General features: G+C 39.0%; 2 protein-coding genes across 3 annotated transcripts; one reads left to right on the top strand and one right to left on the bottom strand.

The window, feature by feature from the left end:
- The first annotated feature begins 6,850 nt into the window (after positions 1-6,850).
- Positions 6,851-26,071, top strand: st6gal2b (ST6 beta-galactosamide alpha-2,6-sialyltranferase 2b). 2 transcript variants are annotated; one of them, XM_058779832.1, is made up of 6 exons: positions 6,851-7,227; positions 14,011-14,763; positions 17,505-17,602; positions 17,714-17,815; positions 17,965-18,139; positions 23,134-24,790. In XM_058779832.1, the coding sequence occupies exons 2-6, from the start codon at positions 14,034-14,036 to the stop codon at positions 23,214-23,216; spliced, it is 1,188 nt and encodes a 395-aa protein (XP_058635815.1). In that variant the 5' UTR covers positions 6,851-7,227; positions 14,011-14,033; the 3' UTR covers positions 23,217-24,790. The 2 variants fall into 2 exon arrangements, with proteins under 2 accessions (XP_058635815.1, XP_058635814.1); XM_058779831.1 differs by lacking the exon at positions 23,134-24,790 and adding an exon at positions 24,809-26,071 and having other exon boundaries at positions 6,854-7,227.
- Positions 18,175-45,317, bottom strand: tmtops2a (teleost multiple tissue opsin 2a). Its single transcript, XM_058779833.1, has 4 exons — positions 44,459-45,317; positions 27,030-27,355; positions 26,074-26,307; positions 18,175-21,288 (listed from the first exon to the last, which is right to left on the bottom strand). The coding sequence occupies exons 1-4, from the start codon at positions 44,802-44,804 to the stop codon at positions 21,103-21,105; spliced, it is 1,092 nt and encodes a 363-aa protein (XP_058635816.1). The 5' UTR covers positions 44,805-45,317; the 3' UTR covers positions 18,175-21,102.
- Positions 45,318-60,948: the final 15,631 nt, after the last annotated feature.

Genomic DNA, 60,948 nt, shown 5'->3' with positions numbered 1-60,948 from the left:
GCACACCATGGCGGTTCTGCAGGCGTACCAGGCTGACCTGCTCAAAGACTTGAGCACAGGCGTCACCATCGATGAGGAGGTGTTTTCAGAGCTTCGCCAAGCCACAGATCTGTCTCTCCGTGCGACCAAGCAGACGGCCCGTGCCATCGGCCGTTCTATGGCTGCCATGGTTTCCACGGAGAGACATCTGTGGCTTAACCTCACGGGCATCAAGGAGAGGGATCGATCTTTCCTTCTTGATGCCCCCGTCTCGCCTTCCGGCCTATTTGGCGAGGCTGTCAACACGGTCGCCACTAGGTTTCGGGAGGAGAAGCGCTACGAAGAAGCGTTTGTGAGGTTCCTCCCCCGCCGTGCTCAAGCGTCGGGACTGTCGGCCACCCAGTCCCGACCAGGTCCGGTTCTTCTGAGGCGAGAAGCCCAGAAGGAGAGTGTGGCGGTCGTCGCCCCTCAGAGAGACTGGGAGCGGCTCACGCACTTCTCAATCTGCCTCAAGAGACCGCAGAGCATCATCTCCGCCAAAAAGAAGTCCTGAGGCTGGTGCGCCCAGGACCGTGGGGGTGTGTGCCCCCAGGGAGGGGCGCGTACAATTCCAACAGAGAATAGAGGCTCCTTCCTGGCACCCTCAGGGGGCCGCTGTACAATCTCCGCCGCCACTGGCGTTTCGGGGACCAGCGGTCTCCAGCGAAATGTTAGGTGTTCGGTTTCCTCCTGCCATGTTTCAGGATGCCAGACATCTAACATCCCCCATCAAAGCGAAGTGTCAAAACTAGTGCCCCTTTCAGAGAAGCTGGCAGCGGAAGCTACTGCCAAATATCTCCGTGGGTAGAAAGGACTGTAGAGAGAGGCTACAGGGTTCAGTTTACATATCGTCCTCCGCTTTCAACGGCGTGGTCTCCACTTCCGTGAAACCGAACGAGCGCATTTGTTGACACAGGAGTTGCAAACTCTGCTGGACAAAGGGCCATAGAACGTGTTCCCCTGCCAGACAGACAGTCAGGCTATTACAGCCGGTATTTTCTTGTTCCCAAGAAAGATGGGGGTTGCGTCCGATTTTAGATCTTCGCGGGTTGAACCGCTACCTCAGAACATACAAGTTCAAAATGCTGACAATCAAGATGATTGTTTCTCACATCCAATCAGAGGATTGGTTTGTGACTATCGATCTAAAGGACGCTTATTTTCATATAGAAATATTGCCACAACACAGGAAGTTCCTGAGGTTCGCTTTGGTGAAGCCTACCAGTATCGGGTTCTTCCGCTCGGCCTAGCCTTGTCACCAAGACTTACACCAAATGCATGGATGCAGCTCTGGCTCCTCACGACTCCAGGGCATCCGCATTTTAAACTACATAGACGACTGGCTGATTCTGGCTCAGTCTCAGGAGCTAGCGCCGACATCGGGATGTCGCCCTAGCTCATCTCGAATCTCTGGGGTTGAGACTCAACGCCAAGAAAAGCGTTCTCTCTCCTGCTCAGAGGACAACGTATTTGGGGGTCGTATGGGATTCGATCACGATGCGGGCACAGCTGTCTCCTGCATGCGTCGAATCCATTCTAAACGCCCTAAAGAACATCAAGCTAGGCCAAAAGATTACTGTTCATTACCTTCAGAGGGTTCTAGGTCTCATGGCAGCTGCATCCACGGTGATACCCTTGGGTCTCCTGCACATGAGATCGTTTCAGTTGTGGCTCAGAGCCAGGGGATTTCATCCAAGGGCCAATCCCCAGAGGCAAATAAGGGTTACGCGCCAGGGCTTCATACCCTTTCTATGTGGTTCAGACCCGGTTTCTGACTTTGGGTCCCACTCTAGGTCCGTGCTGTCGCCGCAAGATGCTAACGACAGACGCATCCCTCACGGGCTGGGGAGCGGTCTTAGATGGCCGTCCAGCCCAAGGGATCTGGAGAGGTCATCTTCTCGAATGGCACATCAATTGCCTCGAAATGAAGGCTGTATTTCTGGCCCTGAAATACTTCCTCCAGCAGTTAAGAGGCTACCATGTCCTAGTGCGGGTGGACAACACGGCGGTAGTCTCTTACATAAATCGTCAGGGTGGACTGCGGTCGCGCCGCTTGAACGAGCTAGCGCACCAGGTTCTGCTTTGGGCACAGGACAAGTTCCTGTCCCTCAGGGCGATTTACATCCCGGACATATGAATGTGGGAGCAGACTTGCTGTCCAGACAAGCTGTGATACATGGGGAATGGAAACTCCACCCCGAAGTAGTCAGTCAAATCTGGGAAAGATTTTACGAAGCAGAGGTGGACCTCTTTGCTTCACAGGAGACAGCACAATGTCCCCTCTACTTCTCTCTGACTCATCCAGCTCCCCTGGGTCTGGACGCGATGGCCCACGTGTGGCCCAGACTGCGTCTTTACGCATTTCCCAGTCGCTCTGCTCCCAGGAGTCCTGGCCAAGGTCCGCCAAGAGGGGTCTCGCCTCTTACTGATAGCGCCCGTTGGCCGACCAGGATATGGTTCTCAGATCTAATATCTCTCTCGACAGCTCGCCGCTGGCGATTCCGGTGAGGAGGGACCTTCTCTCAGGCACAGGGGACAATATTTCATCCCGGCCCGAGCTCTGGAACCTTCATGTCTGGCCCCTGAGGGGACCAACTGAGACATGCTGGCCTTCCAGCCGATGTAATAGAGACTATTCTGAGCGCTAGGGCTCCCTCCACTAGAAGAACTTATGCCAGTAAATGGCGCGTTGAAAGTTGGTGTACGACACACCATGCAGACCCAGCTCACTGCCAGATTGTTTCAGTACTGGAGTTTCTGCAAGAGAAACTGTCCTCAGGAACATGTCCTAATACTCTCAGAACTTACGTGGCCGCCATCTCGGCTTGCCATGCTCTGATTGATGGGGTTTTGTTGGGAAACACCCTCTAGTTGCCCGCTTCATTCGAGGAGCTAAGCGATTGAGGCCGCCCGCTAGAGCGACAGTTCCTTCATGGGACCTAGCTATAGTGCTTGAGGGCTTAGTGGACACCCTTCGAACCACTAGAGTCAGCGCCTGTCAGGCTTCTGACCCTAAAGATGGTTTTTCTAACAGCTATTACTTCTCTGAAGAGAATTGGGATTTGCAGGCTCTGTCAGTCTCGTCATCCTGCCTAGATTTTGCCCCTGGGCTGGTCAAAGCTATTTTGCATCCTCACCCTAGTTATCTTCCGAAGGTTCCATTCTCGACCATAAATCCGGTCGTTCTCGAAGCCTTCTGCCCTCCGCCGTTCACGACACCGGAGCAGGAGAAACTTCACTTACTGTGTCCAGTACGTGCTCTCCAGATTTACATCCACCGCACTAGCCAGTGGCGTAAGTCGGAGCAGCCAGATGTTTTGGAGGCCGCAACCGGGGCGGCTGCCACTCGACAGACTATTTCACATTGGGTGAGGGATGCTATTGCCCCAGCCTATGAGGCGTGGTCAAGCTTCGCCTCTAGGTGTAAGGGCCCATTCAACCAGGGCGATTGCATCTTCAATGGCTTTGGCAAGAGGTGTCCCCTTGCAGCAAGTTTGTGATGTGGCAGGTTGGTCCTCTCCGCACACATTTGTTAGATTCTATAGTTTGGATGTTCATGTTACTCCGGCTCGCATGTCCTTGAGTCGACATCCCAGAGTCGTGTCTGAGACCTCTTTCATGTTTGTGCGCACACACACACAACGTTGGGGGTCCAGACACTTCCAGTGTGGCGGCGTGGGTATTCTCGTTCCCATAGCGCTTTCAGCGCAGCATCGAGAGTAGCTTTTGATAGGGGAACGTCCCGGGTTACTTGACTGTAACCCTGTTCCCCGAAAAAGCGGAACGAGATGCTGCGCCTCAATGCCACACTGTAGTCGTGCCTGGACGTCCTTTCAGACAAAGGTATAACCTGAGGATGTTTCCGTGTCACGTCTATTTATAACCTCGCAGGTGCATGTGATCATGACGTCACCAACCGAGGTTATTTAGGCCAATTCTTGGCGTGTTTGACACACGTGCTTCACAACCGGTCGAACAAAGAATGTTTTCCCATAGCGCTTTCAGCGCAGCATCTCGTTCCCGCTTTTTCGGGGAACAGGGTTACAGTCAAGTAACCCGGGACGATTGTGTTTATAGTTGTGAGAAAATGGTGACTTGTTTCATGAATTGTGTGTTAGCAATCGAGAAAAACTGTAAAAGCAAAAAATAAAATAAAATAAATAAATACACTGGGAATCAATTTAAGGACACAAATATTATGAATATGCCTATAAGTAAGAGCTCACAGAAGACTGATTTATGTAGTCTATGTATGTAAGGCTTTTCCCCTTGATTTTTGTCAAAAGTTTCTGTCAGTAGAAATTTTTAACTATTGTGAATTTATATAAAATAATTTCCTCACTTTATTCATCAAGAGCCACATAACCTTAAAATGGGCTTTTGAAGTCACATAGTCAAAGGGAGATCAATGTAGTTTTTACCAATGCAAATATGTTAGAAACGATCAGAGGCGGACAAAGTACACAACTTTTTTACTTGAGTGAAAGTACAGATACCACTGGTCAAATACTACTCCACTACAAGTGAAAGTTGTAAAGACAGATTTTTACTTAAGTAAAAGTACGGAAGTACATGTTTTTAAAAGTACTTAAATATCAAAAGTAAAAAGTAAATGCATTGTTTTATTGTCGCATTGTTGTATACTTACAATACCTTATGCCACTAATGCAACCTACTGAATAAACTTATTAGCTTGTATTATCTTTGGAATTAAGAGCTTTTAAAACCTATAGAAATGGAACAACTGAATGAAGATAATCATCTTTATTTTTTTATTTAACACTCCTACAACTACACTAAACTCATTTTAATACTTGTTTAAAAGTTACAAAGTTCTTTTTCAAAGAGATATTGAAGTCTATTATATGGTTCATTTTAGGCAAACAAAGCAAACCAACGTTTTCATTTAGCCTACTTTTTGATCATTTGTTTGCAAATATATATATATATATATATATATATATAGAATGTATATTCATGTATAAACATTCAATGTTTTGACAATAAAATAATGTTCAGATTTATATACTTCCCTGACCAGTTTTTGGCAGCAATTTACCAGTAGGCCTAAGTTTATATATATATAGAGAGAGAGAGAGAGAGAGAGAGTTTTTCTTTTATGCCAAAAATCATTAGGATATTAAGTAAAGATCATGTTCCATGAAGATATTTTGTAAATTTCTTACCGTAAATATATCAAAACTTCATTTTTGATAAGTAATACGCAATGCTAAGAACTTAATTTGCACAATTTTAAAGGCAATTTTCTCAATATTTTGATATTTTTGCACCCTCAGATTCCAGATTTTCAAATAGTTGTATCTCGGCCAAATATTGTCCGATCCTAACAAACCATGCATCAATGGAAAGCTTATTTATTCAGCTTTCATATGATGTATACATATCCATTTCCAAAAATCGACTCTTAAGAATGGTTTTGTGGTCCAGGGTCACTCACACACACACACACACACACACACACACACACACACACACACACATATACTGTATATAGTAAAGTGAGGGCAGTGATTTTTGACAGATATATTAGCCTACCATTTGTATTGCCATAGTTTAACTACAAAAATCAAACTATAGTTAATATAATGAAACTATGGTAAATTTGTTTTACTACAAATAGCATACTATAGTGAGATAATAGTAAATTTGTGGATACTGTGATTTTACTGCAAATGCGATAGTTATGGTTACTATAGTAAAAACATGGTTAGTTTTCCAAAGGGCTTTAATGAGTTAACACATGCCTTTTTAGGCTGGGCTGGGCTGTTTTTAGAACGCTTTTAGCTGTGCAGTAGCGCGGAATATCCCGAGGTTGCCAGATTTGCGTAATAAAATCAGCGGAAAACTGCAGGCTTAGAAATACTGTAACACTTGGCAACACAGGAAGGTCCTGGCAGATCGCAGGCCGGATTTTCGCAATGATAATACAAGCTGAAAACAAGGGTTCAGTGAATCTAACAATGCACACACTGTAAAAACTGCTACATATAACAACTTTCTACTTGGGAACCTTGATATAAATGTAGTTGAGTAAAAAGTATGATATTTGTCTTTCAAATGTAGTGTTAAAGTTAAAGTTTCCAGAAAAAATAATACTCAAGTAAAGTACAGATAATCAAAAAGTGTAAGCCTACTTAAGTAGCTACAATACTCAAGTAAATTTACTTCGTTACTGTCCACCTCTGGAAACGATGCATCGCGATATAAATGCCAACTTGTAGCCGGTGCACACTTTTTAAACCGATGCATCGCATCGTTAACTTCTTATGCAGATCCACCGAGCGAATCGGGGAATCTTCACATCCCTAATACAAACTGATTGTGCTTGAACAGTTCTGCAATTTACTTTAGCTGTCTACTTTAGGGGAAAAAGTAGAAAAAACTTTAAAAAGTGTGTGTGTGTGTGTGTGTGTGTGTGTGTGAGAGAGAGAGAGAGAGAGAGAGAGAGAGAGAGTACTGGTATTCACTACATTACGGGGACCAACTTAAAAAAGGTCAAAATTTGACCTTTGGGGACATTTTTGGAGACTACTTGAGGAAACATGCTTTAGATTATAAACAAAGATTATTTTATATTAGATTATTTTTAGATTATAAACAATTTGCAGTGTGCACACTGCAAAGAAAAGAAAAGAAAAGAAAACATATTAATTCTTAAACATTAAGTCTGTGTCGTTCCCTCAGCGGATGTGAATGCATAAAGAAACAAACGTCCACGATTAGTCTAATGCATTGAACAATACCAGTGAGCATCCGACCGGACACTGCATGTCCTCGGTGAAAAACATCGCGCACTGTAGCAGTGGAGAGTCTACATACCGTTAAAAAGAAACGGCGTGGGAAAACCCACCGAGGGCGGGGGAATCTGGCTAGTCGTCTCTCTTTCGTTGTCTGCACTCATTAGATCTCTTCCCAGAGTTCTGAGAGCTGAAGTAGAGCGTGACTTGAGACAATAACACCCTGCGAAGGCAATAGCGAAACTGACAAAGATTAAAGTAATGACAGAGAGAAAAAAACTCGGGTCCAGTCCTCTGGCGAGGAAACGTCAATGGATTCATGTTTTAATGTAGTGAATGTTCACGCGTGGACGTTTATTACTGTTTCTTTTGTTTATTACACGCGCATGCTGAACGGAGCGGGCGCGAGAGGCTGAATGCAGCCTCGCAACGCGAACTGTCTACCGCTGCAGTAAGTACACACTACTCGTAAACAGATTTTTAGCTGTAGATTTTTTTGTATGCCACAGTACTGTATTCAGAAATGTGTTTGCACTTTGTACGATGATTCTATGTCATATAGGCTTTTTAAATGAGAGACTATTTAGTAGTTTTCGTTCGAATGTGTATTTGTGCATTTGAGTTCCATATTATCCAAATATTTGGGTAATCGACTTATGTAGCGTTTCAGTTATGTTGAGGACCTGCAGTCTGTTTGAATAACTTTCTTCTATATAGATTAAATCAGTTGAGAATGAAAATAAAAATAAGTAGGCAATCCTACCACCATGGACATGTTCAAAGGAACTGTCACCCACTTCTCAAAAATGTAGATTTAAATCATTAGACACATCAAAGAGAACATATTCAGCGGTATGCAGCCTTTGATTGTTTAATTCTACATATAGTAGGGCATCTGTCTCTACACCTGTCCTAGACAGCACACTACCACCATTAGCCATTACATACTGACATTGATCAACCAGCTTATGTTTGCATCCTATTTGTGCTCTGCATTTTATGGAAAAATTGCATTCTGCAAACCTGGCTGCTGAAAAGTACACTGACTGTAGTGGATCTGTGAATATAGATTAAATAAACCATCTATCTGTAAATAAGACTGAAGAAATATCGTAACTGGGAAATGTATTGCTTTGTTTATGAATCTTATGCAGGTTATATTTTATGCAGTCTTTTGGCAGAGATTTGAGTACAACCTGCATTTGGTGTCTCACACAAGAGTTGAGGATGACTGGCCAGATGCTGGCAGATTGTACTTGGCAAGAGTGCATGTATAGGTTTAGTATTCTACTCTGGTTTTAGACAGACCATTGGATCAGTTGACTGGGTGCAGAAAAAGAAAGTAACATTTGGAAAAAGAACAACAATACGTCAGACCATGCATCCATTATGACAATATAAAAACATTTGTCTTCCCTTTTTTACACCTCTTTATTAGCTGTTTATTTGTTCCTCATGTGACAGCACTTGTTTTGTTTCTCTGCATACTACCCGTCAAAATGTGCCCTTATTCTGTCTCCATTTGTTAATTTTTCTTTTGACAAAGATTTGTCACACACAAACCTTCCGTTTTGGATTGAAAAAGCTTTTCTTCTTCTTTTTTTTTTTTCTTGGCAGGTTTACTTAAGTGTGTTTAAAAGCTTTGCTGATTTAAAATTCTCCTCCACAGTGGATTGCCTTTGCTGGCGTAGGCGTTTGTTTCTCTCAGTGGTATTGGGCACAGGCCAAGTATGAAGGACTAAGAGAGAGCAGGTGAAATTATTTATATCCTATAATTTGTGATGGTGGTACCGTAGACTAATGGTTAAGGATCTCGTCTTCAAAACAGAAAGCTTGCAGATTTAATCCCATGGTGTGACAGGAGAGGTACATGGGATTAATTCTTCTCCTTTATCTTGTGCCCTTGAGCAAGGCACTCAGCACCAGATACTTTTTCTAAAATAATTTGTATACTTAATGCAAAAGAGTTTAAATTAAACAATAAATAATTAGCATATTTGTGGTGATGCCGTTGCACTGGTTCTCCTCCTTGTGGTTTTTGCCAGCGCAAAGCTGGAACTGTGCACCTGACTCCCACACTTTAAGCCTTACTAAGCATGAAAGTGTTTGTATCTGTTTGTAGCATGTGTGTGTAGGCAGCTTATTAAATGCTCTTGGGTGTCTAAATCTATGATTAGGGAGAGCTTTTTGCATGAAAGGAAGAATATTTTAAGTGGAAGGTGACATATGAATGGAGATATTGTCTTGAAGTTCCCCTATACTGTAGCATATATAACTATATCCTAACCCAACCCCTAACCACATTGATTCCTTGATCTTATAGTTCAAAAAGCTGAAACAAGTACATGTGACGACACATGTTTTGCATAAATGATATCTGAGCTAGATATCTGCTCAGAGGCACAATGGTCATCTATAGGGTTTAAACATGCAGTGTGGTTACTAGTTCAGATCTCTCACACTAGGTTACACCACACCCATGCTGCTTGGAAGCTTAACTTTATTGCCACTTTCTCCTAGCTAGAAAGTTTGACTGAATTCATTTTCTACATGGCTAACTGTATAACTAGAATTTCAAACAATTTAGAAGAATTATAAACTTGGATGTTGCCTTAGCATGTACAGCTACTATATCTTGTCCAGAAGCTGAACCGTGGACTAAACCTGCAACCCACATCCATATGTATCACTTTCTTTATTGTGTAGAAGAAAAATGCGCTGGCTGCTATTTTGCGTGGAATTACAATGAACAGGGATTGAAGCTTTAAAGCTTAAAAGGACATAAAAGCAGTTTTGTTGTGTAAAACAACAGAAAATTATGTTTTTTTTTTTGTGTTTTTGTTTTTTCACTTGAAGCCTAATATAGTATGTCCTTTGTGCAAACCGATCTCCTAAGACAACATACTGTATCTATTTTTACCATGTGGTGATTTCATATGATTTGATTATTATAGGAATAATAATAAAAACTAAGCATAAAGACCCATCCCTTACCTCACCCCTCAACATAAACTTCACTGGGGCGTGAGCAGTCCGTACAAAACAAAAATAAAACAAAACATACTAATGAGACTGTAGGATTTAATATGAATTTGCCAAAGCATAAAAACGAGTTACGAATTGCCATGATATTGTGTTGGTTAATGCTTCTTTTGGTTAAGCTGGTGTACTCTGCTTATTTCTATTTTAAAAATGCCCCTAGTGCCCTTGCATTAAATACACTGTATCACATTGACAGATAATTCTAACCTAACCAAACTTCCCTCAATACCATAATGGCAATCCATCATCTAAAGTATTTTTGCCTCAAGCCCTGGTTAATTTCTGACCTTTGTGACAATAAAGATAAAACACTATACATATATGCTAGCGTATGACAGTTAGAATAATAGCATCAGTAAAACCCCTGATTTCCTCTGTATCATTTAAAACCACTGTTATTACTCCTTTCAATAGTAAAAAAGAGACTTTGACCCCAGGCAAGTATACCTGGCATATGAGTAACCTTTTGCTTATTTAACACTGTTAGATGAAACTTGTCTTTCTGGTCTGGGCGATTAGAGCTGTGTCTTTCTGTATCATAGAAAGTAAGCCACTGTTTAGCAATCATTATATGACAAAATAATCATTTTGAAAAATGAGCCCGTCAAGATGGGAGTACCATAAAGTTTATTCATGCCACTTCATGATACATTGATGTTTAAGCTGTTATTTTCTGAAAATATTGACATCCAGGATGTTTAGAAATCATCATTTGTGTTCCACATTAGAGTCTTACAGGTTTGAAACAGCATGAGGGAGTTATTTTCCCTGATTGAGCTATTATTTTACATAATAAATGGTTCCGTTTAACCATCAGATTTCCTTCAGAGATGCAATGTAGTCTTCCTAGTGGAGCTAAAACTTTTTTTTCAGCTTTGAAGCTCTTTGAAATTTCTGGCTAAATATGTTTCAGAACTCATTGAAATTTTAGTAAAATATTCTTTCATTTATTTTTTCCCCTATGGAAAACTACATTTAACTTACCTTCCCCAAATTGAGTATCTAAATTAAGCCTCTGAAAATAAAATGATAACATTCTTCAACATATTATCATTGATAGTTGTCTGCAGCCTTAACTCTTCTCTGTGGTTTGTTGTTTTGTGTATAATGATGGTCAGGTCCCCTGCAGTGGGAAAGCAGATAGCAGTGTCTGGCAGTCAATTCTAAGAAATAGCAGCAATTAAAAACTAGAACTGACCCAGAACTGCAGGCATACAGTTCCTACTGCGAACCAGCGCCTTTATGGCACACTATGTGTACATAAATGTGGAAGTTGGAGATTGCAACTGCTCTGACTAGTCTGTAATTTGACCTCTGTTATTTATGCTATTGTGAATTAGTGAGCGCTATTGTGATTTTATCTTGGTGATATTACTGGTATGAACAGGACAGGTTATTTATGCAAAATTTCTTGATGCATCAAGGTCAGCCAAAACTGATTTTTATACACGCTACAGAGGCTCTCAAAAACTCTCACCGATGAAGTGCTTAGAACATAAACATTCTTGAAAAAAATAAATAAATTGACACTGGTATTTTGAAGATTCTTGGATGTCTCACTGTTATAAAGATGGCCCGTTTACTCTGCTCTGTGTATTGCAGGGTTCTTCTTTAACTCTGCTTTGAATAAACTGTGAAAAATAGCAATTTGCCCACATACTGTAAGAGCAATTTTCAGCACATCAAATTGATTCCTTCATTGTGTGAAGCAGATTTCTCTGAGAATGAAAGCGGCGTGATTTGACAGAAAATCCATGTGAAGTATAGAGAGAAAAAAATCAGTCAACTCTGGACGAAATCCCTTAAGATTTAAATCTGCAGACGTTAAGACGCACAAGGAGCAAAAGGAAGTAGGTATATATATATTTTTAAATGATCCTTTATTTAAAATGGGCTCTGCAGAGAAGGAGAGAGAGTCTCTTTGAAGCAGAATCAAGCAGCAAGAAGCAAAATAAAGCAGAAGGTTTAAATAGGATGAAACTGCTGAACTGAATGTTAACAGTGAGAGGAGAGAATGAGTAGATATATGAGAATCACTGATGAATTTATTTCATAATTCAAAATGCATGCCCATAGTTTTTATTGTGGGAACTAAATATAATTAGGTAAAGTTAAATGAAAAGGCTGGGTCCTTATGAATTCAGTAATAGTTGTTTTATATGAAGTTATCAGTAACAAAATGGGTCAATGGCACTGTTCCTTCTAAGCCCAATGCACACACACACACAAAGTATTATAATTACAGAAATAACATTAGGCTCAAGAAAAATCCTAAATATTTTTCATTTAACATGGTTATCAAAAGTTTTTATTCATTTTTATTTTGTTCTACTGCATCTATCTTTGTGAGCATAAAATTAAGCATTTGCTGTATTGATCTCTTAAAGACATAATTAACTCCTGGAAAGATGAGGTTTTAATAAAGGTTGGCTGTCTATGCAGTAGAAATGTGATTTATTTAAAAAAAAAAAAAAATTGTACTACACGACTAGAGACAACAGAACAAAAGGGAAGTGGCAAAAAAAAGAAAGAAAAAAGAAAAGAAGAGGTAGGAAAACTTCAACACCCATAGTGCACCGGGCTCGATCAGACAGCAGGGATACAGAAATGTTAAAGTATGACTGTGGTTTTCACAAAAGCCCTGCGGCTGTAAAAATCTGTCAGAAGATGATGCATTTTGCTGGCAAATAAATGGGGATATCTTGGTGCAAGTAACACAGAAAAATAATTTAAAAATTATTTATTTACACCCACATTGTAACAATACAAAGTTGAAAATCAGTGTACTTTAAATGTACAGTTCTTGATTGCTTAACTCAGCTCTGTCAAGAGATACTAGTGTCAGAGTGGCTTTTCAAACTTGTTCCACACCCTGTTGAAAAAAACAACAACAATAAAAAACAGACAAACAAACAAAAAAACCTGCATGTGCTGGTTAGGTATGTTTTGAAGCATGGCAGCTGGTTTAAGCCGGTCCTTAGTTGGTCATGAGCTGGTTTAAGCTGGTCATGTGCTGGTCCTAAGCATAAATTCTAATGAATGTTTTCAACTGTTAGTCATTTTCAAACATTTACATCATGTATTCAACACTGATTACTGTCAAACTTTCAAAATCCTTCATTCATCACTTGAATTGGGATGATAATACTTGAACCACCTTTTATTTTGAGATTGATCTGAAGTTCAATGCAGATTTAAAATAATGTGAATTAGTTTACTGTTACTGTTTGTGAAACCAAATCTTTGCATGACTACAGGAAACACTGGCATCTAACAATGCTTTGGAAAAACCCAATCATGGTTATCAAATAATCATGTATCCTTTTCTGTGTACTAAACTCCTGAAACATTGGTGTCTTTTTGAATCATTGGTGTCTGTTTGTATATGATATAACGATAGTTTTTCTCAAAAGAAACAGTAAAATGCTCATGAAGTGACTCAGAGAATTTCTAGAGATTATGTTTATGTGTTCATATACTCATATATTGAGGCGGCAGAGGCTGAAAACACCACGAGCGATACACACGCTTCAGTAGTTGTGGTAAATGAAACCGCGAGTCTGTGCCATTCATTTACACAGTACGTGTAGGATTCATATATTGTCTTTTTGCGGCTTAATATTCACAGACACTAGTCCATATCGCGTTTTGATTCAAGTGTACTGACCTACTTTTGATTTATTCATCCAAAATGTGGCATATTCCTTGACATTCCGCGTTATTGAAATTCCGTTTTCATGACTGGATTCTACGAACCAGTCCGTGTTTTCAATCATAGGGTCATAGGCCTATGTCTCATATTTTAGAGTAGTCAGTGCAATTTGGGAAAGAAATAAATTAAATCTGTATGTGGATGTGTGTAGATATATAAATGTAACCCCCTTTGTAATCGTTAACATTTTCATAAGTAACTGTAACTTAATTACACATTTTTTCTTAGTAACTGTAACTGATTACAGTTACATTTACTTTGTAATTAAAAACTACGTAATTTCCGTTACGTGTAACTAGTTACTCCCCAACACTGCACCTGATCACATATATCTCTGGAGCTGAACATTAAAATTACTCCAAAATAAAAAGTAATAACTGAAATGAACAGATATATACATTTGCTGTACTAGGGTCTCTTGTAGGTTGCCAATTTTTACAGTGTACATATTAAGCGTCACCCATTTCTGTCTCCTTCTAGGGTGAGTGTTGTGGAACAGGGTGATGGGAGTCCAGGACTCCCTATTGCCGGACTTACGGCATGTCACAAAGCAGTTTTCTAAACTTCTGCTGCTGGTCCTACTGCTCTGGATGCTGTTTTTCCTCGTTATCTTTACCTACTTCACTGACTCCCAGGTTAACCAGCTCCATAGGATTACCCCGTTCAACTCTGAATCTCAACACTCATCCTATGTTCAGCATAGTTCCCGGGCCATCATGGCGTCCCATAATTCCCGCTGGCATCTGTATGCAGACAGGAATGGTCCTTTCCAGCGCAGGCAAGTGTTTCAACCTCCTCGTGCTGGAGAAAAGAATTATTTCAGGAATTTTGGCGAACGTCGTCCAAGGGCTAGGAAGTACTTAAGGAAGCCTCTTAAAAGCGACTACAGTCATTTTTCCAGTGACTGGTCGGTGGTTCGTGGTCTGTGGAAGGGTCAGGTGTCTTCCAAAATGCTAAGCCATCGACTACAGCGAGCCTTGAGGGACCATGTTCACTCTAATAAGCACAATGTTCTCTACAAAGGCCAACGAAAGGCAAACAAGAGTACAGAGGAGATGCTGTGTCAGATGAAACGGCAAGCCCAACTCAGGACTCTGGATGGCTCTGAACAGCCCTTTGCTCACCTAGGTTTTAAACCGCTGGCTTCTTCTAAATTGCAGCAGATGTACACAACATGTGCTGTGGTGACTTCAGCTGGGGCAATACTGAACTCATCACTGGGACATGAAATTGGTGAGTTGGACAGGGATAATATGCCTAATGTGGTCAAAAATTTGGAATATGATTTTTTTTTTTTTTTAAATAAGTCTTATGCTCACCAAGGCTGCTTTTATTTGATAAAAACAGTAATACTGTGAAATATTATTACAATACAAGCTAAATGTTTTCTATTGTAATGTAACTTAGTGACTGTGATGACAAAGTTTTTAAGCAGCTATTTCTCCAGTCTTCAGTCTCACATGTTCCTTCAGAAATCATTCTAATAATGCTGATTTGGTGCTAAAGAAACATTTCTTACTGTTATCATAGTTGAAAACAATGAAAAGGTTTTTCATGTATAATTTGTTTGTGGAAACTGTGATACACTACCATTCAAAGGTTTGGGTTAAGTAAGAAAAACTAAATTAGGTAACACTTTATTTCTATAGTCCACTTTAGACGTTCTACTAACTTTGCAACTACATGTCAACTAGCAGTCATTAGAGTATTAGTAGACTGTCTGCTTAATATCTTCTGACACTTTATTTTGATGGGTCCACAACATACAACATACTGACTATGAGAAACTTTGCAAGTATATGTCAACTTATTCTACTAACCCTAAACCTACCTCTGAGAGTTAGTAGACATCTAGTTGCAAATGAATGAGAATTAGTTGACATGTAGTTACAAAGTTACTTGTAGTTAGTAGAATGTCTAAAGTTGACTATCGAAATAAAGTGTAACCATAAATTAATACTGCTATTCAGCAAGGATGTATTAAATTGATAAAAAATTGATAGTATTGATAATAACTGAGCACCAAATCAGCAAATTAGACTGATTTCTGAAGGATCGTGTCATTCTACCTGACCCACATTGATTCACTGATGCGTTTTTGCAATAATTAACAGAATAAAGCATTTTTATTTTAATTGTTCATTACCTATGATCTTACAATCATGGAGTTTAATTATTAACTATTATATAAATTAAGTTAAAATATTTATTTTGTTTTTATAAATTTAATTCAAAATCTTAGCTCAAAAATGCATAATGCATCCAATTACACAAAATTGTTTGTGTAAAAAAAAATTTCTCAGACTTTTTAGTCTCCAAACAGGCACTTCCTTGTCTTGTTTTGAAGGTTGATCTCTCTTTCTCACTCTCTTGCTTTTACTTTCATTCCCTCATTCCATTTCTTCCACTCAATTCATTGCCACTCTTTTTTTTCTTTTCTTTCCTTGTTAGACCTTGATTTGGTCTGCTTTTGAATAGAGACATTGCTGCACAAAGCCTAATTGTTGAATGTGTTGGAACATGAATACCACATACAGCTGACAGCCAATGGCAGATAAGCATTAGAGCAGTTCTCCCTGGTCTCTAGAAGCCCTTGAATAGCATTGCCCTGCTTCTTTGTCAGAAAGAACGAAAGCAATGCTGCTGGAAGCCTCACCGTGTCTTTGCATGTTTTTGTTTATTTATGGGAATCTTATACACTCTCAGAAAGAAAGGTACAAAAGCTGTCACTGGGGCGGTACCTTTTCAACAGGTACACTTTTGTACCTATTAGGTTCAAATATACACTTTAAGTACTAATATGTACCTTTAAGGTACAAAAATGGACTCTTTAGGTACAAACATGTACCTTTTGAAAAGTTACCGCCCCAGTGACAGCTTTTGTACCTTTATTTCTGAGAGTGTAGGACCTTTTATCAGAAAGGTTTTGAAAACTGGACATTGAAACTTATGTATTACACTCACAGCAGTAACTTTTGTAGTGACCTCAAATTGTTGTACATTTATTAATTCAAAACTCCTAAATTTCTTAGTTGAAAGTTTTATTTGAAATTTGATACTCACATTTTTATTGCTAACAAATGGAAGAAAAAGTCTAGATAAAATGGTTACTGGTGCTAGATGTTAGTGAGTTGTCTTTTGCTACCTTCTAGTGGTGATTGAATGATTTGCATGTAAAAAGACATTGATGGAAGATCATCAGAATGCACCGTGGAGAAATTCTTTGATTATTCAGGTCAATGAATAAGGAATTACTTAGTTTACTAGGGATTTATCAGAGGTAAAATCCAATAAACCTGTACATTAGCCTCCTGTCCATTAGGAGTTTATTATGGTAGTATCTGCCTTACAACACTAGAGGAAGCAGTATCTTATAATATTATCTTGGCCATAATTTTTGCAGACTGATTCATTTAAGTTCTTTTTTTAATAATAATAGTAGTAGTAGTAGTAGTAGTAGTAATAATTTTCAAATCAATAGAAAAACAAACAACTGAACACCTATGGTTTTGTGTAAAATGTCTAATGACAGAAATGCCTTATTTAATGTTGCTTTTAACACCTGCACTGAAAAAAAAAATGGTGTAGGATACACTACTACAATGGTCACTCAGAACTTTACTAGAATTACTAGAACTTTCACTATAATTACAATCAAGACAAGTAACGTTGACCTGAATGTGAAAATGTAATGTAGAAAGATTGAAGTAATATTTTTTTATTTATTTTTTTATTTATAAATGTATTAAAATATTTCTTGGTCAAAACAATAATTTGACAATTTTGTATGTTTTATAATTATTTTACATTTAAAAAAATTTTTAACCTGAAAAAGCATATTCTTTTGTATAATCAAAGTTTTAACTATGATAATGTAAGAGAATATCCAAACATATTGTCACAAAAGTTCAACATGTGTTCTCTCTTTAAAATGTGACTGGTCTTTTGATTGACTGCTGTTTTTGCCATTCTAGATTCCCATGATGCAGTGCTGCGTTTCAATGCTGCACCCTGCAAGGGCTATGAAAAGGATGTGGGCAGCAAAACAACCATTCGAATCATGAACTCTCAGGTTAGAGTTATTTGCATTAATGCACCCAGACACAAACCTTCACTCTCTGACTCATTCCCTGTCTCCCTGTGTGCAAGGACTAAATCGAGATATTTTCTTCTCTTTTATCAGATTCTAGCAAACCCCAAACACAACTTCAGCAGCAGTTTGCGCTATAAGAACATCACCTTGGTAGCCTGGGATCCTGCTCCTTATAACATTGACCTGCATAAGGTAACACACCATAGACAATCTGTCAGAAGAGTCATACCATTCAGCCCTGTTAAACTTTGCTTGTGCAATTTTCTTGGATGGGGGGCTTAATCTAAGGCCTGTCTGTTCAACCTAATATTTTCCTGTTTTCTCACTGTGTTTGCCCACAGTGGTACCAGAAACCCGATTATGACCTGTTTACTCCATACATAAATCACAGGAAGAATTTCCCTGAGCAGCCCTTTTATATTCTGCATCCTTCATTTATCTGGAAACTCTGGGATATTGTGCAAAGCAACACAAAGGATAACATTCAACCCAACCCTCCTTCCTCAGGATTTATAGGTGAGTCACTTCATCAATAACACAAGCACATATAGACACAATCTGTCCACTTTTTGATCTTTGCGCTCAGGAAAATTGTTGTGCCACATGTTGTGACAGTAATTTCTGAGAGATTTGCTACGCTGTGCAGCTGACGCACATATTCAACCTTAATTTAAGCAAGATCAAATGTTTCTCTGGCTACTTTTCCACCGTATCTACTGACTTACAAATGATAATCATGTCTATTTGTATTCACTGTTCCTCTTGAATTAATTTTTGGCTGAAGAGTGTAGGGTGTGTGTGTGTGTGTTTGTGTGGTCCTGGTAAACCCTATGGGGACAAAATGTCAATATCTGAAATCCTTGTCCTTGTGGGGACATTTTTTGGTTCAAATGAGGAAACAAACTCATAAATCATACAGAATAAAAAAAATTGAAAATCTAAAAATGCACAAAGTTTCCTGAAAGGGGTAGGTTTAGGTGTACAGTTGGTTTAGGGCAATAGAATATACAGTTTGTACAGTATAAAAACCATTACGCCTATGGAATGTCCCCATAAAACATGGAAACCCAACATGTGTGGTGTGTGCGTGTGCAAATGCTGAAATGTGTTACTAGGTAATATCAATTAGAATTTTTCGGGGGCATGAAGGCATTATTTCAGTCAGTCAGTCAGGGAGGCACTTCATGTGGAAAAAGCAAACTCTCATAACATTTATAGAGGATACTTACCTTGCTGTCTTTGGCAGCATAGAGCCAATGCATTTGCATGCAAACACAACACACTCTTTCGTGTTGTCTCCCTTGCCGCGTGAGTTCATTGCTGAATCTTAATGACTGAATGAAAGTTTGGCTTAAACTCAAGATCTAAAAGAGGCAATGATCAAAGGTTGAGGACTTTTATTTTCTTGTACAACATATAATCGCAAGGTCTGCGTGAATCAGAGTTGTTAATAAAAGTTGATGATTCTCAAACAGACAATAAACATTCCTAAACATATCAAACATCATATGGGCGTAGATAAAGGTGTAATCCAATATCTGCTACTACAACAAACTCCAATGTGGAAATGTTAATCTTTTTTGTCATTCATTGTTTTGAGTGAGTGATTGTGGAGTGTACCTTTAACACACCATTCTGGCTTTGACGTAAAGGAATTGTTCAACCACATTGCCATCATTTATTCCACCCTCATGTTGTTCCAAAACCATGACTTACTTTCTTCTTTGGATAACAAAATGAGATGGGGTGCTTCACAATAGACTGCTGCTGTGATGGCATATTTTTGTGGAACAACATTTTTTAATTTATCATTATTTTATTTTTTGGTTGCCTCAACAAAAGCCCAGTAGGATCTGTCCATTTGCTTTTAGATTATTGCAGAAAACAAGCTCAACAAACGCTATAAACAAACTACATCACGGATGACTGATTTCAACGTCGCCACCATTAAGCTTTGAAAAACCCTTCAGTCTTCTTGTAGTAAAAAATTATGTTTGCAAGAGTGTGATTATAAACACGATGAGGCTGTTAAAGCAGGCTAGATGAGTTTAAGTAGCTGAGTTTAACACTTTGGCATGTTGAGGTTTAATGCCCCTGACAACTTCTACAGGCCCATTTAGTCGCTTCATAGCAACCGCCTTTTCCAAAACAAGTGAAAGCTTTAAAAAGATCACAAGGGGGTATTATTGATGTATCGTCCTACTTCAGTCCATCTAAAGATGTCTATGTGAGACTTCTCCTCTCAGCATTAACTACTAGAATGACACGTTCAGTAAATCTCATTAAAGTTTTCGCCCCCAAGGTCACATCACAAAAATGCTATTTAAAAAAGAATTTAGGAAAAAATGCATTATAATAAAAATCTTTATATTTATTTTATGAAAATATTATATGATGTTATGGTTGATGGGAGGACACAAAGGATATATTTGATGCATCCTTCGAAACATGCTTCCAAGGATCCCTCAGATTGAGATGGACTTAAAAGGTGCTTGAAGACGTGGCAGCCAAGATATGCAGCTTTACTAGGATGTAGCCTTCTGATTGAGAAGTCTCTAATGAATATTTGTTTGGTTGAATTCAATACAGTGACAGTACATCGCCACCTACTGGATGGGAGTGTGACATTCTGGATGGTGCACAGGACAGCACTGATGTTTGCCACGATTTTACTGTACAGTTGCTCAAGTGTTTTTCACCAAAACGTGGAAATTATGTTTTTTGTTTTTGTTTTTTCTTTTTTGCTTACCACATGCACTTTTTTTTGCTTATAGTGCCATTGTACTGAATTCACCCAACCAAATAGGACACTTAAATTAGTTAAATTGTTAAGAGTTTGGAATGACACGAGGGTCAAATTAACAGAATTTTCATTTTTGGGTAAACTCTTAATTTATCATTAGTGACCAAGTTTGGAAATACTGTCTTAGATCACTGGACTCATTTGAAGCAATGATGTGACTAATGATCCAAATGTCACCATGCTTGATCTCCAGTAGATAATGTTGAGATTAGGAGCAGGGTAGAAAAAGAATACAAAGCAGTCATGTGTTGCGGATTTTACAGTTTTCCAGATTCCTTTAAATTCGTAGATTTATTCAACCTGGCCTTAAATGGGTTGGGAACATACAGACAACAAGGGGGTAAGCACATTCAGAAGTAATGCACCAGCACATGATCTAAACATCCATTTTAACAAGTCACCAGTGGCTATTTGCACTTTTCTCGCTCTTTGTAACATTTACATTGACAAGTCACATACAAATACTTACTGAAAATGGTGTGTGTTAGGTCAGACAACAGTTTGTCATCACAAAGACGACTATAGAGATCACTTTGCTACAGTTCTGATTTTCAGCTTTTGATTTGTAGGCACTCAACAACACTACACAGATGATTTCTGTCTTGGCTTCATTTGGGACAGTATTTAGGTTTAGAATGGGGCTGGAATATCAAGGTGTGATTTTGTGTGGATTGGTTCAGCCTGAGACAGGGGTGCTGCACTCGTTTTGAAGACCAATGGATGGAGGTGCATTGCCAGCCACTGTGTTGCTATAAGCCCTTCGGTTGAGTTGGATGACAGTAGTTCTTGAAGGCATAGAGGACTGTCCATTCTCTAAAGAGCTGTGTTTGCAATGAAACAGGATGAGGAAACACCTGTAAAACTGCACAAAACACTATAAATTAGCACTCACATTTTCTGAGACACAAAAGATGCAGAGCTATTTCAATTTTGTACATTTGTGTGAAATATTGCCTAGTTTATTTTGAATTGCAGCACCACAGTGTATTTTGTATTCTTCTTTTGGAGTTATTATTTTTAGTTTTTTATGGCCAATTAAAGTCGGAGTATCTCAATGACATGTAAGAAAAATATTGTAAAAATCTAGTTTAAAACACATACGCCAAGTCTTACCAATGTACTTTTCATATTCATTCTAGTTTCACATATTCATAATAAAACTTTTATTTTGTGGTGTAACCATCAAGTAAAAAGTACAATTTCTTTACACTTTACATACAATAAATATCATTTTTCTTTATTTTTTTCAAAAAGGCTTTTAAAGGGGTCATCAGATGCAAAATTCACTTTTACATGTTGTTTGAACTGAAATGTGTCTTGGCAGTGTGTGTACACAACCACCCTATAATGATAAAAATCCACCCAGTGCTTTTTTTTAAATCTCGATAAATCCAAACCCCTTTCTCATAACAAGCCGATCTCAGATTCTTGGCAAAATGACGTAGTTTTTCACAGGCCCCTCCCACGATTGTTGATTGACAGTGGCGTCAATCTTTGGTTTTATCACAGACCCGCCCTGAGTGAGCTGTCATCAGTCCGCCATTGTTTCGACGCTGGAGCGGTTGTAGACAAGAATGGCTCCTAAGCGATTGACGTGTTTTGTTGTTGAATGTAATAATGAACACAGCAGTTGTCATTTACTCCAGACATCTGAGCCACTGAAGACGCAGTGGATTACTTTTGTTTCTGAAAGGAATGCGCCCCGATCTACCTAAATGTGTCTATGTTTGCGTGAATCATTTGTGATCCAGCTTCACCTACAGAAGTGAGTTTAAGTTTTTTCTATGAATCTCTGCAAATCGCCTTTCCTAATAATGTGCTAGTTAGCATATTTCACGATGAATGCGCCTAAAGTTTACAGTCTCTCAGAGAGCAGCTCGGAAGAGAGGGGCGGGTGAGCAGAGCTCATTTGCATTTAAAGGGAAATGCAACAAAATGGCTTACTGTAAAAAGAGCTGTTTTTGACAGGGTAAAAAGGGTGTTGTTTTACACTACCACTCAGAAATTTTAACCAAAGTATGTTATAGACTTTTCATTAAGAATCCTAAAGAATGATCCTAAAGAGTCATATCAAACTGTGGGAAATGGGCATCCGATGACCCCTTTAAATATAGTTTTAAATCAATAATTAATTCATATATTTCATTATTAATTCAGAAATATTTATTATTCATTCGTTTTTTTGGAGTCACACCTCATGACTCCTGATTTTACAACCTAAACTAACCTTCTTGTGTCATAAAAGGTTAAATTATCTGAAATTTTAAGAGACTTATTAACCTTGACCAGCAGTCTTGAAGGTCTGCATATGTCTTCTCTATGATATAATTTCATTTCATTTCATTTTTATTTTATTTTTTATTTATTTATTATTATTTTTATTTTATTTGTTGTGGCAAATATTTATTATACTATTAAGCCAAACTGGTTAAAGATTTATTTTCAGGAATTTAAAAATGAATTTTAAAAGGAGAAATGTTTAAGTCATTATATTTATGAAGTGCATTTCATTTTATGTATTTTTGAATAATTAATATATAGGACAAAAATAGGAGTCATGTCATTGGCCTAGCAATTATCACCTGGAATGTTTTGATTGACTTGTTTCTTCATTCATATGTTAGGTCACTTGTCAAGAAGCGAGGTGCAGAAATAGCTGTGTTTACATTCAAACCTATGTGTGTGTCATGTGATCATCTCTTCACAGCTTCTGTAGTATGCCTAAGGATGCCAATTAAATTCAATCCAGTCCACACAAAAGTCCCTGTGGCTTGTCCTGAACTACAGTGAAGAACATGAGATGCACACCCTGCTGGTTCTCAAATGATAGCTGCTGGGTTGATGTTAGTCAGTACACTTGGATCACTTTGTTGCCTTGACAACCTATAGATGTGGACACTGAACAAACAAACTGTCTCGTGATTGGCTATCCCAAGGGGTGCATGCCTTGTTATTCATCTCATGAGACTCAATGTCTGACTGGCTTTGTCTCGGCCCATCCAGGCCCCTGATTGGCCTTCACATTGGAGTGCGACTATACTGCTGAGTATTTGATGCGTGTCCCCTGCATGTGTGCGTCTATGTATTGAGACGACTCTGTGTCTGATCTTGGCAGGGTGCTGTCAGGCAGTGTGTGTTGCCAGCCTGAGGGCAGATGACAGAGGCTGGATGTAAAACAAAAATACAACAATTCAGAGAGGTGGCCAACAATAGACCACAGTACACACAGCTGACAGAATGTATGCTGTGTACTAATGTCTTATCAGATTCAGACAAGTTCTTTGAGGAGTTTGTTTCATTTACTCACCATCATGTCATTCCAGATCTGTACGACTTGCTTTCTTCTGTGAATGTACTGGTTCATTTTTTATTTGTATTTTTATTTTTTTCACTGACTTACAATGAATGGTTTTGCAAGTCTTATAAATTTGTATGTTATGTATGTATACACTACAAGACAAAGATTTGCCATTATTCATATTTTATTTCTATTATGCCTACCAAGGCTGCATTTATTTGATTAAAATAATAACAGTCAAAATGATAATTTTGTGAAGTATTATTACAATTTAAAATAACATTTTCTATTTAAATTTATTTTAAAATGCAATTTATTCCTGTGAAGGCAAAACTGAATTTTCAGCAGCCAGTCTTCAGTCACATAAGCAGTCTAGTTTACAGATTTGGTGCTCAATTATTATTAGTTGTCATTGTTGCCCTAGTTTTAACAATGGTTCTTTTTATTATCAATTTTGAAAATAGTTTTTGCTGCTTAATATTAATAAATGTGATCCATTTTCCCTGGATTCTTTGATAAATAGAAAAGTTCAAAAGAACAGCATTTATTTGAACTAGAAATCTTTTGTAACATTATAAATGTCTTTACTGTTACTTTTGATCAATTTAATGCGTCCATGCTGAATAAAAGTATTATTTTCAATACACAATATCATAATGATTCCAAACTTTGATTGGTTGTGTACAGTACAATAAATTGTGTGAGGAACAAACTGACACGTAAGTTGTTATTTGCTGATAATCTTCTGAAGAGATGGTAGCAGCTTCTTGTGAGCAATTAAGTTTTTTATTCAAGTGTTTTCTCACTTGATGAATTCATGAATGAATCATTCAGACTGGGTTCATTGAAAAGATCCAACTCAAAAGAATGATTCATTCACAAATTGGGCTACTTCTTTCATAACCTCTTATAAAATCTATGGCAGACACTAAATTTTTTTTAGAACTTTTTCAATAACGACTTTGGATCGGTTCCTCACACAAGACCACTGATTGGCTTGTGGTAGAGGCTGGTCTCATGTGGGCTGCTCAGTACAGTCATTATTAATGATTATATCAACCATATCTGTGTGTGTATTTGACAGGTATAGTCATGATGATGAACTTTTGTGAGGAGGTCCATGTGTACGAGTACATTCCTTCTATGAGACAAAGTAATCTGTGCCATTATCATGAGAAGTATTACGACGCAGCCTGCACATTTGGGGCATACCACCCTCTGCTTTACGAGAAACTGCTTATCAAGCGAATGAGCACAGCTTCTGAGGAGGACCTCAAGAAAAAGGGAAAGGTCACACTGCCAGGATTCAGTAAGATCAACTGTCCGCTGTGATTTACATTTCAAAAGTCTAATCATCCTAAGATGGTCCTGATGCTGAAAGACATTACAGCTAACACTCGCAACGGAGTCAGAAATGTCCTAATGACCTTAAAATGACCTAAATTCAGAGATTACAGATGCTGTACATACAAAACATGATGTGATGTAGGACCAAAGGAGAGTTTCAAAGTGAGCTACTGAAGAGAGCAAACATCAGATTGTAAATAGAAAGATCCACTTACACCATTTCCTGAGAGGAATCAAATTCTAGTTTGTGTTCTAAGAATAACACAGTGGGAAGTGGGAAGAGAGGATTGAATAACATAAGTTTTACATTTCCAAAATGTTGGAATTTTTTAATCACTGTCATTTAAAGCTGCTAAAATTTTGCATATAAAGAGGACAATTACCTTAAAAAAAGTTTAAATGTGGTAAGCTACAGTATGAAATGAGTTTTCTCTTTTCTGTCTATCTGTGCCGTTGTGGTCATTTTAAATAAATCTTTTGCAGTTTGCATTGGTTGGATGACAATTCAAAGCTGTTAATATACCACAGAGCCAAGATCATTAGATTTCAACTGTAGAGAAATGATCAGTGTAATTTTTTAAAGGTGTTTTATAAATTATTTACTTCACAATATGAATGTGAACTACTACTGACAAACCTCTGAGAGAAGACAGTGTCTAACTTAGAAAAGTTTAACACTGACATTTCTGCATATATGTAACTTTATTATATTGCAGTGCTGTACCAATACTTAACTGCTGTTATTGTTTAAAGAACTTACATTTTAAATGGAATTTAGTATTATTTATCTTTTCTTACAATAAGTTTTGTTCTTGACATTGTACCTTCTATAGGCTGGTAATTGGTTTCATCATAGTGGATGTTGGGTTAAGGCAATGAAATCAAATGTATTTGTTGGAGAAATGTTAACTTTTATGCACCCATGGTTGCTCAGTGTACTGTATATGATAATAAATCAAATCCCATGATTTAGTGCTCATTAAAAAATTTGAAAAATCTAACCTGTTTGTTCATAAGGATGTAAATCACAGGGTTGATGACTGTGCTGCTTTTGGCAAGGAGGGACGGCACCACGCTCGCAATGGGGGTGATGATCCCGGGACGTCCAAACGTGGCCATCATTGCAACAACCCCATAAGGCATCCAGCACAAAAGGTAGCACACCACTGTAGTGATGACCATAAATAAAATGTGGTACTCTCTCCGCCGTGCTGCTGTCTTCCTGATACGCCCTACCTGAGGAAAAACACGTACAATAATTTGTATTTTCTGTTTGCACCAGCAGATGATTCAGAACTGGTCTTCAGTATACACAAATCCCTCATGAAAGGATTTCTGATTCACTATAGAAAGAACCTGCCATCTGGTTTAGAGGAACCACTGACTCATCAGGTTCAGGAATATCATTTATTGATATTTATAAATATGTCCTGAGATCACAGCAAATTTGCATATGTGTGAAGTGTACTGTATGTGAAGCAGATAAACTGCATTCCAAATATAATGCACCACTTTGAACAAATTTCATATAGTGTCTTCTTTATTATGTATTATGTATGTAGAATCTAAAAACAGAATTTGAGTATGTACATTTTCAGAAACTGCTACTTTTCATGGACATCATCCCTTTTTGTGACCTATTTCTAAGAAGCACATAATAGCGCTGACTTATCTAATTTCTGCGCGTAGTAGAGAGTGTGGATTCCAGATATCATTGGCTTAAACATCATTTCAAGCGGTTTAAACTTTATCTGGAGTCTGAGATATTGACCTAGTTTGAGCTTGAGTCAGAGAGTCATCGTTTAGTTCCAGAGAGGATTGAAAACTGCACTGCAGGCAGTGGTTTTGAGTTGTGAAATCTGACTTGTTTAAACTCCTTTCCCTGTTGTGTTGAAATTGTACACACATAATTAAAGTGTAACATTTACTTCGAATTGAGATGTTTTGACTGAATATACCTGTTTGACAGCACAGAGGAGCCGGCTGTAACAGTATACCATGACCAGCACGGGGATTCCCAAACAGAAAATGAACAGACAGATGATATAGGAATGTGACTGCGGGGTGTTGGCCGTCCATGTAACCGAACAGCTGGTTCCTGCCCCTTCCAGTCCATAGCTACTCCAGCCCAGCAAGGGGGGAACTGTCCAGAACAGTGAGTAGAGCCAGGAGCCCCCGACAGCCAACAAGGGTTTGCTGTAGTCTGGGGCCCTCTTGTTGTAAACGGTTAAAGTGCTGTAACGATCATACGAAAGGATTGCCAGAGAGATCAATGATACAATCCCTGTTTTAAAAAAATGAAAAGAGAAATTAGTGTTTGTTCACGCTTGCTGTTAAATTACAGAGTCACTTTTTATAATCAACAACATTATGTCACAATTATGTAAATGAACTGGAAAAAAATGCTAATGAACCGAGGAAATTTCCTGAAGCTCCATGAGTAAGTTCTGTGTTTATAAACTCCAGGGTAAAGATACCCAGAGAAATACATGAGAAAATGTATAATACCATCTTTGATTTTTTAATGTTTGCTTTTGTACTGTTGTTATTGGTCTTGATTTAGCTCTTTGGTATTTTTTAACATACAGTAGATGTCAGCAGATTTTGCATACACAAAGCCAGCTACACAATGAATTATTATTTAGCACTTCTTTTTCATTGTGTTATAAAAAATACTGTGATATGTGATTATATGCAAGCAATAACAATTATTATTATTATAACTTTTATTCATTCAGATATTTTCAAACATTTCAATGCTTAAGACCCCCAAATAAAATGACACTCTAATGAGGGAGTAAAATATAAACGCAGCTATTTATTTTAATTCAGTGTTCCCAGTAAATGTTATTCCAAAATAATTTTTAAAGTTTTAGAGAAAATATTCAAAAGGTATAAAAAACAACAACAATCCCCTACAAATTACAGTGATGAGGAGAAACATCCTAAAAAGTACAACAAAAGACTAGATTTAAAAGTTTTTCAGTGCAAGAAAGGAAAGATGAATGTTTATTAGTATTAGTATTTTTTATAAACATTTATGCCCATTTTTCCTTAATGCTTGTCTTTATTTCTTAATGTTAAAAAACTAGAAAGTTAAACGAAACTGTGATGTCGATATAATAAATGCTTCGTTCGTTCGTTCGTTCGTTCGTTCGTTCATTCGTCCATTTGTTCATTTGTTTATTCCTTGCTGGACACTAAAGTGAAAACTCAATCCACATCAATGAACTCTTGACCTTGATAATAAATGTTAGTAAACCAGCACCAATCTGACAATACAAGTGATTTAGTTTAAATGTCTATTTTATTTCCATACATTCGTTGCCGGACAAAAACATAAATTGTCAATTTGAGGGAATAATTACAGGGAATAAAAATACAATCTGCCTTACTATTCACATTGGTTCCCAAGGGAAGCACTTAATGTCAAAGCAATGGTATGATTTTCAAAACAAAAATTATAAATGACTCCCAGGTACAGAGCTATTTCAAGAAACACAGCATGAAGTGCATGGGAGACCTACCACCACAACCCCCTTTTTTGCTATTATATATTAATGAAAATGCCTTTAAGCAAGACTCATTCTCTGATGTTGTTCAAAGGGCAAATGTGGGAATTTGAAGATTGGTTGATGAAACATCCATTTCAAACATTTCTGTTCCTTTGTTTTCTTCCCTTAAAGGGATAATTCACCCAAAAATTTAAATTCTGTTATTAATTACTCTCCCTCATGTCCTTCCAAACCTGTGAGACCTTCATTCATCTTCGGAACACAAATTAAGATATTTTTGATGGAATCTGAGAGCTCTCTGACCCTCCCATAGACAGCAAGGATCGTTAAAATAATCCATGTGACATCAGGGGTTCAACCGTAATTTTCAGAAGCTACGAGAATACTTTTTGCGCAAAAAAAGTAAACATCGTAGAAAACGTATTCGCGTTGCGCAGCTGACACAGAACAGCATACGCTGTTTATGTTCAGTGGAGACTCTCCAAAATGGCGCCAGGGTGATGCAGAGGAGATGAATTGTTGAATAAAGTCATAAATAAGTTTGTTTTTTCTTTTGTGCTCAAAAAGTATTCTCGTAGCTTTGTAAAATTACAGTTGAACCCCTGATGTCACATGGATTATTTTACCGATCTCCTTGCTACGTTTCTGGACCTTGATCTTGTTAAAGGGATAGTTCACCCAAAAATGAAAATTCTGTCATCATTTACTCACCCTCAAGTAGTTCCAAACCTGTATGAATGTCTTTGTTCTGCTGAACACAAAGGAAGATATTCTGAAGAATGTGGGAAACAGAGCAGTTCTGGGGCACCATTGACTTCCATAGTATTTATTTTTTTCCCTACTATGGAAGTCAATGGTTCCCCAAAACAGCCTGGTTACAAACTTTCTTCAAAATATTTTCCTTTGTGTTCGGTCGAATTTTCATTTTTGGGTGAACTATCCCTTTAAGGACCCTTGCTGTCTATGGGAGGGCCAGAGAGCTCACGGGACGCATTAAAATATTTAAATTTGTGTTCCGAAGATGAACAGAGGAACGACATGAGGGTAATTAATGACAGAATTTCCATTTTTGGGTGAACCCTTTAAGTATATGCAAAGGCCTGTGTTAATAAAGATCTTTGTAAATCTGCTAATCTTTGAGTCTGTTGAAGGAATCTTAGGCTGTCACATTTGTCACTGTGTATGCAAGAAACAGCACACAAGAGTAGAGCCGAACATATTTGCACTGCAGAAACACACAGCGGGGGATTACAGGGTAATTTTCATATCTTCAGTGTGTTGTTTAGTAGAGTCAGACACTGCAGCTTACCTTCTGCTTGGCTCTGGTGTAGTACTTATGGCAAACCAATGAGACACTTTTAATAAAACTTGTCTATCTATGCAGTAGAAACATTTTTAAAAAGTTTTGCTGTGGTGAAAAAGGTAAGAAAACTTGAACACTCATAATGCACTGGGCTCAATTAGAATATGGGTGAGCAGGGACACAGAAGTATGGTATGTAGTTTTCACAAAAGCCCAAAAATCTGTCAAAAGACAGATCTTTCAAATTACAGATTTTGTGATATTGCTGAAAAATGTATAGGGATATTTTGGTGCAGGTAATATTTTTACTCTGTCAATAAAAATAGTTCCAAACCATGTCAAAGCAGAATCAACCATTGCGTGTCTCCAGACGACACAGTTGTTTTTAATTCATAAATGAACTAGTGTTTTTTGAGGGGTTAGTGAATGATTCAATGACAACTTACTGTATGTGGAACATCTAAACTTTGAAAAGCAGAATGATACAAACAGTGAAAAGTGCTAGTCCTACTGAACTAAATATCAACACTTTTGGAGGACTGCTCAGCCAATCAGATTAGGAAGGAACTTTATGTTGTATATAACATTGTTATAAATGTTTGTAAACTCCAGGGGAAAGCCTCCCAGAGAAATACATGAGAAAATTTATAATACGTGTTTATTTTCTGTATATGTTTGTAGTCTCACTACTATTATTGGCCTTTCTTTAGCCCTTTGGGATTTTCAACATACTTACATACAGCATACACAAAGCCAAGGGGATAATAGCATCAGATTCAACAGATACACTTTGATGTGTGTATGGAACAGCTACTTCAGCATTTGCATATCAGTTTTAGGAGTTATAAACAAAGAAGCTGATGAAGCACTGCAAAATAAGTGGGATTGGATAACATTGTACAGAGGACCTCATCTGACCACCAATATGTCCCCTTAAAAAAGGTACTTAATAGTAAATAAAGGCTTATCCTGTCTACCTATTCATAAAATTTTAAATAATATTTCCTTCACAAAGAACAAGATTTAGTCAACTAAAAAGAGGCTCTAAAATGTCTTCTTGATTAGGTCATGCTCATTACAGCAGCACCTAGGGGGCTTTTTATTTTCAGACTAAAAAATGTTGATGTTAGTCTGATTTATATAACTGCAAAAACCACATGCATATTTCTGAAACAATGGAACATATAAAAGATCTCTAGCTACAAATGCGCAAACAACTTGATTTACTATCCAATTAGTTTTGGTTTTTCCTTAGAGAGCAGTGTCTATCTGAAATCTTATAAAGTAATTCTGAGATGAAGATGAAAGTTTTTTCTCATTGTTCCAAGCCGTGCATGTATTTGGTGTAGACCCCCCTCAACCAGACTTATTTTTTCATTAACAGTTTCTCAGATTAATTGAACTTGGAGAAACATCTAACATGAGATATACAAAGCACTGGAGGGCTTCTGCTGTAGGCCATCCACTTCAAGTTTTGACATGTTGCATTTAAAAATGCTCTTCTGCACATCAGCGTGTGGCTATTATGAGTGCAGAGATATAGTATCTCTTTCTGCAGGTTACACTGATGCACCACTAGGTTATTAGCATTTTATTTAGAATTAGCATTTTACTTTTATTAGCATAAAAACAACTGGTATTCATTGATTATCTTATACACATCTCTATTATCTAAGAATGCTCCCTTTATAATCCCTGTAGTTGGCAATTGCTTTAGTCCAGCACAAGGTATGCTCTTTCACCAAAACTTGCATTATAACGACTGAAACTGTCTATACAACATAATGAATCTCATATTTACATAGTGTCTACATTTTGTTGGTTATGATGAGAGCATTCACAAGAGTATTTGAGCTTGGCCTGAAAAAGACTCGGGCATCTTACACTCACAGCAATTAGATTTCTTACTGCTGTATGCGAGTATGCTAGTTTAGAATTAGTGTGCCTGAATATAACATTTTATTCAGCCGCTTGCACTACAGAGGACTTTATTTCCATTGTAAAGTTACATAATGAAGACACGAATGAGTTCATTAAGTAGCAAACAACTGGCTACTCCCTTCACAGGGGACAAAAATACTGCTATTTGAATGAGTCTCTACTAGTGTTTTCAAACGATTAATCGCGATTAATCGCATCCAAAATAAATGTTTTTCTTTACATAATATATATATATATATATGTGTACTGTGTATATTTATGGTGTATATATAAATACACACACATACAGTATATATTTAAGAAAAAATATGTGACGCTTATAAAATATATTTATATATGATATAATTTATATATAATAATATATATTCGTAAATACATGCAAATATTTTCAAAATATATGCTGTATGTGTCACGTGTGTCTGGTTCCCCATACCCATATTTGGTCCTTCCTGTTCCTTTATTTATTATTAGTTCATTAGTCTCCGTCTGTGTTTGATTTTCTCCTCACCTGTTTCTGTTCTCCTTGATTAATTTCCAGTGTTCTTAAGCCTAGTGTTTCCCTGTGTCTGATGTCCGGTATTGTTTGTCTTTCCCTGTGCTCCATGTTTCCCTGTGTTTGTGCTTCATTAAAAGAATTAAAAGTTCATTAAAAGAACGCTTGCTCCAGCGTAGATGTGACAGTATGTGTGTGTCTTTATATATACATAATAAATATAGACAGTACACACACATATTATGTAAACAGATTTTTTTTATTTTGGATGCGATTAATCGTTTGACAGCACTATAAGTGATTAATAAACTGTCATCATAACTGGATGCTTTTATATTCATCAACTCCACTGAATAGTGTTCTGTTTGGGTGTTCTGTGTCCTTAACAGCCTCCACAAGGAAAGTGTCAGTACCATGGATTAAAAAAATCGGGAAATCTCTAAAAGAAATATTATGAAGTAAGAATATAAATACCAGTTGCTGTGCCCATTTATTTCGCAAAGTATTATATTACTGAAATATGAGATTTTTTTTTGTTCAACAGCTTGAGAATGAGTATTGATCCTCAATTTTAGTTACCTTTATGTTTACTATATATTCCCTAAATCTATACTTTTAAGTTATATAAATCACTAGAATTGTTTTTTTTTTTTTTTAATTGTCTGCTATCCTTTATATTTAATCTGCAATGTTTTGCGAATTTAACACATTATAAAGATCCAGAAAGGAAAACTGCAGGTTTGACGTGTATTAAGTATGCATTATTTCATACATCATTATGCAAAAACACCAGCAGAGTCCGCGCATGAAAGCTCCCCAACTGTTTGATTTTCAGTGACATGCTGTTGCTTCGTGCCTCACCATGGCACAAAGCATTGTAGCATAGCATGAATGAAATGGGGAATAATGAATGGGGAATGTGGAGGTCATGATGTTAACTGTGATGGGATGAATGACGGTTTAAAAAAGGAGTGCTCAAAAGTATGTAGTTCACCATCACAAAAAAAACAAAAGAAAAAAAAACTTAATAGCTTATTGCATAGTACAAGTAGTTAAACTGAGATGCAACCCAAACCTGAATACTTTAATACCAACCTGGTCTCGTAAAAATACATACCTCTGCGCACTTTTTGTGCGACACCGTTTTACGTACCTTACATGTTTCGCCGCAGTTTCAAATAGAAATGTCCACTGAGTGGAGCTAAAACACAGGTTCAATATGTGAACCCTGGCACGTTTTTATTACGTAGATATTGGTACGTATTGCTGTTTTTTTATTACGTTGCTTCAGATACGTATTGCGGCGGTTCAGAATTCAAATATCCGGGGACTGTCGCTAAAGGTTAATGCTCTATCGTGTTGGAAATATGCAAATCCAGCCCTAAACCTACCCGATAGTGTTAACAAATGCAAAACTGATAAAAAAAAACGTATTAGCTGATGCAACTGTGCCATTTGAACTTCCTTTTATGCAGATTTTAACTGCTTTGTCGAACCGTAGTTACACAGGATTTGAACCGGTGCTTCTCGTCTCCTAAATCCGTCTCCATACTCTGTGAGCTACCGAACAAACTTGTTGTATATGAAAACCCATAGATATGAAGCTGGATGTGTGCGATGCTAACGTTCAAAAGCATCAGTTTTCAAATCTCCCAGCATATTAATATTGTTTTGAAGTCATAACATGATATTCTTCAAGTAATTGTGCGAAAATTACGCTTTATTATTCGCAACTCTGTAAATTTGTGTGAAAGTGTTCATTTATTTTGGAAACTGCAGTGATATGTACTTATTGGTACGTATTTCATGTCACGCTAAAAAGTGCACCCAGGTATGTAAATGCCATGAGACCAGGTAGTTTAAGGCGAGACACTGCAGGTGAATAGGGTAAAAAAATTAACTAATAGTTATCGCCTTACTTACCTAGTTGATTGATTACATTGATAATTGCAAACATTTTTTGTATTACAAGTTTTCTAAAATGTTAGGTTTAAATATGCAAATGAGGCATTATTTAATGAAATATGCACTAATTTGCATACATTTCTAGTACAAAAATCTAAACACTGGATGAAGTCAGTTTCAAAATTCTTGTTTAATTTTTTTGACATATTATAATCAAAAGTTTTTACAGAGGGAATTTTGAGTATCTCATTTTGTCACTCCATAATTCAGAAAATACTTAGAACAGACAGAAAACACTATATTTTGACAATTTTGGGGCGATTAAAATGTTGTATATAATCAAGCAAATTATATATGAACAAATCCTCTGTAAAACCTTCAGGATATAGACAGGAATAAAAATGTAAAGTTTGGTGTGTCTAAGTGCTACTGAAGCGGAGATTTATGGCTCAGTGTAGGAGAAAAAACTCATTTTGAGAAAACGGCCTTTAAAAATATGTATTGTAATTGAAATCTATTGACACAAATAGATAAAGTGCTATAAAAGAAACCCTTAACAGTGTCTTTTGGATGTTTTCGTTCTACTAGTCTGAAAAAACACTTTATGAAAAACCAAAAAGCCCAAAATCTCAAAATTGACAGGTGCATAAAAAAACAGTGTTTTTGCCTGTAGTGTCTCCCCTTAACACGCAGGTTCAGAGGTGTGCACAATTAACTGGTCACTAGCCTGTTCGCTGAGCTATACTCTTATGGTCATCATGGGTGCATTCCAATTAGCCCTATATAGTGCTCTGAGAAGTGGTCCACAAAGGATTTTTTGTACATCTTAAGTGAGATTCCAAATACACCAAATTCCAAAGAACTTTCATATGTTCGTTCTGAGGGGCATGATGGCCTCAAGTTAAAATTTTTAAATTAAACCGCCTTAATGATGGATATGTTTCATATAAACATACAGCTTTTTGTTTCAGAAGATATTAATTGATAGATTGAGTCATGTGAATTACTTGTGGATTATTGTGATGTTTTTATCAGCTTTTTTGTACTCTCATCCTGACGGCACCCATTCACTGCAATGGATCCATTGGTGGTGAGCAAGTGAAGTTATGCCTAATTTCTCCAATAATGTTCCAATTAAAAAAAAAAAAAAAACTAATCTACATCTTGGGTGGCCTGAGGGTGAAGGTTCATTTTTGGGTGAACTATTCCTATAACTTCTGCTAAGGTCACACCTCTCAAAGGTGGCTTGACCAATGCAAACATGTAATTTACGAGTTTATACTTATTAATCTGATTGAGGAAATAGTATGCATATGTATGCATAAAACAGTGTACACTATCAAACAATAGAGTCCCTAGAGTACCACCCCCCCTCCCCCTCCCTAATAAGTGTGGTAAGAACTCAAGAACTCAAGAGTGGAGAAGGGGCGGTGGAGGGATGCTGATTAACCGTCAATGGATAGAGGTATGTAAGCTGTATTTATACCTGTGTGTTGATTAACTTGAGTAAGTGTTAATTAGGTTAAGTATCTGACGTGCTCCTCCCGAACTTTGTTAATAAAACGTAATTTGGCTTTAATACAAGCATTTTCAACCTTTTTATAATAGACTCACACGATTTTTGAATTTCTCCAGTGGAATGAACATCAGAACATTTGCCAGTCCTTCAGATATGCTTTTAGGAGGGTATCTGACTCTCACACTTCTTTCTGAAACTGTCAATAGTGGTTTGATAATATTGAAGTCAGATGATTGAGCTGGCCAGGCTGAAGTTCACTTTTGTGCTCCACCTGTCCAGGTTTTATGATCATGAACCCGTTTTTTTGTGCATTTTAACATAGTTGTCTGTGAGTGAAGTTTTAACAATTTTCATAGAAGTTGGCTTTATGAAGTTCTCTGTGGTTGGTTTTTGTGGAGTCTTCAAGGTCAGTTTGCAGCAGTAGTTCTGAGTTGTTTGAACACAGTCCTTAAGAGTTTGAGGGTCCCTATCATTCACCTATTATTTTTCTTTGCTGATGAAGTCTTGCCAAGCCATATTTGTAAAGACTGTTGTTCTTAAAACATCAAATAAATTTGGGCTGTCAAGGTTAAAGACAATCCTGCTAAATGGGCTCCCATAATTTACCCTTTTTGGAAGTTTGACAAGTCAATTTATACTACACTGATTTTAATGCAGAGAATATAGACAGCGAAAAGATTTTAAAAAATCGCAACATTTGTTTTTCTATTTATTTATTTTTTCATTGTAGCCTACACAAGTCCCCTCATAATGGATGTTAATATTATTTTCTCCAACCGCTGTATGTATTTTATATAAATATACATGATGTTTTATATACAATTACAGTGGGCCCCAAAAGTATTTGGACTCTTAAGTCAAACTGTGTACAAATGGACAAATTATTAGTGCATAGCAGATGTACTTTAAATATATATTGTATATATAGTGTGAAATGTTTTGTTTGAAAAGCTTTCTTGTGCTATGTTTCTGAATTCTGTCAAGTGAAGATAACTCTTGCATATATCCTCTCTGCTAAGTGTGTAGGGAGCAGTAAACACAGTATAGGAACCATGCTAAGCAGAATGCAAGCAGCACATGAAATGCATGTTCTAATGATTCGTTAATGTAAAATCAATCTCATAAATCTCACAAAATTGAATGGCATTTATATTTGATCTGTCAGGCTCCAATACTCAATACTAGTCCTCCATGGCCTGTTGTTTCATAAATATGCTTTATTAAACTGAAGCACCAAAGCATTTGCAGTGTAAATCAATATATTACATAACTTTATATCTTACGTATCTTAAATCTTATGAATTAAAGATCATTTTCAGCTAAAGAACAGTAAATTAACAGTAAAATAAATAGAGACAGTAAATTGGCTATATATTATTATTAGTGCTGTCAAATGATTAATAATAATTCCTAAATATTTTTTGTTTAAATAATATGTGTGTGCTGTGTATATTTATTATGTATATATAAATACACACATATATAGTTTATATTTAGAAAATATTTGTAATATATATTTATATATTAATATAATTTTATTTATATATAAATATATTTCATATATAAACATAACATATTTTTCTTAAATATATTCATGCATGTGTGTCTATTTATATATATGTAATAAATATGCACAGTACACACACATATATTAGGCTATGCAAACAAAAACTTTTATTTTGGATGCGATTAATCGTGATTAATCATTTGACAGCACTAGTTATTATTGCTGGAATTAATTTCTTTCAGCAGAGACCTTGCCAGAGAAGTGTTTGATATATAAATACAGATTGATATATTTTGAATACGCTACCAGTTATGTTAAGTGTACAAAACAGTCTGTTATGCTGCAAATTGATATTATATTAGTTTAGTTTGCTATCACAATTACAAATACACTGGTTTGTAGAACATAGTGTTTTTCCATTTCTTTTTGCTATTCACCAATAGTAATGAATCGGAAAGAGTGAATCACAGAAAATAACTTCCTTCTGTGCTGAGAAATATGGTGGACTGGACAGAGTTTGACACATTTCTCATTCTTAATGAGAGAAGAATGAAGTAATTACAATGTTTTAGCAAATCAGAATTGATACTCTGAAACATTACAGTTACTAATTGGAGAGATTGATCAGAAATGGAAACCAGGTGGGTGTCAGGATAATACATAATATCATCTATTGAAGAGGAGTGACTTTAATTGTCATTATTATAATTCTGGAGAGGAAATATTCTCTCAGCATCAATCATCTGATGATAATTTCTAATTAAAAGATGGATTCACATATTCTCTGAAAGTGCGTTTGTCACGAGGGCCGATCCTGAGCTTCTTCTTGGCCTCAGATCTGAAGTTCCGCAGCCCCGGCTTTACGTGGGAAGAGGTGAGTTATGCAATCAATTCCATAATGTTCCCAAATCACTCCTCAGGCCTCTCTTCTAACAGGACAGCATGTTCTTATCTTCAAAGCTGTTTAATCATGTTTATCTGCGCTTAAGAGGATACACTGCTCATAAGGATTTAGACCCAACATGCTTGAGTGAAGACAAGAAATGAGCTCAATTTGAGATTAACATGGATACACTGTATGCAGCTCTCCTACCTGGTCTCACACACATACAAATGAGCATGCTTTCACAATATAAGAGCGTGCTAGATTTTCTAATTAATGTTCTTAATGAGGATACAATGCAAGAATTAAACAGTCAAGCTTTTTTTTTTTTAGGAGTTTGACTATATACTTAATATCCCAGTCATCTTTGCTGCTCTCCCTAATACTGTTTTTCATGACCTTCGTGACATAGGATAGGCCTTAAAAATGCTACATGGGGCAAATTTATTACCTGATAACTGCATGATAATGCAAGTTGTGTATACTTCTAAATAGCATCAGCATCTTGAGATTTAAAAACCTTTTTGCGGTCAACTTGGAAGAAAAAAGAGGGGACACTGGCATGTGGTATAACCGGTTATGGCACAACACACACACACACACACAAATGTCACAAAGTTGCCTGCACATTTAATTCCATCTGCAGTCTTGTGTTTCACAACAACACTTAAACAACTGTTTTCCCAACTTCCCATGGACTGTGATTAAATTAAACACGCAGTACATTTTTCACCTTAGAAGTAAATTCTTTATAGAATATTTATTGCACTCCAGGGATGATCTCCATAAGATAATTCAACATGTATTAGTCACTGCATTATTTAAATGGCCAAATTAATCCATCTGAAACTTTAAAATACTTTTCAGCAAAATATAGAATGATTTACAGAGGGTGGTTCAAAAGTGATTTTCTGTCAAATAATTTTTAAAAGTTACATATAAAGCTGCAGTAAGTGTGTGGGAGACAGAGAGTTACCACAACCATATTCTACCAAATTTGTACTCAGACGTGAGCTAAATCTGACAAAACCTCATTTTGACGATGTCCTCATTTGTAAATGTGTTCAGGTAAATCATTTTATGGTAACACTTTAGTTTAGTGGCCAATGCTCACTATTAACTAGTTGCTTATTGGCATGCATATTTTATGAGCACTTCTAAAGAACATAGCACATATTCATGCAAACAATTATATAATAATAATCTTCCATAAGCCTATTTGAGTCTATTTTGAGTCTATTGAGCCTATTTTGTGTCACTCAAAAAAAACGAATTAGGCTAATATTGTCACATCTCACAGGGGAGCACGGGAACCAGGAATGAGAAGACGAGGAATTAGCAACACGGGAGTTTAATATATAGACAGGAACACAGATCACAGGTAGGGTAGACACTTACGTAGACACTTAGGTTGACGTACAAAGACCGACAAACACTAACTGAAAGGACTGGGGTTTTAAAGACAGGACAATCAAGGAACTAAAGGAGACACACCTGGAATCAAATTAACCAATCAAGGGGAGACAGAAACTAGGTCACAGGGCACACATGGGGAGCAAAACACACACAAGACAGTCCAGGGACGTGACATTACTCCCCCCTCCCGGAAGGTGCGTCCTCGCACCGTGGAACAACAGAGGGGGGGGGAAACGGGTGGGAACCATGGCGGAGGCTCAGGAGGAGGACGGACCACCGGGAGGAGGTCGGCAGACAGAGACCAGGGAGGCAACGAAGGAGGGAGGAGCCAGGGAAGAGACAGGAGGGACCCGGAGCAGGAGGAGCCTGGCGGACCCAGGCCACAGCCATGATGATGGCCACGGTGGAGCCGACGGAGGGAGGAGCCATGGAGGAGGAATGGCCTCCGACTCCAGGGGCCGACCAGCGGCGGAGCAGGTGGTGGAGGAGCCCGAGGCGGAGACGGAGAGCCGGCGAGCCAGGGGAATGCCGAGGATCCGGGGCCAAGGTGGAGCAGAGTGCTCTGGCGACCGAGGCGGCGGAGCTCCGGAGATCAGCGGGCGGGCAGGCGACTGAGGACCAAGGTGGAGCTGGCGGGAGGAAGGAGCCCAACTGAGCCGGTGGGACGGAGCGGCGAGGTGCAGCCGGAGGAGCGGAGTCCTGAGGCGATGGCGGTCGACGCCCGACCAAGGCGGAGCCGGAGGGACGAGGGAGCCTGGTGGAGCTGGAGGATCGACGGGTGACGGTGGAGGCGAGGGAGCTAGGAGCCGAGGTGGAGCCGCTGGGTCAACGGGCCGAGGCAGAGTCCGGGCCGAGGAGGTTGGAGGTGGAGGTGAGGATACTCCAGCCCCGGCGATGCTGGAGGATGGCAGTCCTGTGGGGCTCGCACCGTATTGATGGTGGGCTGAGGGCGAGCAGAGGGGCTGCCAGACGACAGCGGTGGAGGAGGCAGGAGCGGGTGGGAGGGTGGGCATTTGCGAGGGGCCGGCACTGGGGGGCGCTCTTGAAGCGCGGACACTTGGGGGCGCTCTGGCAGCGCGGAGACAGGGAGACGCTCTTGCAGCGCGGAGACAGGGAGGCGCTCTTGCAGCGCGGAGACAGGGAGGCGCTCTTGCAGCGCGGAGACAGGGAGGCGCCTTCTTGGTGTAGGCACTGGGGGCGCTGAAGCGCTGTGCTGGACGGAACCAGCGGAGACTCTTGGGGCGCCTTCTTGGCGCAGGCACTGGGGGCGCTGAAGCGCGGTGCTGGACGGAACCAGCGGAGACTCTTGGGAGCGCCGTGGCGCAGGCACTGGGGGCGCTCGGAAGCGCTGTGCTGGACGGAACCAGCGGAGACTCTTGGGAGCGCCTTCTTGGCGCAGGCACTGGGGGGCGCTCTGGAAGCGCTGTGCTGGACGGAACCAGCGGAGACTCTTGGGAGCGCCTTCTTGGCGCAGGCACTGGGGGGCGCTCGGAAAGCGCTGTGCTGGACGGAACCAGCGGAGACTCTTGGGAGCGCCTTCTTGGCGCAGGCACTGGGGGGCGCTCGGGAAGCGCTGTGCTGGACGGAACCAGCGGGGACTCTTGGAAGCGCCTTGGCGCAGGCACTGGGGGCGCTCTGGCAGCGCGGTGCTGGACGGGACCAGCGGGGACTCTTGGAAGCGCCGTGGCGCAGGCACTGGGGCGCTCTGGCAGCGCGGTGCTGGACGGGACCAGCGGGGACTCTTGGAAGCGCCTTCTTGGTGCAGGCACTGGGGGGCGCTCTGGCAGCGCGGTGCTGGACGGGACCAGCGGGGACTCTTGGAAGCGCCTTCGTGGCGCAGGCACTGGGGGGCGCTCTGGCAGCGCTGTGCTGGACGGAACCAGCGGAGACTCTAGAGGGCTCTTGCGAGGGGCAGGCACTGGCGGGCTCTTGCGAGGGCAGGCACTGGCGGGCTCTTGCGAGGGCAGGCACTGGCGGGGCTTGCCATACTCTCTGCCGGCGGGCTTGCCATACTCTCTGCCGGCGGGCTTGCCATACTCTCTGCCGGCGGGCTTGCCATACTCTCTGCCGGCGGGCTTGCCATACTCTCTGCCGGCGGGCTTGCCATACTCTCTGCCGGCGGGCTTGCCATACTCTCTGCAGCGGGTTTTCCTGGACCGCGAACGGCGGCTGGTGAAGAAGCGTTGACCTCCAGATCCGCTTTCCCAGTCCAGTAAATCCTCCTCCATGTCCAGCAGCCCCAGATAGATGATCAGCTCATCCTCAGCCGTGATGCAGGGGGCGGAGCTCCACTCCACGCTCACACCGTCCACGGTTGGCTCCCTCGCGATGGGCACCGCCGCCGCTCGCACCTGATCTGACGTGTTGGGCTCAACTTCCGGGGCGATCTTCCGCTCAGTCGCTCGGCTTCGCGCTGGCTCGCAGATCGCAGCGGGCAATGGCTCTCCGTCATCGGTGGGCTCGGGCTGATGCTCCGTACCGCTGGGAGTTGGTGGGCTGGGCTCTGGGTCTGGAGTGGATCTGGCGAGATCATCCTCGGAAGAGACGGTGAGGGGTGATCCGTTTCTCACCAGCATCCACTCCACGAAAGCGGCGAAATCCTCTCGAGGACCATCCTCGGACGACAGCGCTCTGCACGCGGTGTTCAGACTTGCGTTGTAGAATGAGCAGAGCGTGCCGTCCGGGTAGCTGGTGTCATTAGCTATCGTCAGGAATAGTCTGGTGTGGTCCTCGAGATCTGTCCCCTGCTCCAGCAGGAGGAGGAGGAATTCGGGCCGAACATAGGGATCCATCGAACACAACGGAAAGAAAAAACACTGGGTATAACGAGAAAACAAAACGGAGGGAAAAATACGGAGGTTACTGTATAGGTCGGTCTTTCTGTCACATCTCACAGGGGAGCACGGGAACCAGGAATGAGAAGACGAGGAATTAGCAACACGGGAGTTTAATATATAGACAGGAACACAGATCACAGGTAGGGTAGACACTTACGTAGACACTTAGGTTGACGTACAAAGACCGACAAACACTAACTGAAAGGACTGGGGTTTTAAAGACAGGACAATCAAGGAACTAAAGGAGACACACCTGGAATCAAATTAACCAATCAAGGGGAGACAGAAACTAGGTCACAGGGCACACATGGGGAGCAAAACACACACAAGACAGTCCAGGGACGTGACAAATATCATAAGTTTGTGATCTTGATTCAAAAAGTAGCATAAAGTGACTGTCACCATGAATGTGTGATGAACGTATCAGTCATTCATCCAGTTTGTTCAAAAACTCACAGCTGTCTTTGAGTGAGTAATTGAATTATTAATTTAATCAATTCGCTCAAACTAGTGTATGTACAATACCAGTCAAAAGTTTTTGAACAGTAAGATTTTTAATTTAGTTTTTTATTTTCTGCTCACCAAGCCTGTACAGCAAAAGCAGTAATATTGTGAAATATAGTTTTATATTTAAAATAACTCATTTCTATTTGAATATATTATAAATGTAATTTATTCCTGTGTAAATCTAAATTTTTAGCATCATTACTTCAGTCTTCATTGTCACATGATCCTTCTGAAACCATTGCCTTTCAAGCTTTTTATATTATTATTATTATTATCAATATTTAAAACAGCTGAGTACATTTTTTCATGATTCTTTGAATAGAAAGATCCAAAGATCAGCATTTATCTAAAATAAAAAGCTTTTGTAACATTATATACTATATCATTCAAAAGCTTTTTGGGGTTAATTTTATTTAGCAAGGATGCTTTAAATTGATCAAAAGTGATGATGATACTGATAACATGATAAAGACATTTATGATGTTAAAAAAGATTTCTATTTCAGATAAATGCTCTTCTTCAGAACTTTCTATTCATCAAAGAAACCTGAAAAAAAATCTACTTTGAGCAGCAAATAAGAATAGCCTACACTGTAAAAAGTGATAAGTTGACTTAACTTAAAAAAATTGAGGAAACCCGTTGCCTTACAATTATTAAGTAAATAATCATTTAAAAAAAAAAAGTTAAGTGAACTTGACAATTCACTTAACTTTTTTTATTTTTTTATATATATTTTTTTAATTTACTTAATCATTTAAAGGCAACGGGTTTCCAATTTTTTTTAAATGTTAAATGGTGTTTTTTTTTAAATCTAAAAATGCACAAAGTTTCCTGTAAGGGATAGGGTAAGGTGTAGGGTTGGTGTAGGGCAATAGCACATACAGTTTGTACGGTATAAACCCATTACGCCTATGGAGAGTCCCCGTAAACCATAAATACCAACAAGTGTAAGTAAGGAAGTGTGTGTGTGTGTGTGTGTGTGTGTGTGTGTGTGTGTGAGAGTGTGTGTGTGTGTGTGTGTGTGTGTGTGTGTGTGTGTGTGTGTGTGTGAGTGTGTGTGTGTGTGTGTGTGTGTGTGGGCTTGTTTAGCTATACTTGTGAGGACCAGATGTCCCCACAAGGATAGTAAAACCTAACATTTTTGACTTTGTGAGGACATTTGGCCGGTCCTCACAAGGGAAATAAATTATTAAAAATACTGAATGAAGTTTATCTCAAAATGTAAAAATGCAAAAAGATTTCTGTAAGGGGTAGGTTTAGGGGTAGGGTTGGTGTAGGGCAATAGAAAATATTGTTAGGTCAGTATAAAAACAATAGAAGTCTATGAAAGTCCTCACAAGTATAGAAAAACAAACATGAGTGAGTGTGTGTGTGTGTGTGTGTGTGTGTGTGTGTGTTACAAATTTGGCACATCATGAAAGTTTAAATCTATTTTTTTCCACTTCCTACTTACATAGATAGATAGATAGATAGATAGATAGATAGATAGATAGATAGATAGATAGGTTCCCTGTACCTATGCACATCGTGGAATTCTTTGTCACGTTCAAATTCTTACTCACCAAAGCATGAGTTGACGAAGCCGTACCACATGCACCCGTGTTTCCCCACCAGCCACCTGCCACGGATACTGGCCGCGAAGCTGAGCGTGGTTCCGAACAGACAGACGAACATGTCACTCACACTGATGTTGAGCAGAAGCATGTTCACTGGAGTCCGCAGGGTCTTGAATTTACAAAACAGAACGAGCACGATGAAATTGTTCAGGATCCCGAATACCAGAATAGATCCCAAAATAACGGCGACCACATTATGTCCCGTCCGTGACAGTTTCTCAGCCGGAGTGTCGCTCCAGTCGTCATCCGTGCCGTTTGAAGTGTAACTGAAATTAGCTTCTTCAGAAAACATCTTCGCTTAACACTGTTCGGCTGATGTTCGGCTTTTATTGCACGCACGCTTCCCCACACCTGAGCGTGGACCGTGCCATTCACAAGAAGTTCCGTGAAGAGTTTCACCTCATGCTTCTAATGTTGATATCAAATCTTCACAAGTGTCTTCACAGCGCGAGGATAAAGTTGCAGGGCTCAGCAGCCCAAATAAAAATCCTCCTAGTCCATCGCAAGCAAATCTGTAGGTAAGCTTCATTTGCTGGTCATTTCTGAGGATGCCGCTGTCGCAACGCAATTCAAGGCTGCGACTATATCAATGCTAAATTTAAAGCAAGTCAACGGGGAAATGAATCACTTTTGCAGACTTTTAAACTGTACATTGCAGCTACACTATATACAGTCAAAATCTCACCGACAGAAGTCGAATAAAGGAAGTTCATCTCATCTTGACATTATGCTGAGTTAATAAGAGATATGCTCATGAAAAGTAACGGTAACCAAGAGGCATCCTATCTGAGACAAATTCAGCTTTTCCTGCGGCTGATGCGTTCATCGGCGAGGCTCGCGCATCTCGAGTTTGCCGCCTCTTCAGAGCGCTTGAGAGCGGAAGAGCGCGCGCGTGTGTGTGGAACAAGCGTTGACTGGACTATACTAACTGACGCAAACACTCCATAAATGATCATCATGCGTAATATTTTACGTCAGAATGCTATGGGGGCTATTTGCACATAGGCATTCTTATTGTAATTATAACAATAACAATAGTTGGTATGGTTTTATTATGTTCATGTGTTTCACCCAGTAGTAAAAATATTACTATGATACTGAACTTTTTGCTTGGTGAAAAAAAATTACTCATTGAATGTACTATTTTTTTTTAAGGTAAGTGGTTGCAATCAATTTATCTGAGCTACATTTAAATAAACAAATTCAGTTGACTAACATTCAACATGTTGTTTTTTATTATTATTATTATTATTATTTAAATGTAGCTAAAATAAATTGTTTGCAACCACTTACAGTACCTTACAGTAAATTTAGTATCATTTTTTCACAAATTCTATTTATGAGATAGTTAAATTATTATTATTATTATTATTATTTTGACCTAGGTGTTTTAGGTAAACATACAATTGATTGAACTTTACAGTTACTGAGATAAAGCAAATAGCCCAGTTTTCAATGCAATATGTTAGAAATGATGTGTCCAATGTTCAATGCACCAAGTGTCCAATGCACATTTTTTAAATCGATGCATCACATTGTTAACTTTTATGTCGATGCACTGATGCAAATCGGTAAATCTTACCATCCCTAAACTGGACACTACCTATAGGGGCAGAGCCAACCCCAGGGCACATACATCAGGGCCATTTATTTCCAGGGGGGCCAGCAGGCCAGTAATTTGCTTGGGGTGTCATGGTCCGCAAATGTATCCCCAAACCCCCTCCTGGTGCCGTATATGTTATTACAATATGTGTTATTACATATTTGTTATTACAAACTCATATGTGAATCAGACATTGAAGTTCCTTCTTAAACTGTACAACTTTGGAGGCTCTTGATATTCTCTAGACAAGGAAAGATGGATTCCAATTTAAGTTTTGTTACCTTGTCCTGTCATTTTACCATGTACCAAATACTTTAATACATGGATTTATGCTCAACATGACCCTGTCTGTTTAGTCATGCTCTGGCGATTTATTCCATACATACGGTTAAACTGTTTTACTGAAGGCCTCTAAATTCATAATGCATTGATTATCCTTGTTATGTGTCTTCCCACTGTCTGACATCCAGACATCAGCCATACATATGCAGTAACTACATCACCACAGAGCACGGTATTACATGGGGCACACTGAGGGCAACAAGGTTGCCTCAATACAAAACAGGACCCTCTGTATCAGAGATGTTAATTCAATTATTTACTCAACCACAGATATTGTATTGTTGCAACACAATAAAAAAGCTCTCACATTAGGATTCAGAATTTTCACATTCACAGATGCATACTGTGCATTACATACCAGGGTTTCTGCATGTGAAACCGAGCCCTTAAGATTCCTCACAGGCATCTGAAAGGGGAACAATATGACAATGATATTATAAGAAGTCTGACATTTGAGATGATCCAGAGGTCCATTAATGAGTCCTGTAGCACTTATGATCATATAGTGTGCGGAGTGAGTGACATGACATATCTGAAAGAAATGCAAAACAGACCAAAAGGTCACAAATCTAAAAAGTCTAGCATGATTTGATAGCAAATGCTGGGAAATTGATGACAGGATCTCGTAGTAAGACACAGGGCTCTGAATTTAATTGGAAAAATAGTCATTTAAAAAGGTAACAAATTGTCATACATATGCTCCAGGTCAATCAACTGACAGATTAATGAGGATTTTCTTGATGTATGAGCTTCTAATTTCTTCTCACATCATCACTTTCAAGCAGTTCAGCCTTATGTTAATAACGTGAAGACTGAACGAACTCACTTTCATTTTAGCACATTTTTATTGCCAGCTGGTTGTGACTATAATGATAATAAGTGCATCTCTTGTTAACATTTGTATGCTGCAGTAAACAGTTCATAAAACAAACAGGGATTAAAAACTTTCAAACAAGCCAAAAATCTGTACTTTCTCTCAGTGAAACATATTTTGGAGTTTCCTCCAAATAAAAAAGGTCATTCTGACTTTAAAGTAAGAAATAAAGTAACATTGTGAGATATAAAGTCACAATTGTGACATTTAGACAGACACAGTCACAGGTGTGAAATATAGTCACAGTTATGAGAAATAAGGTCACAGTAGAGACAACGAACAATATACATAATTATATTGCAATTGGAATATAAAGTTACAAGGCAAAAAGGCTATTGTCTGACTCATTACAAAATACCTAAGCTTTGCTAAAACACATGATATTTAAAAAGAAAAAAAAAGAGCAGAAACACAGAGCAGACTATGAGCTAATCAATGGGATAAGCAATATCAAAACAATACAAAATATGATCTTGTTTAGACTTTTCCAAACAAGAAACATGCATGATGACGTAATATAACTGTTGTTTTAACTTTAACTTGTTTTTTTTTTCTTTCTTATTCTTAAATCAAATTTCAGGTACAGTTATTCCATCCCTGTTGAAAAAACAGCATATGTATGTTTTCAAGCATGGTAGCTGGTTTGAGCTGGTTTAAGCTGGCCCTTAGTTGGTCCTTAGCTGGTCATGAGCTGGTTTAAGCTGGTAATGTGGTGGGCCTAAGCAACTAGATTCTGCTCAGGACCAGCTCATAACCAGCTTATAACTAGCTCAGGACCAGCTTAACCAGCTCATGGCCAACAAAGGACCAGCTTAAACCAGCTGCCATGCTTCAAAATACACCTAACCAGCTGGTCTATTCAACAGGGATGTTATAAGCAGGAATGAAGGTTGAGGTTTTAATGCTCAGTGAGTAGCATAGTAAGCAGTGAAACAGAATCCAGTTACAAAAATCGTTTTCCTCAGATTGTTGCTTAACCAAAGTGTATGAGGGGGTGGCTCATGGCAGATAGATTGTTTGTCTTGAAGGTATACAGGCAGCAGAACATGTCATGACTCAAACGAGAGAGGATATTGGGGTATCGACTCTTTAAGTGAAGCAGGTATCGACACATTCATTTATTTCCAGCAGTATTAGGTTGAAGTCGATGAGAACTGAAATATGAAGAGGCAGCAAATGTATTCCTTTACAGAGATATGCTGTTGGATATGCTGTCTAATGGGTGACCACAACACACTAGATGGCACAGTAACAGATCTGTTTTTTATACAAAGGCAAACCTTTTAGCAAAATGAAAATAGAGAAAATTGCAGTGGTTGTGTTTGTTAATGAATATTATGATTGTCCTTTATTCTCGGTGAATTAAAAGTGATATAGGCCATTGATTAAAATGTAACCTAATAAATTTATCTGAAAAGGGACAACATTACAATCAAGCTGCACAAAATTAGATTTGAAATTATTCATCATAGACATTTAGCACGTCTATTTTAGATGACTATGTTTTTATATTGAATGAATGAACCCATTTGTATCATGATTATAAGTAATGTCCATTGGTTTGCATAGAATATCCCTGTTGAGCAGGTCAGCAATGTTGGTACACAGCTGTTACATCTCAGTGTGTAATTTGAAAGTTAATGTAATTTGATTAGCCAGCTGAACTCGTTTTGTTAAATCATGACCTTCTTCTGATCCCTGAAGCCTCCTGCCTTGCCAAAAGTGCAGAGGAATACAACAGTTCCTGTGATTTACATCCAAATCTTCAGAAACTCTACGACCCAAGTGCTGAAGGCTGATTAAAATTAATCTCTTTGGGAGATTCAAAAGATTTCGAAAACTCGGGAGGGATCAGTTTACCATGAGAGATACAAGATCCTGCAAACAAACAAACATTCACACCTCTAGGAAACACAATGGACCTGTTTACACCTGGTCACTTCATGCGTTTTCTCTGATCGGATATCTATCTGATTTGTTAAAACGTTTCCATCTACACTTGGCCACATAAATGTGTCTTCGCAAAATGAATATAAATCTGTTCTTCAATTCCCGTGCTATAAGCAAATTTAACGAACTTCACATCAATGAAAGCAATAGAGTCTGGGAATGTGTCGTCACAGCGGCAATGCATTCTGGGAATTTAGGTCACGGGAGCTACAGCGGAGACTGAGTGGTAGTGAATGTAGACGTTTTATATTATTTAATGTTTATATTATTCTACTTAAGATCGCGTTGCAGTGGTTAAGGCTTATTGTATCATCAATTGCCATATCCCTTTGCACGGCCAGTGTGAAAAACGTGCTTTCTCCACGTTATAATGCCGAAAAAGCAAGGTTTTACCTGCAGACATTGATGATAAAGGCTATGGCAACTGATCATTCCAACGCGATCTAAGTTGAATCATAAACATTAAATATGTCTACATTCATATGACGATATAACAGTGATCCACTGTTTGAGATCTAGCTATAGTGTATAAAATTACAAATACACTACAAAATTAGCCATGGTTTTGCTACTCTAACCATAGTTTATCCATGATATTTAAGATTGTGGTTATACGAATGGTAATACACACACCAAAAACACGGTCGCTACACGTTTACTATAGTAAAACCATGGTTAATTGTCGAAAGTGTTTTAGCAGTTAGCATATCAGTACCACTGTAGTGAAGGAGACTGAATAGTAATGAATATTTGCAGCCTCTCAGACAAACAACAGAGCAATTTTTTATTTATTTAAAGAGATTTACATATTAGTCCGATTTATTCTAAGCGTATGTAAGATGTTTTTAAAAAAATATTAATGTAAAACGGTCGGCTTTTTCTGTGGTGATTTGAATTTGTTTACGCTGTGTGCTCCAGAGCGCCTTTCCACTATCTCCGACGAACGACAAGCCACAGACCGGAAATCATTCATTTCGAATGGAGAGTAGCGCGGGAGCTGCGTGGAGTTCCGATCATATGCGTATGCGGAAAATTCGGATCCGATTTGAGCTGCGGATGCGTTGAAATACATGAACTTCTGCGGCTAGACCGTATGCGACCACCCGACCGGATGTGATGTATTCTATTAAAAACTATGAGCGTAAGGTTAGAATTACCAATATTTTGTTCACTTTAACATTATTCTTTAAACACTTTTTCTGTAAAATGGTGCTTTAGAATAGTTATGGCAGAAATAATTATTTATTATTACATAACCTATTATGTTTTTATTTTGGGGGTCATCTGATTTGTAACGATGCATTCATACATTAATTATACTCATTAAAATGATTAATTTTACCATGGTGAATATGCCGAGGTGACGGTTGCTGCACGACCAGTTTGAAAGTTCTGTGCGACTGCCACTAGGGGGAGAAATGCGACAGTCGTGTCCGAATGTCATGTGCAGTGGAAAGGCGGCTTGACCTAAAACATGGCGGAATCTGACGCGGCGTGACGTAGGTTCCCATGCTCTATACATAGGCACTGCATTTGATTCATTATCAGCTCATTTCAATATCAGAGACCGCAACAGGAGAGAGCGTGACATCAGCACTGGAACGAAAGGTTAGTCTCACTACTTTTAATAAAGATGTTGTGTGTTCAGCGTCTGCGAATCAAGCCCCGTTCACACCGCCAGCAACACACAATGACAGAGCGACATGAATGATCCCATTCATTTTCAATGGAGAGCTGGCGACTTCCGGCGACAAGAGCGACAGTGACCGTTGGCGACGGAATGTGGGCGGGTCAAGCGACAAAAGTTAAGGATTGCTCAACTTTATGCAAATGAACAGCGAATTTCGCGAGCGACAACCAATAGGAGTGAAGAATCTGTCAGAGGCGCACACACGTCACCGTCTTGAGTGCATGAAAGAGAGGATAGAGTTCCGGAGCGATCTCACTGTTTTATATACCGGCAATATAGATTGCGATAACATTTTCTAAAGATATGTCCAGACGTGCAGTCTACCAATAACATTAGAGGGACAGCAGTATGAATGCCCACAAGCGTCTTCACTGTACAGAGTCTAGTGACATACAGCAAAAAAAATCGCTGGCGGTGCGAACGGGGCTTCACTTTCAGTTTCATTCGTGGCAGTTTGCACGTCGCCTTGCTGAAGAGATACTCAGCTACTCATCCGCGGTGACACTTGTTGCATTAGCGCTGTCATATCTGACTATAATATGCCACATAGCTTATAAAATACTCTCACACCTTTATTATTTTAATATTTTGAGAGGAGTAAAATTAGCATATGTGGTTTCAACAACCAGATGCATTTACACTTGTCCAGTTTCATCTGAAATGCGGCCCAGACCACCTCCTGAAGTGGTTTGAACGATTGGATTTAAATGTGTCTCGAAAGCGTTTCAAAGGACATTTACACCTGGTCTTTTCAGGATCGGATAGCTATCCAGTCAGAAAAAACGCATGAAGTGACCAGATATAAACAGCCCCAATGAGTCATCATGTCTACAGGCAGCCACAGATGACCATGAACCCTAGCTGACCCAACTATATTGAAAAAGCTTTTGTAAAGAAGTGTACCACCAGAAAGTCTGGACACCACTACATTACATTTTTAAGTGAATTTCATAATAAGATGTAATTTCATGTCATGGTCAGATGACCCAAATTTTTAATCATTTGAAAGCAGAGAATTGTTTTTCTTTATAAAAAAGGTTCCTTGTCACTACAGGAAAAGACTGAAATCCATGTTCCCTTTCGATATTCCACTCGTACTTCGTCTGTAAGACGCTGTATGGGAAAAACTCCATTTCAAAAACTGAAGCCTTTTCAATCATGCAGTGAAACTGCATGTCCATTGGTTCATGCAGTGCTATAAAATCGAACCAATGGCTCGGCGGCGGTGCTGAGCGAGCCTATGGCTATGCAGCCCACCATAGCCCGCCAAAATGGTCCAGGTCTTCCAGGCCAAGATGCTCGCCTGCGAGGAGGCCGGTCACGATACGGGACGGACCTGGCCCTGCACGCCACCAAAGCCACCGCCCAGGCCATCGGACGGTCGATGTCCAGCCTGGGAGTGTTGGAATGCCACCTTTGGCTCACGTTGACCGAGATGAAAGAGGCGGATAAAATTCCCTTCCTAAGGATCGGGAGGATAGAGGGCATTCCCGCTCGGCAAGACGCCACCCCTTCCCGAAGCGCCAAGGACCCCAGCCCAAGAAGAAAGAGGAGGGGCCAGAGTCTCACTATCGCCGGACCACCCCGCATACAGTCTCTGGTGTGCCTCTAGTCACCCCGCTCAGCGCTGGGAACAGAGGGAAGTGTGTTATTGGCTCCCCACGGGCCCGCTCTAGTGCCCGGGCGTCCGACCGCTGTGATAGAGGACAAAATAAAACACATTCAAAAAGAGAGCAAATGTCCTCTTCTGCCTACCATAAGCATCCTGCCCTTATGCTGCCAGTCTTTAGAGCCTATTCAACCTCTTGCCACGCGGGCTGAGGCCTGGCAGGCCATCCCTGGACCTTCTTGTTTAGGCTCAGACCAATCTGCGCTCACTGAAGGCAACGCATGTGAACAACGGCACAGGCTTCTTCTAATAGCCCCCCTCTGGAGGAACCAGCCGTGAGTTCAACAGGAGCCTTTTGACCTCCCAGAGCGTGTCTTAAACACTATGGCAGAAGCTGGAACCCCGTCTACCAGACGCCTCTACGCTCTGAAATGGTCTATTTTCTCGGCTTGGTGCCAAGACTGCGACTTAGATCCGGTTACCTCTGATGTATCAGTGGTTCTTTCGTTTCTGCAGGAGATGCTGGATGAACAGAATTCCTCATCCACCATCAAAGTTTACGCAGCAGCCATAGCGGCCTTCCATGCCCCTATTGCTGGCCGATCGGTGGGCAGGAATAGTGCGGTGGTCCAGTTTATGCGAGGCGCCAGGAGAATTAACCCCCGCGTCCTCGTACAGTTCCACCTTGGGACTTACCAACCGTACTAAGGGCCTTGAAAGGCCCCCCGTTTGAACCACTGCAATCCACGAGCCTCAGATCACTCTCGTTTAAAATCACGCTGCTGTTAGCGCTGGCGTCAGTTAAGCAAGTAGGAGACCTACAGGCCCTTTCCATCAACCCTGCTTGCCTGGAATTCGGGCCTAACGACTCCAAGGTCATCCTGAAACCAAGGCAGGGTTATGTACCTAAGGTGCTCTCCACTCCGTTCAGAGCCCAGGTCATAGCGCTTTCCGCACTTTCCCCTTTGACGGATGATCAGGAATTGTCCCTGCTCTGCCCCGTCAGGGCCCTGAGGGTATACATCGAGCGTTCCACCTCATACAGGAGATCGGAACAGCTTTTTGTCAGCTTTGGTAACCGCGCTAAAGGTCGCCCTGTTACGAAGCAAAGAATTTCCAGGTGGTTAGTGGATGCTATCACCCTAGCATATTCCTCTTTGGGCTTGCAGTGCCCCATTGGAGTCAGAGCCCATTCCACCAGAGGCATTGCCTCTTCCTGGGCATGGTCCAGCGGGGTGTCCATTTCGGAAATTTGTGAGGCGGCCGGCTGGTCCTCGCCGTCCACATTTGTAAGGTTTTACAACCTGGACGTCCCCGCCTTGCAGGCCAGAGTCCTTTCTGCTTAGTTCGCTGCCTCCGGCTAGTTAATCAGTCTTATGGGTTCACTTGACCAACATTGTTCCTCCTTCACTTGGACGGTCCATATTATATAGACACCAAGTATCAACAATACAGGACGACACCCAGGCCATGGATGACCCTGATGGCTCAGCCTGTGCTTGGTGTATTTTATTAACTCCCCTGGGTCTTACTCCCATGTGAGTCATGGTTTTGAGTCGTTCCCCGTCATAGCACAGCGTGATTGTACTGGGTCCCATACAGTGTCTTACAGATGCAGTACGAGTGGAATATCAAAAGGGAATGTACTCGGTTACTATTGTAACCTAGGTTCCCTGAGATATGGGAACGAGTACTGCGTTCCTGGCCGTGCTATGAGCTGCACGCCTCAGTTGCTTCATTCAAAGAAATCTGAGATCCGAGCCAATGGTTCGATTTTATAACACTGCACAAACCAAAGGACGTGCAGTTTCACTGCGTGATTGAAAAGGCTTCAGTTGAAGAGGAAAAAAGGAGTTTTTCCCATACGGCGTCTTACAGACACAGTACTCGTTCCCATATCTCATGGAACCGAGGTTACGATAGCAACCGAGTACGTTTTTTTTTCCTCATAAAACACCTGAGATATTTGCCCTCAGGATGCTTTTAGACTATTTATTTTTAGATATCCCTGAGGCTAGCATAACGTCACAGTCACAAAAAATAAATAAATAAAAACATCCCTGTTGATCATCTCCTCCATTTCAACTGCACAAATATAAGCAAAATAGTGTTTTTCTTTTCCCCATTGCTTTAGGTAGTCAAGGAACCACAACAAATAAATAACTTCCATTTTTATACAAGATCAGAGTAATTACTTGATATCTCTTTAATTGTTACATTGCTTTTGGCAAGAAAGCATAGACACCACATGTCAGTCATCATGTATGTTGGGATTTTCAGATGTTTGTGTGCCTCTCTGTAACACATTATGCTGTTTTCTGATGCACACACCAACCCTAGATCTAAACCTACTAAACCTAATTCTCTATTATTTATAAGCTTGTTTCCCCACGGGAGGTAGTGTGTATTCAGGTTTAAATCTCCATCGGAATAGAAAACCATATACGCACAAACACACACACACACACACACACACACACATTTGTTTCCATTCCATAGACGTAATAGTTTTTATACTGTACAAACTGTATGTGCTATTGCCCTACACCAACCCTACACCTAACCCTACCCCTTACAGGAAACTTTGTGCTATTTCAGATTTTCAATACACTCCATTCTGTGTGATTTATAAGCATTTTAAAAAGTGGGGACATGGGGTAATGTCCTGAAAAGTCACCTTCTCCTTGTAATACCTATGTCATACCCTTGTCATTATACAAATTTATATCCTCGTTTGTCACAAAAACGCACACGCACACACACACACACACACACACACACATGCATTAATATCTGAAATCTGATGTCAGAGTCAGTGCATTCCACTGTGCAAAGATCTGAAGGCATAAATATTTCTGACAGATATGGGTATTAACATTTGAGTTGGACAATTGTGTTGTGATTTTTTTACCTGGACATAATGGATTGCTTTTAGAGAACTATCAACATGCAAGTATTATTTAATTATCTCCATATATGACAGTATTTTATTGTCAGAATAGAACTGTTAGACATTGCACCTCATTTTTTTCTTAGTACACAAACACTATATATTTTTTCTTACGGTTTCATATCAAATTCTTATCACAATGTCTGAAGTTTTTACAGCTTGCTCAGCTGATGTGGAGACTAGGGGTGTGCAGCGGAGCCATTATTTGCATCTGTATCTGTGACAATCTCAAAATTATTTGTATCTGTATCTGTATTCGGATAGATCCTGAAGCGGGCGTGGCTTAAACCGGAAGTTCGTCAAATTACATGAAAATGCCATTTTAAATGCAAATCTGTTCCATTTGTAGTTTTCATTTAACAAATATGCCTTGTATAACTAAAGAAATTATTATTTTTTATTAAAATTATAACTGTAAGTATCTTCTATTTAAAACTTTATCAAAAAAGAAAAATAACTTTATTCTACTTATTTTCCAGTGAAACTTTGTGTACAAATTTGACAAGAGACAAGCATCCATAATCTTAAATAAGAGCACTAGTAGAAAAAAAAAGAAATAGAAATGGAAAGAAAGTGTTCAATAGCCTATCATAGCAGAATGACAATAAAGCTGGCTTGAACTTTAAGTAACTTAGATCATGTGTTGCGGGAGTCTGTGATCATTTACGAGTTTTTTTTATCAACAGAGCGCAACAAATAATTTGGACCCTCCAAAAGCCTTGATCAAACATCGCTTTTCTTCGTCTTGTATAATTAAATGTAATGCCATTCACAAAAAGGGCAAATGTAATGCGTTTTTACACTCATTCACTTTACACATCCAGGCCCATAGCCAGCTATGAGGTCCAGACCTCCGTAAATGTTTCATGTTCAAATATAAAATTTGAAAACCTTAAGAAAAATTATTTAAAATCATGTCGCTGAATAAATTCTTGTGGCTGCCTCGCAGCAGCTGCGAAACTCAGGAGTGAAGGAGCTCGGCGCAAGTGCAGCCTCCGCTCCGCCATGTTGCCAGATCTAGGTAATATACGCGTCGCTGGACTTGTTTTAATACTTAATGTAACAGCGTTAATAAAGTAATTAGGGCATTAATAAAGTGGGAGAATGAAGGTGGAGGTTAGATATTCTGTTTCCTATTTGCAAAATACAAGATTTAAACTTATTTTGGTGCATTTTTCAGGGATTGGTTGTGTTTGTTTTTTGAAGCAATATCTGGCAACACTGCTTCGCCAGCACTGACAGGCAGCAATCAAAAAGGAGCGCGCGGATAGTTAATTGCTGAGGAGACCACATTTGTTAGACAAACGCAATGATCACCATGATATTATCTGTAGGAAACTGTGTCAAACGCTATCAAAGCAATTATTATTGCACAAATCTTAACAACCGCAGAACTCACTAATGTAGTGCTGTTCCAGCAAACATGTGATTGTGTCTGCCGAGTATTTGTTCTGTTATTCGGTTAAATCCGTTATTCGTTTTGAAGCTATTATCAGTGCCTTTCTGAATAAGGTATTCGGCTTAGGGCACATCCCTAGTGGAGACACTTGGAGAGATTTGTTGTCATAACTCAAATAATTATAGTAATACAAAACTTAATGCTTGATACATTCAGAGCTTAGACCTATAGGTTGAGTCTACATGAAAGCAAACATTTGGAGGACCTGAGGCAGGACACTTGGCAGGATATTGGGAGTTGCCAGTGGGCAGAAAGGAAGATGCAAATGTAGCAGTAACAGCAAGAGGTTATTTAAGGAAATAATTTTGTTTCTTTGATCCTTGTTCTTTGGCCTATCAAAATAACTAAAGGCATAACTAGGTCACACCTGGTGGTCTTACCCAAAACCACCTGGACAGCAAACACAGCTATCCTAATTTGTTGATACTGCATATGTTTTGAAATTTCAGAGAGACTTTTCTGAGTTGCTTGTGAGACACTATAAAAGGAAATCAAATCAATCATTTCTATCATACTCTGACAATGTGGTTGGTTATTCTTTACATGCTTTATGAGGATCCCAAGACAAGCCTTTGCTGTCCTACTTTGGAGAACACAGGCCGCTTGGTGTGCTTCAGGTTAGAAGTATTTAGAGACATTTGTGAGTATCCTGACAAGGATAACAAATCATCAATCATGTTAGTGTTTAATTAGCCGTCACAATGTTGAACTCCTTAGGGCAACACAGCTGAGGACACCAGTATTCACTTACAAAATAATGAAGCTGTTTTTTTTTTGCATAAATGATTTTGAAAAGAATTTGTCTGTTTCCTATTAAGTTGTTTGTCAGTTTAAGGAATGTTTGGTGTATTTTGTAGTTGTATACTGATTAGGGTTTAATGAAATTCCTTCGACTATATCAGCCTCATTAAAATCATTCTGTCAAGCGTGAATCAGCATACATATTTCTTTGGTTTTGGCCATAAAGTAATCAAGAGACTATAGAGTTACCTTACTATTTTACTAATAATTAATATACAACAAAAATTTGAATCAGAAATTAGAAAAAGATAGAATCATTCAATCATCATTCTGAGATCACATATCTAAAAATGCACTCTTGTTCATATTGCACATGATTTATACTTTCTTTCTTTGTGCCCAGAATAAGTTTGTTAGGATTCTGCCTTGTGTTGCAGGCCAGAGATGTGCAAAAAGCCTTTTCTTATTATATATGGGTGCTGTTTTTTGTGGGCATTTTTGGTTCTGTGGACTTTTAGAAAATACACTTTTGCAGAACACACTTTTCACACTCTCATTATTTCAATGAAGTTGTTCACTAACAAAGTTCAACAGTGAATATGCTGTGTATACATCAGGAGAATTGTCTTTTTTCCCCCTTTTTTTCCCTTCTTTTATTTTCCAAAAATAATGAAAATTCCAATCAGTGTCATACCATGTATTATGTTTAATTGTATTCTGTTATGTTAATGACAGTAGTGTAAATGACATTTTGAAACATGAATACAATAACCAACTTCTTGCCTAATTTCACAGCATGCACTTGATGTATCCTAAATACACTCCATTAAATTGTATTTTCACACTTTTTGAGAAATCTGACAAAATTGCAGCTTGACTGGAAATGATAAACACTACATTTTTTATTTACCCTGATTTTTTTTTTTTTTTCATTAGCTCTGTTGTACGATAAATACACTGTTGTAATTTCTGTGATTAATTCTGTTTAACACGTTAAAAGTAATTAATATAAATATGCAGGATTGTTTTTTCCCCCCTTTTTTTTAAATTTCTTGAGACAAGCACTTTCATGCGATTTGGTAAGAGGATGGTCCGTGTGTGTCATGACCAGCCACGGAAGCTGTGTCCTGTTGTGTAGGATTTTCGTGTGTTGCGATCTAATAAAAGATTAATCAGCACTGGTGTACTGTAAGTGGTACACTTAAGCCTAATTGTAGTCATTTAGCTTGAGAATTATTGTGTAAAATAATCTTAAAAGTGAAATAAATATCTTTCAAGAGCGGAGAGAGTAATGACAGAATCAGAGAGACATCTGGAGTTAATTCTCATAAATAAAAGCAAAACTATGAGACATTTATCATAAAGTTTATGGGATAATTGTTGTAAGTTTATTTAAATCAAAAGTTGTTATAAGATCAATGTTCTGTTATTATTATTAATGCTAAACAAAAACACTAGCCTAATAATTTACAATTTGCTTGTTAAAAGTTCAAAATGATTCAAATATATTTTTGAATTCCTCTAGTTAGTTGTTTTATCTTCAATTTTCAAAAACAAAAATCCATTTAAAGAGATAGTTTAAACGAAAATTGTGTCATTGTTTACTCACCCTCATGTTGTTCCAAACCTGTACAAGTTTCTTTCTAATGTTGAGCATACTGTAAAAGAAGATATTTTGAAGAATGCTGGTTGCCCCATTGACTTCCATAGTATTTCTTTCCCTACGATTGAAGTCAATGGGAAGCGACAACTGTGTGGTTCTTCAAAATATCTTCTTTTGTGTTCAACACAAGAAAGAAACTTATACGGGTTTGGAACAACATGAGGGTGAGTAAATGATGACAAAATGTTCATTTTTGGGTGAACCTTTAACAAAGGTATTTGTATTGTCAATACTCTCTTAAAAATAAAGGTGTTTAAAAGGTTCTCCACAGTGATGCCATGGCATAGAAGAACCATTCAGTCAACGGTTCCTTAAAAACCATCTCTTTCTTAACTCTTTATAATCTGATGAACCTTCTTTCGCCACAAAGAACCTTTTGTGAAACAGAAAGGCTCTTCAGATGTTAAAGGTTCTTTATGGAACCATTTAGACAAAACAGGTTCTTCTATGCGCTCTCATAAATAAAGGTACAAAAGCTGTCACTGGGGGGTACCTTTTCAAAAGGTACACTTCTGTACCTATTAGGTTCAAATATGTACACTTTAAGTACTAATATGAACCTTTAAGGTACCAAAATGGACCTTTTCAGTACAAACATGTACATTTTGAAAAGGTACCGCCCCAGTGACAGCTTTTGTACCTTTATTTCTGAGAGTGTGGCGTTGTGAAGCACCTTTATTTTTAAGAGCGTACTCTTTAAGAGTTTGTGTGAGCAAAACAGTCCAAAAGGATAGAATCAACTGAATTATCCAAACCCTGTGTGGCACAATGCTTGGATGGCCATGTTTGTGGTCAATCATCTCATGATGTGTGTTGCTCTATCCAGTCTTTTGTGTAAAGTTGTATCTGCTGTCTCTATGTAGACCTGGTTCTGGTTTTCCATGTCAGGCTATAATAGGTAGAACGAATCTTGCATCAAGGCAAAGCACTGTGTGATAATCAGAAACACAAACTCTCTCTTTCTGTCTCTAATTACAAACAAGATCATTTTATTACTCATAAACTTGTCATTCACACACATTCTAAGGTTTCATGGCCAGGGGACCTTTCCCATCAATTCACCACTATCATTAGTGCAGTATGATAATTTGACTGATGTTTTCTGGCATGACTGTCCATCACATCATGTAGATGTGACCGTAAGCAGAGCAGTTAGAGTCTGGCTGGCACTCAGTGGCTGATCTATCCTGACATCTCCCCAGAACCCCGCTGAGTTCCAGACCCTCTGCATAGCAGATCTCTGGCCTGTCATTTCTTTGAATTTTTTTTGAATTTCTTTATGCTGACAATAGCACAACATAACAAGACCAAATCAGTATATTCACATCATGTTTACTAGTTTCAGTTGTGGAACAATAGACATTTAAATATTAGGTCCATTGACTGATGATGCCAGGTCTGCCAAGAAATTTGAAACATGGGATTGTGTCTGGCTGTCATAATTTTCTGTACACACATGCATTGAATTGTCCAATTTTGCCCATTACTATCCAAGGACTGCTTCCTGGGTCACCAAAGGTCAGTAAGTGCACAGTATGTCCACTTCCTTTCACTC

The sequence above is a fragment of the Onychostoma macrolepis genome, chromosome 06 (genome assembly GCF_012432095.1).
Source record: "Onychostoma macrolepis isolate SWU-2019 chromosome 06, ASM1243209v1, whole genome shotgun sequence".
NCBI lineage: Eukaryota > Metazoa > Chordata > Actinopteri > Cypriniformes > Cyprinidae > Onychostoma > Onychostoma macrolepis.
The sequence above is the reverse complement of the archived record's forward strand: the minus strand, read 5'-3'. Positions and strand labels throughout refer to the sequence as shown.

Excerpts from the sequence above, each read along its gene's own strand:
- st6gal2b (XM_058779831.1), top strand. The coding sequence starts at position 14,034 with ATGGGAGTCCAGGACTCCCTATTGCCGGACTTACGGCATGTCACAAAG. Across the intron at positions 14,764-17,504 it reads ATCACTGGGACATGAAATTG|ATTCCCATGATGCAGTGCTG; the intron begins GTGAGTTGGACA and ends TTGCCATTCTAG. Across the intron at positions 17,603-17,713 it reads TTCGAATCATGAACTCTCAG|ATTCTAGCAAACCCCAAACA; the intron begins GTTAGAGTTATT and ends CTCTTTTATCAG.
- tmtops2a (XM_058779833.1), bottom strand. The coding sequence starts at position 44,804 with ATGTTTTCTGAAGAAGCTAATTTCAGTTACACTTCAAACGGCACGGAT. Across the intron at positions 27,356-44,458 it reads CTTCGTCAACTCATGCTTTG|GGATTGTATCATTGATCTCT; the intron begins GTGAGTAAGAAT and ends TTTTTAAAACAG. Across the intron at positions 26,308-27,029 it reads TCCTCTGTGCTGTCAAACAG|GTAGGGCGTATCAGGAAGAC; the intron begins GTATATTCAGTC and ends GTTTTTCCTCAG.